General features: G+C 37.0%; 3 protein-coding genes across 3 annotated transcripts; all 3 read left to right on the top strand.

Moving 5' to 3' along the window:
• Positions 1-27,673: 27,673 nt before the first annotated feature.
• LOC132295759 (UPF0613 protein PB24D3.06c) lies at positions 27,674-59,814 on the top strand. Its single transcript, XM_059794052.1, has 9 exons — positions 27,674-28,109; positions 39,075-39,151; positions 40,231-40,336; positions 46,529-46,621; positions 46,733-46,798; positions 51,040-51,185; positions 52,166-52,274; positions 59,163-59,227; positions 59,371-59,814. Exons 1-9 carry the CDS (start codon positions 27,894-27,896, stop codon positions 59,516-59,518), a joined length of 1,026 nt encoding a protein of 341 aa, XP_059650035.1. The 5' UTR covers positions 27,674-27,893; the 3' UTR covers positions 59,519-59,814.
• Positions 59,815-63,087: 3,273 nt separating this feature from the next.
• On the top strand, positions 63,088-63,932 carry LOC132295513 (uncharacterized). The gene has a single exon (XM_059793839.1). The coding sequence runs from the start codon at positions 63,173-63,175 to the stop codon at positions 63,653-63,655; it is 483 nt and encodes a 160-aa protein (XP_059649822.1). The 5' UTR covers positions 63,088-63,172; the 3' UTR covers positions 63,656-63,932.
• A 4,211-nt stretch (positions 63,933-68,143) lies between these two features.
• On the top strand, positions 68,144-71,031 carry LOC132295749 (heavy metal-associated isoprenylated plant protein 32-like). The gene is made up of 3 exons (XM_059794043.1): positions 68,144-68,594; positions 68,918-68,993; positions 69,166-71,031. The coding sequence occupies exons 1-3, from the start codon at positions 68,565-68,567 to the stop codon at positions 70,566-70,568; spliced, it is 1,509 nt and encodes a 502-aa protein (XP_059650026.1). The 5' UTR covers positions 68,144-68,564; the 3' UTR covers positions 70,569-71,031.
• Positions 71,032-72,089: the final 1,058 nt, after the last annotated feature.

The following is a 72,089-nucleotide window of genomic DNA, read 5'->3' as shown; positions in this document are numbered from 1 at the left end:
CAGTTCTGCGCACCTCTGTTGTGAAGATCATAACTCTCTGCTCCGAACTCCGAATGATGAACCACTTGAAGCTTTGGAAAGCTGATTCAGAGCTCTAAATCTTTCATGTTATGAAGGAAGTCCAGATCTCGAGTTTGGAAGGTCAAAATGGCAAGCAAAGACCAGGCTCTACTGCTGCCAGAATTCAGCATTGGCACCCTTTTGTTGCTCAAGACTCCACAAGGCCTTATTCTTGTTCCATTTTGGCCAATGAACCTGAAAATGCATAAAAACATAGAATTGGAGTTAATCTACATAAAATAATTAATAACTGGACTTTGTTAATGTAATTTAGGGCGCTTGAATATACATTATTCGGCGCTCATCACACCCCCAAACTTACATTTTGCTAGTCCCTTAGCAAAACTACAATGAAAAACATAAAGAAAAGACAACCATGGGCATGCTACTACAAAAAATATTCTCCATGGTAAAATGAGATAGATACATAGCTCAAATACAACTTGAAACAGACAAAAACTAGAGATGGGGTCATTGGGAAAACTACCTTGCATATATGAAGCATTGATACAAAAATTGGCTACATACATTTCCACATACATGCATCAACATCAAAGTCTATATAAATAACTCAATTATCATCTCTTGAATGGAAATCAACTCTAGCTTCAGTGAAAGTGAATTGGATTCTCAACATGCGGCTTTTACTTTCTTTTCCAATTCCAAGGTACAAGTTTTCAAGTCAATGAATTCCCTTTTACATGAAGTCCCTAAGGCATGATTTTATTTTCAAGACAACTTTTGTTGCTTGTTAACAATTTATTTCAACACATAAGCGAAACATAGAATGGTTGTGCAATGCTGAAGTCCCTTAAGCTTTCTAACCAACCCTTGTAGCAAGCGTTAGGCCAACAACTCCCAAACCAGATGGCTTTAGGGTGCTAAGTGTAGAGACACTCCTAGGGCTTAATAGCTCGAGCTGGAAAGGCTACGAACTCCAACGAACCATGTTTATTACTAGTTTAATTTTTTTTTTGAATGACCGTGCAATGTTTAAGTCCCTTAAGCTTTCTAACCAACCCTTGTAGCAAGCGTTAGGCCAACAACTCCCAAACCAGATGGCTTTAGGGTGCTAAGTGTAGAGACACTCCTAGGGCTTAATAGCTCGAGCTGGAAAGGCTACGAACGTCAACTGGTCATTATTATTATTATTATTATTATTTTTTTTTTTTTTTTTTTTTTTTTTTTTTTTTTTTTTTTTTTTTTTTTTTTAGATGAATAAACATGCCAAAGGTATCCATCTGTCAGGTTCATCAAATCAGATTAACTAGGCCAAGGTCAAGGTCAATCAAGTTGCATGCCTCACAGTTAAGTTTCCAATGTGCATCTGTACTAGACTTGATCTCATATTGAGCTGCATCGATGTTTGGCATCACTATGCAAGATGGAGAAGCATAGGTGGTAGGGATGAAATGATCTCTAAGAGTCATTGGCTCGATATTAGGAATTTCAGCCCTTTCATTCCCCGGATTTCCTATGTTATCCCCCATTATATTGAATTCAGTTTCAAGGTCCCTTGTAAGAGTGGGTTCCCTAAGGTTCCGTCTAAGAGTTCTTTCAAGAGAGTTAATATCAATGGGCGAATCGATTGTGGGTAAGGAAAGTGACCTACGACCGAACATCAACAACAAAGCATATACTCAACAAAGCAATTCATCAACCACAACTCCACATACGATGTTCCCTTTCTCCTCAATTATCAAGACAGAAAATGTAAATGGCCACGACAAGGACCGATGCTTGAATACAAAATATAAACAAGTTAAGAGCCTCGACAAGGGCTTCACAACTAAATTAAACACATACACAATATTCACAATGCGAAACTAGAAGTCAAGAGACTTACCTGGGGTCCTCTAGACTTACAATTTGCTAGCAATCCCACGGCGAGCTTCGAGTCCCTAGAATCTTACAACACGAAGATGATCAAAACATACAAGGAATATTCACAAGACACAATATGCACAATCAGACTAAATTTAACCCTAAACTTTGGTTGCTAAACCGTTTGCAGTCCCCGGCAACGGCGCCAAAAATTGATCGGTTGGTCAATTAACATCAACCTTCGCAATAGCACGAATCATTGTAAAATAGGGCTATTGGTCGGGTAAGTCGAACCACAGGGACTACGCTAGTCTAATACAACCTAAATGTCTAGAATCATTCTTAGAATGATGAAGGGTGTATAGAGGTTTTGTTGGATGTCACTTAAGCTAGGAAATTAAAAGTGCATAAAACAATAAATTGCAAGAATTCAAGGGAGTGAAGTACAAGTAAAGAAGGCTAGAGAAATGAATCCACCTCCATCCCTATACACATGCTAGGTTAAGATTAATTTAAGGGGAAAACAACATATATGATAGTCATGATACATAACAATACTAGGTTGCTATAATATCCTTAAGAAGTTCATTTAATTAGAAAGGCAAGAATAAACCATCAAAGGTTCACATGATCAACTACCTAAACTAAAATGTAGCTTAGAACATGCTTACTAAGCCAAGGATTATCAAGCCCTAATTTAAATGGTGAATGCACATAAAGCTAAGAATCAAGTATAGCCCATCAAAGGGAAACCCTAAGCCATGAACTATCTAGGTTCTCCAACTCCATGCCATTAAAACCATTCCATGATCTAACTTCCATTGTCACCATGGAAGTGCAAGCAAAATGATTAAGAAAGGCAACCATCCAAGACAAGATGAATAACTCACAATAATCATTTAAAACATTCAACATTCATTACAACAAAAATGAGGCTCTTGACCATGGAAAGACTATCAAAAATACATTGTAATCCCCAAAAATAAACTATACTAACACATGCTTACAAGGGAGGGGTTTCATCACCTCCCTAGATGAGGTTTAGTTACCCATTGGTGAGCTAGAAGAAGGAAGAAGCATCATCCTCATCTCCATTTTCGAGCTCCTACTGTAGCACTCAAGAACACCCTCTCCTTGCTCTCTTCTCTCTCCTTTTCTCTTGCTCAAGATAAAGCTTAATGATATATGTGGCCTTTGGGTAGCCTTTTATGCTCCAACCATACCCTCTCTCCTCCAAGGGACACCTCCAACCACTTCATAAAGAGGGAAGATGGCATTGAGGAATCCAATGTGCAAGTGGGCTGAAATGAGCCATTTCCGAAGGGCATTCTGCCTGATTTTCGAGCGCACGCTTGGTGACTTCGAGCACTCTAACTTAGTGCAATGTGTAACATGCTCCTCTTGCTCAGTGCTGACCTATTTTGGGAAAACTGCTATAACTTTGTGCCCCGAACTCCGAATGACGATCTGTTTGAAGCTTTAGAGAGCTGATTCAGTGCTTTAAAAACTTCATGTTTTGATGAAGGCCCAAATCTCAAGTCTGGTTGGTCGAAAATGGGGAGAAAGGCAGTACATCAGTGCTGCCAGGCAGTTCTGCGCACCTCTGTTGTGAAGATCATAACTCTCTGCTCCGAACTCCGAATGATGAACCACTTGAAGCTTTGGAAAGCTGATTCAGAGCTCTAAATCTTTCATGTTATGAAGGAAGTCCAGATCTCGAGTTTGGAAGGTCAAAATGGCAAGCAAAGACCAGGCTCTACTGCTGCCAGAATTCAGCATTGGCACCCTTTTGTTGCTCAAGACTCCACAAGGCCTTATTCTTGTTCCATTTTGGCCAATGAACCTGAAAATGCATAAAAACATAGAATTGGAGTTAATCTACATAAAATAATTAATAACTGGACTTTGTTAATGTAATTTAGGGCGCTTGAATATACATTATTCGGCGCTCATCAACTACTACCTCTAGCTACTAATATAGCTAGGGTGAGTAGGGATCGTCCCAAGGGATTGGGGGCAATGTTAATATGGAAACAAGGTCGGATTAGTAGGTCGAATGATCAAAAGGTATTTTGATTGGTTAATTGAACTATAATGAAAATAAATTCAATACAAAGTAACTAAAATAAATAAAGGGTAGAGAACAAGAGAGAGAGGTCTTGGGATCTAGAGGTCATCACTAAACATCACCATTCTAGATACTCAATGTGTAATGAATGAGGGGAAATATGTGTTGCAATACAAAGAGGTGTGATTGATTGAATCAACAAGTATGAATGGCTAATTAAGCATATAATGCCTAGACAATCTAGTGAATAGCACAATATATCAAACTAAGCCATTATTTCTTCCTTAAGCTCACAATCAACACACTAACAAGTTAGAGAATTATACTACTTGCATGCATAAGTATGGAACATCAAACAACAAGCATGAATTGTCCTCACATATAAAAAAAGTAAAGCAACTACACTACATCTAAGCTAAGGACATGAAAATTAAACTAATTAAATTAAGGTAGAGGCACAATCCATCAACAAATGAGTATGAACCATCAAACAAATCACAAGAGTATTCTATTTAAGCACTATACCTTGACAATCTCTAGATTCATAGCATCAACACACATAAACATGCATTAATATCACAAAACCAAGAGATACACACATGAACATCTATTCTAGCATACATAGACATATGAATAGAATGAAATGGTTAATTGGAAGTATTAATCAACACAAATCATTGTAAAAACAAGATTCATATATATAAATCAAATGTCAAGACAAGATTACAACACAAATCCCCTTAAAATACAAAACATCAAGGTCTAGAAGGCATGCTTAGGGCTAACTCTAGCTCCAAGAAGATGTTTAGCCACTCATTGATGTAGTCATCCAACCATCAAGGGCCATCTCCATGGTAGGAATGATCTTCTTCTTGATGAAAACCCTAGAAGAATGGAAGAACTCCTAAATAGTGTATGTCTCTCTAATCTCTAGCCTCCTCTCCAAGATAGTATATGATGATATGAGATATGTTAATATGATGAGATATGTTGAGATATGATGTAAAAATAGCTCAAAATCTTTATATAGGTAGCTCAAGTGTCATACCCAATGGTCAGGTCTCGTGTACTAGGGTCCCTTCAAATGATTACACCACGACCCATCTTTTAATGAGCTGGACTCTGTTTTATTTCGAACTTGAGGAGGTTCGATCGATCGAATTCAAATGAGATTGATCGAACTATGGCCAGATCCATCGAAGTAAGGCCAGATTGATCAATCCTTGGCAGCGTCTTTTTAAAATAAGACAAATCTGAGATATTTTTGCGATATTTTAGGAAAAAGACAAAAGTAGTAGGTGTGGATAAGGTCAAAGAAGTTCGATCGATCTGAAGAAAGTTGGATCGATTAAAGATGGAATTTCTTAAGGATAAGGACAAGGGGTTTTGATCCATCTTGGCAGGGCTGGATCGATCAATGTGAGATCGGTCGAAAATATGTCTGGTCGATCGAAGCTTGCTGTTTTCTACCACTTTGCTTCCACTTTGCTCCATCCTTCCATTTAGCTTGAGATTGTTTTTTTTATGCACTAATTTGGCTGAATTGACTTATTTTGGGGATAAGTGCCTGAAAAGGACAATAACATAAAATTAATCTAAAACGGGAAAATAAGATAGATAAAGGTCCTATAATACTCGAGCTTAAGAGGTTTAAATGCGCATTTTTCAGTGCTCATCATGATTACCTCTATAAGGCGCAAGACAAGGGCAACATCTCGAGCGAGGGCGGGGCCTCCTCCAAAACGAGCAGTTGTGACCGCTACAGCTCCCGCAAAAGCCAGTGCGAGTGGGGCGAATGCGGGGCTTCCAATTCCGTATATATCTCGCCCAATAGTACAACCTCGCAAATCTTCGCTTGTAGATTATGATAATGAGTCTGAAAGCGTGGATACAGATTCTTCCACTAACGAACCTGAGGTACAGCCTCTTACTAGGCAGCACGGTCAATGGCTTCTAATTTTGGCCTAGTCTGTGTGGGGGGCGCAAGCTTCAGCGTGTGCATGATGGGGGGGTTGATGCTACAGTATTTGATGTGAGCTCTGGCGAGGTACTATCTTCTGACAGTGATTTTTCCTAACTTACTCGTTTTTAACTTTTACAAGCGTTAGGGAAGAATGCTCTAAATTTTTGTGTCCAAGAGGATGTTCCAATACGATCAGCAAGCGAGGAAGAATAAATTTTGAGCCCTTTGGACGCATCACCTCTTATAATCATACAAGATGCACCTGTATGTGCGCCATCAGTGGTTGTGTTAGAAATGATACAGCAACATTCCAATGTTACAATCATAGAGATGCCCCGCGAGGCTGTTAACATTGGTGATACTCGAGATGAGGGTTAGCCAAGGGTTGATAGTAAGGAATCTATTGCTCAATCTCATGAGACTTCAACGTCCTTGGTTGAGGAGACTGCTGAAGTGCTAGGAGGTGGTAAGTCTATGGAGGTGTCCTCACAGGGAGCGCCGGGTGAGAGCAAGAATGTAGAGGCAGAACAGACTTCGCTTCTGGAGGTATGAGACTCTTTACAAGCTCAGGAAACTTATGCAATGGAGCAAGATCCCTTCATAAAGGAGGAGACTGCCAATGATGATAGTAGGTAATCCTCGCCTTTAGTGGACGTGCGAGATTCTTATGAGACATAACATGATATTCGCATGGAGGATGTGGGCGAGGATCAGATATGGCAGGTCTCACCCTTAATTATGGTATAAGAATCCTCGACTTTGCCACTGCGAGAAGAAATCATAGTGGATCAAGCTGTTCAAATAGCAGGGGTGAGTATAGTAGCAAGTACTGGGGCTCATGAAGGAGCAGAGCGAGGTGTGGCTAGTGCAAAAGTATATTGGATGGGCCTCGTGTATTCATAGGTTTGCTCGATACAGCCCTAGCTTATCACCCTAAGGTGTCCGAATATCTATCTGCACACCATATGTATGTTCAATGATCAGTGTACCAATGCCTTAGGAGAATTTTGGTAATATTTGTTGAGATTGAGTATGGCTCGACCAACGAGCAACTCATAGGGGATACCGTGTTCTTAATAGAGGATGTGCTAAAGCTCAAAATGCCTACCTTGTGGGTGAAAAGAAAACTACTTGTAGCTGAGAAGTGTTTGAAACAGAGGTTGCTGGCACCGCGTATTCAGGCAGTGCAAGTGCTAGTGGTGCAGCTGCAAGAAGAGTTGGCACAGGAGCAGGAGCATCTAGAAATAATGATAGCTCACTCGTGAGAGCTTGAAGATGACGATTAGTTGCTATCTTCATATATGGGATAGATCTGCTGTGTTTGTGATGTATTTTTGTTTGTTGATATGTAATGGGGTTTTCTTGTAAAATGTTGAAAATGAATGAAAGAAATGCAGTCTCTTCTGAACTTAGTCTATGTTTGCCTTCATTAATTGTATGCATGTTGTGCCAAACTATTCTCTTTTTTATTTTTCAAACACTGGAAGCCTGAGAAAAGCAAACACTTTAACAAAAATAATTTTTGAGCCAAAAATTATTGATAGGGATAGGATCAGAGCCCTCGAAAGTGCAATAACCACTAGCGCTGGCTGCCTAAAAAATGTAGAGGATTTCCTAATTAGGTGTGAACTTTGGAACTGAGAACTTTGGAGCTAAGAGACCTCGCATGATATGTGTGGCCGCCTTGAGAACTAACTCGCTTGGCCTAAATTGGTGAGGTTAGACATGTTTGTTGTATGCTCGAGCTATGTTGTGCTGGTATTGCTAAAGATATTGAAGAGCTGACTCGCGCCTTTCTTCAAGGGCCTCTAATTCGTTGTCGCTAGACATACCCACTCCACTTCGCGAGGCAAGCTTAGCTGCATGGATTGCAATGTCCACTGGCGGAACAACTTCTGTTCCATAGATAAGGGAGAATGGGGTTTGACTTGTGGATCATTTAGTAGAGGTACGATAAGCCCAGAGTGTGAGTGGCAGCTGCTCGACCCACGTGGTAGGGCATTCTTCAAGAATCCGGCTTAGGATACTGATGATTAGGCTCTGATACCATGATTAAGCTCAGACCCCTATTTTGGGGTATTCTCTTATCATTTGAAATGTTACTAAGGGTTTCTCGGAATTATTTATGACTTATTTGGGCTGCCGGTTTGTTCGGCAGTAATATTCTTTGCCTTTGCCATATCTTCGACAATTTTTATTGACTTATTTGGGCTGCTGGTGTGTTTGGCATTGTCTTTGTCTTTGTCGTGTCTCTAACAGCTTTTATCAACTTGTTTGGGCTGTCGGTGTGTTCAATAGCATTGTTCTCACCTTTACCTTGTCTTCGGTAATTTTTTGTTGACTTATTTGGGCTGTCGATGTGTTTAATGGCATTGTTCTTCATTTTCTCTATTCTCTCTTCATCATTCACACTTGTTATTACTCGTCATTTCAATGGCAAGTTGGGCATTCATGCTCTAACTTGAGGGGGAGTACTGAAGATTTAATAGAGGAATCAGTAGAGAAAAATCTTTCAGTAATTGATGTTGTTTCCTATTATTAAAGATTTGGTATTACTAGAGGAATCAGTGGAGGAAAATCCTCATTGTTTCCTATTTTTTAATTCTTTCCATTCTCATAATTACTACTCCTATATAAAGGAGCCTCCACTATTGTATTGTATATGAATTGATAGAGTATTATAAAAGTGATATAGCCCTTTGGGCTTTTTGTGCCATGGATGTAGGCCCTAGTGGCTGAACTATATGATATATGTGTGTTCTACTCGTTTTATTTATCTCTTCACTTCCATTTTATGCTTTACAACAGTATATAATACTATCTTTTTCTCTCTCTCGTAGTGTATTCAGTTCACTAATATTTGTTCTTGAAATTTTATGGTTAAAACAGTTAGGGATTTTCTCATCAACAAGATAAAGTTCAAGATTCAAAGACATTCCAAATTAATTTTCAAAAATCACATGAAGGAAAAAAAAAAAAAAAATCAAATTAAGCTCAAAACATACAATACAGATAAAAAAAAAAAAAAAAAAAAAAAAAAAAAAAAAAAAAAAAATTGCCATCACCATTAGAGAAGTTGATTGTCTCATGAAGTTTAGATACTTTTTTCATATTTACCGTGCTTACAATATCAATTTCTTTGTAAGATATTCCAATGTTACTTACAAAGATCAATATAAATCATAAAGAGATATAGTAGAGAAAGAATTAAGAGAAGTTGGAAGTGATGTAATACCCCTAACTTTCAAAAGGATAGTCCTGGTATTCTAATAAATTATTTGAGTGTATTTTTGTTTGTTCATTGTTTATTTGTGTTTATTATTTGCTTTTAATTACTTTAGTTGATTTATTTAAGATTATTTGCATTTTGTGACTTATTTGATTTAATTGCATTTAATGTTGTCATTTGATTAATTATCGTTGTTACATTGAATTACTTGATAAATTGTTTGTTTTAAAATTGAATTATTTGGTAATTGTTAAATTTGAATAGGCTAACTATGTAAATACGCTAATTAAGGTTTTAGATATGTTTTCAGTTAGGGTTTTTCTTGGAGCCGTCATACAAGTATCTAACGTGTATGTGACTTAAGTTATGGGCTGACTCTAGTTTAATTAGGATTTTTGCCTTAGCTCTAGTTTAATTAGGGTTGTCTAAGGGCCTATATATATACGTGTATGAGTTTCACTAAGGGTTTGGAGAACCCTATTCACGGCACAATGAAAATAGAACGTAACAGAGAGAGAGTTGAGAGAACAGAGACAATCGTAAAAGCTACCAAGGACAAGAACAGAGAGGATCAAAGGAGGGTTGTGGTGGATTAAATCACACCCATAGGAGGCTTGAAGGAAGTTAGTAGTTGCCGGAAACTTATAGACGATGCCGGGATTTCCTAACTGAAATCACAGGTAAGTTCTTCTCTTTCTCCTTCTCTTTGGCTCGTGTTCTATGCACCTAGATAATCTCTAGGGTTTAATCAATCAATAACTGGAAGTTATTTGTTTAATATATGTTATATGAATGATCTGTTTATGTTAAAAACCAAATCTGTTACAGTTCATGCATGTCTCGTTTCAGTTTTCTGGTCTTTAAGCATGTTGCTCTGTTGTAACTTTAGACTTTGTAATTAATTTCAACTACTGCAAATGAACCATGGGGAATGTTACTGGGATGAGATAAGATCTTTAGGTTCAGTGGTGAAGAGGAACAGAGGGGTTGGAATAGGACTGAAATTTCTTAAATTAGTTTCAGTGTTGTTCTTCAAGCATGCTAGTTTAATGGCTTTGTTTAATCTCTGTAATTTATTTCAAATTGTTGTAAATAAATCTTGGGGATGATTCTAGGCTTAAATAAGACTCTTAAATTAGTTTTAAAACCAAACAGAAAGGTTGCAACTGGCCGGAGTTGGAACAGAGGTCAGAAACGAGGCTAAAACGGAGAGAGGCTCACAGGGGTGAAGAGAGCCGGCTCTGGAATGCCAAGAGCCGGCTCCCACCTGTTTAGAGCCGGCTCCAAGGTGGTTTAGAGCTAGCTCTATGCTGATTTGGAGCCTACTCTGTTTTTTAAGAGCAGGCTCTTTCATTTTTTATGCGTACAGGAGCTGAATAGAGCAGGCTCTTTCATTTTTGATGCGTACAGGACCTTTTCAGCTACTGTTTTGAACACTTGGGGTTCCTGAACAGTTTTAAAACTTTAATGGGCTTTTCAATAATTAATTTAACATGTAATCAAGGTCTTAGATTGCATAAAATACCCTCTTTGTATTAATGGAATCAACAGTGCGCTAATTAACAACTTGTGCGCGGTTAACTGCTGGAAGGAAGTTAAATTGCCTAATTTCAATTTGACAATTTAAGGTGCTGCAATATGATTCTAAATTAAAGTTTAGATGTATGATGGAGTCTTTTAATTAAAAAAATTAGACTTGTAGCATATTGTGGCTCTGTGCTAAAAGATTAAACAGAATACTAGTATACAACTTAGCACACTGTTACCGGATAGAGATAATTAAATTGCTTAAATTAATTTAGCAATTTATTGGACTATAATATGATTGGAAAACTTATTTTAATGCATGATAGAGTCATTGATATATTAAATGTGATCTACGCATGCTTTGGATGCTAGTTGTTGAACCTTTAAACCATTTCCTGCAAATACATGGTTAAACTCTTGGATTTAAATTACTGAAACTTTAAATACTTTTCTGCAATTATTTGAATTTTGGTTTTGGAGTGTAAATTGCTAAACTATTATGTACCTGTTGTAATTTACATGAATACGGAGGATTGTATGCACCGGTATGGGACGGTGGCATACTAGGGACGGTTTAGCTCAAAACGCATAAACCTAACCTAATGGATTAATGGAATGGATTGAAAGATATTGAATCCTAATTGTGACTAAGTCAGATCAAATGCAACTAAGTTGGATGACTTCCTGGATTAATGGATTATAGTTCAGTCATATAAACTGAATAAGTTGAGTGACTAACTAATTTGTATATTGTATGTCAGCTCAATAAATATTTAAACGACATACCCTGGTTTTGGACGAACTTTATATATATGTTTATGGTACCACGAGATGAGCTTGAGTCTCAGACTCGTTGGTTAGGGTGCATATATGCAGTGGATGCGTAGCTGGTTATAATAGATTGAGGTGTACCCTGTTAGGTCTAGGTACTCATGCCTACCTTTGGGTGCGTTTTCGCATGTAGCTTTCTATTCAGGTTGAGACCCCTATTATAGACCAGTGAATGTCCCTTAGTGTGGATATATTTATATGTATGGACTAGATAGATATTATGAGGTGTCTACGGTGTATCTGCATATCGGGTCACTGTATGGATTGCAGTTAGATTAGAACTTGCTCGTGGGCCTGACCCACTCCTTTATTATTCTTTTCAGGTAACGAACGGTTCCAGTCTCAAGCTTGATCGTGCTAAGCAGGGACTCTCATACGTTCTACCGATGATGTAAGATTTCACTTCATAATTTAGTTTTGGAATATATTTACTTTCAGTTACTCAGTTTCAGTTGGAGTTTAGTTTAGGGGTCCACTAGTTGGATTCCCAAGTTGTAACCTTGAAGGTTTTTGGATGATTAATTTATTATTTATCATTGGAGGATTTTATATTTAAATTCTTTATTATTTTTTTATTCTGTGTTCGATTTAAAATACTTTAATTGTTTAATATCCCTCGTGTTTGGGCCTGGGCCTGATAAACCCGTGTCTCAGATCCAAGGGGTATCACAAGTGACGAAAACATTAATTAGGAAGAGAGAGAAAGACAAAGATATCTTTCCATAACTAAAAAGGTAATTGATAAGTAGAGAAAGAATTAAGTCTAAAAGTGACCAAAATGATTGGGAAGAGAGAGGAAGACAAAGATGTCTTTCCATAACTAAAAGGGTAATTTTGGAATTTGAAAAAATAAATTATTTATTAATAAAATTAGGAATAGAAGTGTCTTTTCCTTTAAGAATGGAGTGCAATTGTAGAAACATTTGTGTACGAATATCGCCTCTCTTATTTTAATACATATTATATTTTATTCTTCTATGCATTTGTGTTTCCTATTTTAACAAATCAAAGGAATTCTCAATTAAAGGAAAAGGAATGAATGAACTACACTAGGTTTCTAACGTAGCAAAAACGATAAAGAATAGGGTTAAACCTTGGAATTCACAAAGAACACACTCACAAGAGAGAAACTGAAATTATATTAATGATAATGATCTCTGCGAACTTACATCTCTTGCCTTTGTATAGGCAAGTCAAAAATAAAATAAAAAAAGAAAGTATACGTGAAATAATATAAAAGGGGAAATATGAGATTTGATGGAGCACAATCCTCCTTAAATCATGCAATGGAGAATAATACCTTCTATTGTTGGCAATTACACCTAACCTGCTTTTGAATTTTTCTTATTTATTTATTTATTCTTCAATTCTCCTTACCTTTTCAACTTCCTTGATTTGTGATGATTATGTTTGCTTAGATAATCATGAGCGAGCTATTCTACATTAATCTCCCCTGCATAAAAAGAACTCATCCCCAAGTTACCCGAATCTGGCGGATAATCTTCATGTATGTCAGCACGTTGAAGGTAGAATAAATGGCCATGTCTGTAGGTAAATCAATCACATAAGCGTTGTCATTGATTTTCTTTAGAATATGGTATGAATCATATTTCTTGGCCTTCAGCTTGTTGTATGTTCCCACTGGAAACCTCTCTTTTCTTGAATACACCATAACCAGGTCCCCTTCTTCAAATACTCTTTTCCTTCGTCTCTTGTCAGCTACAACCTTGCATTTGTCGTAAGTTTCCTCTAGATGTTTCTTGACACTCTCCTGAATGGTCTTAATGTGCTTAACCATTTTCTATACTTCAAAACTCATCCCCGGTAACTTCAGCAATGATACCAAATCCAAAGCAACTTTTGGAGGATAGCAATACACAACTGCAAACAGGGATTTGCCAGTAGACCTGCTAACCATGCAATTGTAATCAAATTCTGCTTGGGCAATAACAAGATCCTACTGTTTTGGTTTCTTTCCTGAAATACAGTGAATTAGTTTTCCAAGGGTCCTATTCACCACATTTGTTTACCCATCAGTCTAGGGGTGACTGGTGCTACTGAAATTAAGAGAAGAATCAAATCTCTTCCATAAAGTCCACCAAAAGTAAGACAATAACTTGGTATCACGTTTGAGGTTATGGATTGCGGCACCCCATGTAAACAAACCACCTCCTTAAAGAACAGATTAGCTATTTGGATTGCCTCATTCGTCTTCTTGCATGCAATAAAATGGGACATCTTGAAAAATCGATTGACCAGCACAAAAATAGAGTCTGCTCTGACGAGGCCGTTTGTATACGCCAAAATAATGTAGTGAATGTGCAGGTCAAGAAAAGCCTTTTAGGTCAAGTTTAAATTTATAAAAACCACTACCACCACTACTACTAACGTAGCAAGAGTGAGTAGGGATCGTCCCAAGGGATTATACGTGTTGGAATTTAACTTTAACTCTAGTGGATCACAAGATTGCAAAGAGAGAAATTGATTGATTAAACTAAGATGCAAACAAATTAAAATGGAATTAAAATAAACTAAGTTGAGATAGGGATTTAAGAGATGAGAAGTGAGGTCTTGGGGTCTATTGGAATTGCCACCAAGCTTGTTCACCAAACCACACACTTTCAACTAATTTTGGGAAAACATTCTTGTGAACAAAATGCGACTACCAATTGCAATATTAAGTATGGACCATCAAATTCAATAATGTATTGTCTACCTAACCAATAAATAAACTAAGTGTAGAACAACCCATCAATTCTAAGTATGACCCATCAAATTAGTCACAATTTTAGCACACATCAATCTAGAGAATCATGGAATTTGCAATAATAAGCCATGAAATATCAACTCAAGTATATATTGTCTACCTACCTACAAACATGAATTAAATTGTAGAACAACCCATCAAGCAGAAGAATAATCCATCAAATTAATTGACAAACCCATCTAATAAAACCCATGTCTAGCCATGACTAGATTCTTAATCAACCACACATAGACATGCAATTAATATAGAAAAACTAGTGTAGAGATTAATTCCCAAATAATCACACATAAGACAACATGTAATCACAAAGAGAATCAATAGGAAGAATTAAACCATTTGAATCATGCGAGACATAATTCCCAATTTAATCACACATAGACATGTAAATAAACTAGAGAATTAATAGGAAGAAATAAACCATAGAAATCATAGAAATATACCAAGATTCATTAAATTCACAAGGCTAGAACATTAATCACAAGATATTATTCCCCAAAAAGTATAAAAAAGATAGAGGTTTAAATTACAAACTTGGGGCTCATCCAAGCCCCAAGGAGAAGTCTAGCCAATCATGGAGGAGGTAGATGTGATCTTAGAACCCTCAAGGGCAAGCTCCAAACATGGCTCCCTCTTCTTCTTCCTCTTCTTATTCTTCTTCTTTGAAACTCTAGAGATAGAGAGTATGTGGATCAAGAGATGTGTTTTTGAGATGTGCCTCCACTTCCCTCCTTTCTTCTAACCCTAATCTCTAACTTTTTAGAGAGAGAAAATAAAATTACAATGTAAAAGAAAATTGATAAAAAGCTCTCTTACAAAATGGTTCAATTCCCTTTATATAGAAGATCCTTTTCTTAGCCATTAAGTCAGAAATATAGCCCCAAAAATATCTAATCTCGTACTATGTGGTAGGTGGAAATCAGCGCGCTCGGGAATTAGACAGCTCACTGCCAGCACATTTTCGATCGATCAAACTTTTCTTCGATCAATCAGAGTTTGTTCGATCGATCAGACTTTTCTCAGATCTATCCAACTTGGCAGTTTTTCAGCATCAGCCTCTTTTTGCTCCAAATCAGCCTCATTTTGCTCCAAATTCTCACAAAAACTTAGTTTGACTCCAAAAAGGCCTTAAGAAACCATTTTTAGCTCGTTTTAACTTTATTGACCTGAAAAGGGAAATAACACGAAATTGGTCTAAAACGAGAAAATAATATAGATAAAGGTCCTAGAATACTCAAGCTTAAAGGGTTTAAATGCGCACTTTTCAGCGCTCATCACACCCCCAAACTTAAATATTGCTAGTCCTTAGCAATGAACTATGAAGTAAAGGAATGAAATGAACAACTAAACAACTATAACTAGAAAGCAATAAATGGATAACGCCACTTTCGTAGGGAATACGATTGCATTTAGCGTATGCAACAAGCTTTTTAAACCCATAAGTTACCCCTAGTGGACGAGTAAAGTCTCGTCAGGGTTTCCAGAAATGATACCCATAAACATTAAGCTCATTCTCACAAAAGAGGCACCAATATTGCAAACAAACATTGGGAGAAAACTACCTCAAGTATGTAATTTTTCAACCATTTCCAAGTAATCTCCCAAAATCTCAACATCAAGCAAACAAGTATGGTCCTCCACACATCAAGAAAATGATCATGCAAATCAAAACAATTCTAGAATCCTTTTGAGTGGACCGGCATCAAATATGTTACTATCTAAGCCAACTAAAGAAATGATCACATCCTTACCCTTAAACTAGCACACAAATCCAGTACCGATTATCAAGACAAAGAGTGGACCTTTTATTAAAGCTTTATTCATCTAGATGCGCTTATTCTTTTCACTCGATTTTTTTTTTTTTTAAGACTACCCTAAGGATCAAAGATGGAAGTATAGTGCAATGTGTTGATCTATTAAGCTTTCTAGCGATCCATGAGGTCTAGTGTTAGGTTAATGACTCCCAAACTGGACAACTTTAAGGTATTAGATGTTCAAACACCCCTAAGGACTTACAAGCTCAAATCAACTAGGCTACAAATCAAAACAACTTCCATCTAATCATTTCCCACTCTCACCTTTTGGGAAAAGTCCTCACTTTTTTTTTTCTTTTTTTTTTTATTTGCTTTCGCGACCTTTTTTTTTTTTTTTGCTTTTGCAACCAAATTTTTTTTTTTTTTCAAATGATTAACCTAGAGTTTTGGCCCTCCACCTTTCGGCACGAGAAATTCAATGCTTGATGAGGCTAAAATCCCGACTATTTAATGAAAAGGGATTGTTATCCACTTTTGTCAAAATGAAAGCTTTCAATGCACTACTAGCTCAGTTGGGATATAACCAAATCAATAATCAACAAAGTATGTACCCCACAAATGAACGCTAGTGTGCACCTGTGCTAGTGTAGAATCCTAGAGTGAATCTCAAAACAATCACAAAATCAGGATGATGTGGACCACAAGTGCAAACAAGATATCAATCTTTCAAAAAATTTACTCCTAAATGGCATCCACAAGGCATACAAGGAGTATTGGACTCTCAAGTCAAGCAATTTTTAAATTTTAAATAATATAGTCCTCAAAAGATCAAAATCATAACTAACATCAATCTCAAATCCCAATCATGCATTTAAAGTCTCAAACTTATGTAGAATGCAACAAAGTCACCTTACCCCCAAACTTAAACCGCACATTATTGTCAATGTACAATGAGAATAATGAAAAAAGATGGAAAGAGTATACCGTGGTGGCGAAAGCATAAAGCCCGACAATGATCTAATATGAAAAGGGTCTCCCCTAAACTTGGAATCAACAACCTATTTGAATAACCACACTAGCAAACTCACATCAAATATCAAATGGGATAAGAATAATCAAATCGTGCATTCTAAGGCAATATAACACAAGATAAAAGAGAGATAAGAGAACAAACCCAATAGAAAATATGAAAGTAACATGACTACACATAAGGGCACAATGGTGAATTTTTTTCTTTTTTTTCATTTAATGATAGCAAGTATGTACAAAATGCAAGACAATCAAAGGATAAAATGCATGAACAAAATGAAAAATGAAAAAATAAAGAAGGTAAAATGCAATGAAAGAATATGTACAATGCAAAAAATGAAAAACAAAAAATAAGAAAGGATGCAAGAACAAAAAAATGAAAATGAAAATAATTTTTTTTTTTTTTTTCATTTTTTTTTATGACATAACAAGTATGTACACTCAAACACAATAAAATGCAAAGAAATAAAAATACAATAAATGAAAATGTAATGAAATAAAGAATGCAAAAAAAAAATTTTTTTTTTTTTTTTTTTTTGAAAGTATGTGTAATGAAATAAAATACAAGAAATATGCACAATGATTTCTAAGTTTAACGTCTCTAGCAAGACGAAATGCCACTTTGAATGATTTTTGTTTTTTAGACAAAACAAGTATGTACACATACAAAAATAAAAAGGCAAGTAAATAAAAATACAAGAAGTAAAGATGTAATGAAATAAATAATGCAAAGAGATTCTTTTTTTTTTTCACAAGAGAAAAGTAAGTAAATAAAATGAAAGAAAATAACAAAAGTAACAAAAAAAATGAAAAATAAAATAAAATAAAAATAGAAAGAAGAAAAAGTCAAAAAGTCAAAGGGGCAAAGCTGTGATCGATCTGAGGATGATCGATCAAAACTCGATCGATCGAAGATGTGAAAACCTGCAAACAAGCTCGATCGATACACAGAAAGGTGAAAAATGCAAAGCTCCAAAAAATATTCTAAGTATAGAACTGAGATCGATCGAAGGGATAACTGGATCGATCAAGAAATAATTGGATCGATCTGGAAGAAATTTCGCACGATACACAGAGAACCAATTTTTGCAGAAAATTGACTGCAGGGAGGTTCGATCGATCGAAGGGACACTTGTGATCGATCGAACTGGCACCAAATGCCTAATTTTGAGGTGAATGTGCAGAAAATCCTATGCTAAGCCCTAATGATGGTAACAAGAATAGAGATTAAAAAATGGATGGAAGAACATACACAAGAACGAAAAATAAAAAGAAATGTGGTAGGAATAGAGTTGTGAAACTCTACGAAAAACTAGTGTTTATGCCTAACATGCATGAAATCTTCAATGAAGCTTAATGGAACATATCTAGACTCCGTAAGAAGTGAAAAATAAAAAGAAATGGGAGAGGAATAGAGTTGAAAACTCTACGAATGCTAGTGTTTAACGTCTCTAGCAAGACATTGATTCGACTCACTAGTCGAACGAATCAAAAACCGGATATAAAACATCCTTATTGACCTTCTTTTCACTTTTCTCATTTAATGTCCTACTTATAACAATGAAATCATCCTCCAAAAGAATGACTTGAAAGAAATGAAAGAGATGATATTGTTCCTTTCATCCACGGTCTTCAAAACAAAATCAATCATGGTTGGGCTTGCCTCTTTGTTGTGTTCTTGAAACACATTCAAATGATTATCCACTTTGATAATTGGTGAGGCATTGTCTTTCAAAGACTCATTTGAAATATCAAGAAACACCTTCTTTTCATCCTTCTTCTCTTCCTCAAAAATAACCATCTCCTCACCTTCCAAGTTAGCTAAGGAGTCCATTAGAGAGTTCACTTCGTTTTTTGAGCTTTCAAGGTCAAAACCACAATTTTGATACATTTTTAAAAGGTATGTCTCAAGAGGGTTATTGGAGATAATAGAAGGAATGCCCTCTTTAACAAGTTCCTCCTCCTCATCTCCTACCTCTATAGTGGTCAACATCTCCTCACTCTTTAAAGTAGCAATAGTAGAGATAAAATCATAATCAAAACAAGGAAAGTCCTAATTAATCATATTATGCTCTATTGGATTAGCCACCAACTCACTTGCCACTTTCTCCTCTATACAAGATAGAGAGTGCTAGGCATAAGCTCACTTGCTACTTCTTCTTCTTCACTCTCATAATCCTTATCTATATAAATTAAAGTTTTTGCCATTTTTTTATTTGCCTCTTCCTCCTCCTCTTGACGAGAAAGACTACTTACAATTTGCTCAACTTGAGCTTCAAGCTTGGCTAAAGTTTGAGAATGAGAATTAATAAGTGAAGTTTGTGAAATATGCACATCAAGTAAAACTAATACTTTATCTTCAAATCTGGGTGAGTACCTAGAAGGTGGTGGAGTTGGTTCATCATAAAATGATGGGGGAAAGTAATAGTCACAAGGAAGATTAAAAGAGTGATCAAGCCCATAATAAGATGATGCATGTTGAAATGAATTGGACTCAACCTCATAAGGATCAAAATATGGTGGAGGGACATAAGGTGAGGGGAAGTAATTTTCCCCTAAACTTGAATCAAACAATGGCTCCATCCACATTCAAAATCCAAATGCAACAAATAATGGCCTCCACACGAGCCAATGCTTGGACTTAAAATAAAGCAATGAAATTAACCTCAACAAGGGCTATCACAAGCATGCAAAGAAATGCATAATTAAAATACAAGAGTTCCAAGAATTACTCACAACGGTCCTTAAGCAACTTTAAATTCAAATGCTAGCTTCAAGCTCCAATGATTGCTTTAAGATCCAATATTTGCCTTCCTTGTAGTCAAGTACCTAATTGAACAAATAATATCAAGAGTAAGAAAAGAATATACAATGGAAAATAAAATAAAAATAGAAGCAATCCAATGAACACTATTATCTAGTTTAATTCCAACAAAGTCGTTAATCCCCACAATGGTGCCAAAATTTGACAAGGCCGCTTGTATACGCCAAAATAATGTAGTGAATGTGCGGTTTAAGAAAAGCCTTTTAGGTCAAGTTTAAATTTATAAAAACCACTACCACCACTATTACTAACGTAGCAAGAGTGAGTAGGGATCGTCCCAAGGGATTATACGTGTTGGAATTTAACTTCAACTCTAGTGGATCACAAGATTACAAAGAGAGAGATTGGTTGATTAAACTAAGATGCAAACAAATTAAAATGCAATTAAAATAAACTATGTTGAGATAGGGATTTAAGAGATGAGAAGTGAGGTCTTGGGGTCTATTGGAATTGCCACCAAGTTTGCTCACCAAACCACACACTTTCAACTAATTTGGGGAAAACATTCTTGTGAACAAAATGTGACTACCAATTGCAATATTAAGCATGGACCATCAAATTCAATAATGTATTGTCTACCTAACCAACAAAAAAAGTAAGTGTAGAACAACTCATCAATTCTAAGCATGACCCATCAAATTAGTCACAATTGTAGCATACTTCAATCTAGAGAATCATGGAATTTGCAATAATAAGCCATGTAATATCAACTCAAGTATCGATTGTCTACCTACCTACAAACATGAATTAAATTGTAGAACAACCCATCAAGCATAAGAATAATCCATCAAATTAATTAACAAACCCATCTAATAAAACCCATGTCTAGCCATTACTAGATTCTCAATCAACCACACATAAACATGCAATTAATATAGAAAAACTAGTGTAGAGATTAATTCCCAAATAATCACACATAAGACAACATGTAATCACAAAGAGAATCAATAGGAAGAATTAAACCATTTGAATTTGTGAGACATAATTCCCAATTTAATCACACATAGACATGTAAATAAACTAGAGAATTAATAGGAAGAATTAAACCATAGAAATCATAAAAATATACTAAGATTCATTAAATTCACAATGCTAGAACATTAATCACAACATATTATTCCCCAAAAAGTATGAAAAAGATAGAGGTTTAGATTACAAACTTAGGGCTCATTCAAGCCCCAAGGAGAAGTCTAGTCAATCATGGAGGAGGTAGATGTGATCTTAGAACCCTCAAGGGCAAGCTCCAAACATGACTCCATTTTCTTCTTCCTCTTCTTCTTCTTCTTCTTCTTTGAAGGTCTAGAGATGGAGAGTATGTGGATCTAAAGATGTGTTCTTGAGATGTGCTTCCACTTCCCTCCTTTCTTCTAACCCTAATCTCTAACTTTTTAAAGAGAGAAAATAAAATTACAATGTAAAAGTAAAATGATAAAAAGCTCTCTTACATAATGGTCCAATTCCCTTTATATATAAGGTCATTTTCTTAGCCATTAAGTTAGAAATATAGCCCCAAAAATATCTAATCCTGTACTATGTGGTAGGTGGAAATCAGTGCGCTTGGGAATTAGGCAGCTTATTGCCAGCACATTTTTGATCGATCAGACTTTTCCTCGATCAATCAGAGTTTGTTCGATCGATCAGACTTTTCTCAGATCTATCAAACTTTTCTCAGATCTATCCAACTTGGAAGTTTTTCAGCATCAGCCTTTTTTTGCTCCAAATCAACCTCCTTTTGCTCCAAATTCTCACATAGATTTAGTTTGACTCCAAAAAGGCCTTAAGAAACCATTTTTAGCTCGTTTTAACTTTATTGACCTGAAATGGGAAATAACACAAAATTAGTCTAAAACGAGAAAATAAGATAGATAAAGGTCCTAGAATACTCAAGCTTAAGGGGTTTAAATGCGCACTTTTCAGCGCTCATCATGCTCCTCACTGCGTCGTCGGCAACCTTAAAACAAAATCAATGGATAAATCCTCCCATTAAGCATTTGGAATAAGCAGCGATGTGTAAAGACCAGTATTCTGAGATTGGCCTTTATTAGTTTGGCAGATTGAGCTCCGCCACACATGGTTCTCCATGTCACGCTTGAGTTACAACCAATAATACCGTTCTTCTACCACCTCTCACGTCTTTTCACACCCGAAATATCCTCTTAATCATCCTCCATGCAATTCATGAACCACTTGCTCCTGCAAAGAACTCCGTGGAATACATAACTAATTGTCATTAAAGGGAAATCCTTCCGACATGTGCAACCCTTTAAAGGATTGGCTCGTTTTACATGCTACCCAGGTTTGGCCAAAATCTTCGTCTACTTCATATAACTCCTTCAGGAACTTGAACCCTGTGATTTCAGCCCTGATAGTCACTAACTCTGACTTAGTGCATCTGCAACTTTATTCTATTGGCCTGACTTGTGTTTTAGCAAGAAGGTGAATCGCAGGATATAAGCCGCCCATCGTGCGTGCATTCGATTAACACTGTTTTGATTGTTAATAGATTTTAGTGTCTGGTGATCTGTAAACATCACAAACTCTCATTGAATAAGATAATGCTCCCATGTATGCAAAGCTTGCACCACCAAATAGAATTCCAACTCATAGGTAGTCCACTTCTTGCGTGCTTTACTCAGCTTCTCATTGTAAAACGTTACTGGCCTTCGTTCTTGTGATATAACTGCTCTGATTCCCACTATTGATGCATCACACTCCACCTGGAATAGCTTTTCAAAATCTGGAAGGACTAATAATGGGGTTGTTGACAATTTTTCCTTGATTAAGGAAAAACTCATCTCAGCTTCCTTTCCCTATTGGAATTTTCCTTTCTTCATGTATTCTATGATGGGAACCACAATACTATTAAAGTTCTTGATGAACCTTCGGTAGAACGTGGCTAAGCCATGGAAACTGCGTACTTCTCCCATTTCTTCGGCTCTCAAATAGCCATCACCTTCTCTTCATCTACCCGAATGCCATCATTACAAACCACATAGCCGAGGAAAACTAGGCTTGGGGTCACAAAACTACACTTCTTCAAATTAATGAACAGTTTATTCTTCTACAAAGCTGTTAATATCTCTCTCAAGTACAAAAAGGTGTTCTGCCTCTGTTTGACTATAAACCAGAATACCGTCAAAATAAACAACTACAAATCGACCAATAAATGGTTTGAGTTCCTGATTCATCAACCGTATGAAAGTACTTGGCGCGTTGGATAATTCGAATGGCATGACTAACCACTCATACCTTCATTCCTTTATCTTGAATGCCATTTTCCACTCATCCCTAATGCAAATTCTGAGGTGATGGTACCCACTTTTGAGGTCCACTTTGGTGAAGACTTTCGATCCCACCAACATATCCAGCATATTATCCAACCGTGGAATGGGAAATCTGTACTTGATAGTGATTTGTTAATTACGCGACTATCAACGCACATTCTCCAAATACCATCTTTCTTCGGTACTAGCAAGGTCGGAACAACACATGGGCTCATGCTCTCCTGAATCAATCATTTCTGTAGTAACTCTTCCACTTGCTTTTATAAGGTCTGACTCTCGTTGGGACTCATCCGGTAATGTGGTAGATTTGGCAGGCTCGCCCCGGGCACCAAGTCCATGTGGTGTTGAATGTCCCTCATGGGAGAGAGACTATTAGGAAAGTCTTCCGGCACCAACTCACTAAACTCCTGTAGTAATGGCTGTAAAAATAGGTTATTCAATTAGTTCCCCCTTGCACATAACAATAAAGAGTTTAGGGGCAGTTGTTACTTCGCCCAGAATTTCCTCACCGTTGATCAACATAACTGAATTTCCTTTAGGAAATTCGGATTCTGTCAGTGGACCCAAAACAATCTTCTGACCATTCTTGTATATAATATACATATTGTCTCTACCACAGTGAGTGGCATCGACATCAAATTGTCATGGTTTGCTTAATATCATATGGCATGCATCCATATCGACTACATCATAACACACCTTCTCTGCATATATTTTCCCAATTGAGAATGGAACGGTGCAGGTTTCAGTTACTTGGGTTTCTGAGCCTTTCTTGAACCATCCAATTTTGTATGGATGGAGATGTTTCTCTATTTTAAGCCCAAATTTTTGAACCATTATTAAGGAAACAATATGCTCACTACTGCCGCTATAATAATAATGTCACATACCTAATGGTTGACAGTGCAACGTGTACGGAATACATTATGACGATACAGGTGCTCCTCATTCGACTAAAGAGTGTGACAATAACTCGTCATTATCTCCTTTAGTCACCTCTTCTTTTTTAAAGGTAAGGAAATCACCTTCCTCACCCTCGCCTTCCTTATGCTCCACCAGATTTACTATCAGTTGCTTGGGGCAATTATTGGATTTATGGCTAGGTTCTCCACATCGAAAACACTTACTCATACTTGGGTGTGCATAAGGATTTTCTCTCACAGCTGGGGCTCCCTTTCCAGTAGGGCCTATGGGTGCTGCAGGTTTGGCCTTTGTTAGACCATCTCTAATGCCTCGCCATGCCATTAGAACAGAGGCTACTACGGTCTGTTTACTAATGTCATGTGTAGGACGTGGGGTATTATATGAACCACGAGACTGATTATTCGACTTCTCTAGTAACGATTCTACTCTCTCTGCCACCGTAACAATCTCAGACAGTTTGAATAGCGGTTGTAGCGCCACTTTCTCTTCAATATTCCATTGTAACCCGCCTTTAAAACGGGCCACCATACTAAATTCGGGTTCCACTAGGTTGTTACGGGATGACAACCGATAAAATTCTTTAACATATTCAGTAATTGTTCTACTTCCCTGCATGCAAGACTAATATAAAATCGGGCTTTCATCAACTTTTTCATCTTAACCCATGTACGTGCCTGATGAGTGCTGAAAAATGCGCATTTAAACCCTTTAAGCTTGAGTGTTCTAGGACCTTATTCTATCTTAGTTTTTCGTTTTAGTCTAATTTCGTGTTATTTCCCTTTTCAGGTCAATAAAGTTAAAACGGGCTAAAAATAGCTTCTTAAGGCCTTTTTGGAGTCAAATTAAGTCTTAGTGAGAATCTGGAGCAAAAGGAGGCTGCCAAGTAAGATCGATCGGAGAAAAGTTGAGATCGATCAGAAAAAAGTTGGATCGATCGAACCAACTCTGATTGATCGAAGAAAAGTTGGATCAATCGAACTCTGATCGATCAACGATATTTTGGATCGATCGAAAATGTGCTGCCAGCGAGCTGTCTTATTCCCGCGCGCCCGAACTCCACCTATCATATAGTTGTGGGATTACATATTTTTGGGGCTGTATTTCTGACTTAGTGACTAAGAAAATGATCTTGTATTTATAGGGAATTGAACCATTTTGTAAAGAAGCTTTTTATCATTTTATTTTTACATTGTAATTTTATTTTCTCTCTCTAGAAAATTTAGAGATTAGGGTTAGAAGAAAAGAGAAGAGTGGAGGCACCAAGAACACATCTCTAGATCTACACATACTCTCTCTCTAGAATTCAACAAAGAAGAAAATAGAGCCATGTTTGGGGATTGCCCTTGAGGGTTCCAAGATCACACCCACCTCCTCCATGATTGGCTAGACTTCTCTTGGGGGCTTAGATGAGTTCCAAGTTTGTAATCTAAACCTCTATCTTTTTCATACTTTTTGGGGAATAATATCTTGTGATTAGTGTTCTAGCCTTGTGAATTTAATGAATCTTGGGTTCTCCTTTAATTTCTATGGATTAATTCTTTCTATTGATTCTCTATATGATTACATGTTGTCTTATGTGTGATTATTTAGGAATTGATCTCTACACTAGTTTTTCTATATTAATTGCATGTCTATGTGTGGTTGATTGAGAATCTAGTGATGGCTAGACATGGTTTTTATTAGATGGGTTTGTCAATTAATTTGATGGATTATACTTATGCTTGATGGGTTGTTCTACAATTTAATTCATGCTTGTAGGTAGGTAGACATTCTTTACTTGATTTGATATTCCATGGCTTATTATTGCAAATTCCATGATTCTCTAGATTGATGTGTGCTACAATTGTGACTAGTTTAATGGGTCATGCTTATACTTGATGGGTTGTTCTATAATTAGCTTACTTGTCGATTAGGTTGGCAAATCATTATTGAATTTGATGGTCTATACTTAATATTGCAATTGGTAGTCACATTTTATTCACAAAAATGTTTTCCCCAATTAGTTGAAAGTGTGTGGTTTAGTGAATGAGCTTGGTGGCGATTCCAATGCACCCCAAGACCTCACTTCTCATCTCTTAAATTCCTATCTCAACTTAGTTTATTTTAATCGTATTTTAATTTATTTGTATCTTAGTTTAATTAACCAATCTCTCTCACTGCAATCAATTGGTACACTAGAGTCGAAGTTAAATTTCAATACATATAATCCCTTGGGACAATCCCTACTCACTCTTGCTACGTTAATAATAGTGGTGGTAGTGGTTTTTATAAATTTAAACTTGACCTAAAAGGCTTTTCTTGAACCGCACATTCACTACATTATTTTAAGCGTATACAAGCGGCCTCGTCAGTGTCGGATCTTTACCCTCACGTGCGTGGGTAGTTTGCATTTGATCCCACCACGCTGATGCGCCACCTTTCAACTTATAGGTCATGAGTTTGACTTGCTTCTTCTCCTGGATTTTCATATAGTCAAAGAAACATTCAACTTCACTAATCCAGTCCACGAATTCTTTAATACAAACATGACCTTGAAAGGTGGGTAGGTCAATCTTCATACGAACATCCCTGGAACAATCAATTTCCCTATCGACCTTAATTATCTCCAAACACCTATACAGCTCGGTTCTTACCAAAACTGACATTTTTCTCATAGGCTGGTTGCCTATTCGGTAGGTTTGGGTTATGATTACCAGCAGAACGTCCATGATCATGTCGTTGGGCAGCTTGTTGTTCTCGCGGTTAAGTTATACCATTGTCAATCTCGCCAATACTTGACGCATAGTTTCATGCATATCAAGTAAGGTTTGATTAATATTAGTTTAGAACTTAGTAAACTTAGCCCACAAAAGAGCTACTCCATCACGATCACCATCGCTGGAGGGGTTGCTTCCATCTCGTGAACCGGCCATCGAAACAAAGGCAAATCTTGGATTCGGAACCTGGCTCTGATACCAACAAACGTAACGAAAACGATAAAGAACATAGTTAAATCCTGAAATTCACAAAGAATACACTCACAAGAGAGAAACTGAAATTATATTGATGGACTTACCTCTCTTCCCTTTATATAGTAAGTCAAAAAAAAAAATAAAAAAAAAATAGCATGCATGAAATAATATTAAAGGGGGAATATGAGATTTGATAGAGCAGAATCCTCCTTAAATCTTGCAATGGAGAATAATATCTTCTATTGTTGGCAACTACACCAAATCTTTTAATTTATTTTTTTGAAATCTTCCTTAATTCTTACAATAGAGAATAATATCTTCTTTTGTTAGTAACTATACCAAATCTCCTTTTGACCTTTATTTATTTATTATTATTTTTTATAATTTTGTATGCTTAGATAATTATGAGGTAGCTCTTCTAAGCCAAGTTTCTCTCTCTACAAATATACTGGAGTTTGGATTCTATAGTAAGTTTTGCTATTTTTTTTTTTTTTCTGTTTCATAAATTAAGATATTTTTCATATTAAAAAATTGCTTTTAAAACGCACAAAGCTTAATAAGCTGATTTAAAGTATATCATTTTCTTTTAATTTTTAATTGTGGTATATACTATATACATATGCTACATTTATATGTGGGACCAACCTTCGTGAATCCGTCGAGACACAGTTCATAATGTTAACAGTTCACAACCTCTCGACTCTACAAAGGCTTGATCTCTGACGAACCCTAAAATTTATTTGAATAATAGGCATATGTATAAATGTATATCTATGTATATGTAATGGAATTTGTGAGATTCATTATTTGAAAATCATTATGTGGTTTTGATGTGGATGGTGTTAAACGAGAGCTTCTGATATGAATCTATCATCATCTTCATCATCGTCTTCTCTCTCATCTACATCGTCTTCAACCACTTCTTGGTTATCTGGAATTGTTCGTGGCCGTTCCGACAAGTCCGGAGGCGTCAAAATGACCAACAGCTCCACCGCCGGTGGGGACAGTGTTGGTCCAATCAATCGCAAGAAGCAGTTCCAAGGTGTAATGTTCAAGTACGGTACAAAGCCAATTCAGGTGTGAAAGATTCTTTCTTTTATCAATTAGAGACGAATGTGCTGTGATTTGATTAAAATTTAGTTGCTTTTATGCTCTGTTTATTGTTTGTGAAAATTTGGCTTCTGAAATGTTATCAGAAATCTTGTGGAAATATTGTGTTTGTGGTGCAGAGAAAAATTGGTTTCTGAAATGGTATCAGAAATCTTGTGAACTGTTGTGTTTGTGGTGAAAGTGTATTGGCACTTTGTTGATATTGAGAAATGGTATATTAAAATCCTAGTTTTTATTGTCCACCCAGGGCAACTAATGAAGGTACTTTGATTATCATTAGGAATAAAATTGGAAACCCCAATTGGAACTGTGTTTGACGGCACAAGAATGTATGAAGTTTCCTAAGAACAAGCGATGGTATAGGATTGTGCTTAGATAATTGCAGAAATCTGCATTTTCTATCTCGCCTGCTTTATGAGAACACAAAGCCATTGTTGACAAGGCAATATGTATTGGACACTCCTTTTATGCTCGTGCATGAAGTGGAGCTCTTTTGTTTTTTGTGTTTGTTACTTTTTATGACAATGATATTCTGTCACACCCCCAAACATGAAAAGCTCTAAAATCTGAGTCAATCTCAAGATCCAAAATCTGAAGCATGGAGTGTGATTGTAATTATGTATGTTAATGCCACAAAATTTAACATAAGTCAATTATCAACCATGACTTAAAAAACAACTCCACAATTCCAAATATTTAAACAAAACTAAAATAGTCAAAAACTTATAGAAATCAAACTACTCAGCAACTTTGCTTCAAAAAGTCTAGAATCAATACTTTATTAATTGCAATAGCGTAATTGATATTTGCAATGCAAGTCCTAAAGCAATTAATCTCGTAACTGTTGCGCACACTAATAGCCTTCCTTTCTTTGGTTTCCTTCAGCACCATAATATGGAAATGCTATAAAAGAATGAGCATGACAGCCAGTAGGAAGAGTGCTACCATTCTATAAAAAAGATACATCAACATGTGACCAAATAAAATCATGGCTCTATATTTTTAAAAATCTTTAATGAAAAAGAATCAATTAGTTTAGTAAGTCAAATATCGATACAGTCATCGTGCCAAGTTTATCAAGATATCAACAAGCTTTCATGAGACAATAAGTAGTCAAACAATCACAACTTTCAGGTCTGTGTCATAGAAAATAATCAAAAAAACAAGACATCATGTATCACTAACTGGGCAACGCATTTTGAGTGTTTCACAGGATCGTTGCAAATACTACGCGCTTCTCAAGGACCCTATAGTGCCCCTCTCGAGTTGGTGGGCATCCCACCCATTCGACATTCAGTCACACTAGGCTTCCGCCTATCAAGGCCAACAACCTTTTTCCCAACCGGAAATCAACATGTCTCTTAACAATTTTCTTTTTTTATCATAACACTTGGAATCCTTAAAATCTCAAGATCAAATCTGTTATAACGGTTTTAGAGAGCTCTCAATAACACATAAATGGAGTAATAAAGCACATCAGAAATCATTTTTAAAAGCAACATATTTTCCCACATTTAACATAATCAAGTATATAAAAGGTAGCAATTTCCAACCTCAAATGTGTGATCAACAACTAGGAACCTGGCAAAAGTGGGTTTTCCTCTCTTTCCCTTCTATCCTTCCCCTTCGATAATCACACAATATTGTATTAGACTATTATTCTTATATAACCAGTACCTTAAATTAAGACTATTACAGACTAGATAAATAAATGTTTAATGCTATGTTTGGTGAGAATTCTTCATGCCCATATAGGATTTAAATTCAAAAATCAGTTTGTATATCTTTCACATTATGTTTTCCTTTCTAAGAGTTCATATATATATATATATAAATGTTATGTTTGTCGCTGATTCTATGTATTCTTTGCATATATACGTTTATATGTGTGCTCATATGTATTTGATGTTTATTTATTTTTATATGACAACTTCTAATTCAAAGGAATACTAAAGGTTCTCATATGTGGAAAGGAATTTTAGGAACTCTACTTAATTAATGGATAGAAGATGGATTCACATGGCTTTATAAAATTTCAGATTTTAGTTGAACATGCCATTTGAAACCAATACATAAAGTTGAGTATCTGATAAACTTAGACATAATTAATTTCTTCTTTTTTCTCTCTCTCTCTCTCTCTCTATATATATATATATATATATATAGAGAGAGAGAGAGAGAGAGAGAGAGAGAGAGAGAGAGAGAGAGAGAGAGAGAGAGAGATTATATGTTTTAGACATTCACATATTCAAATTTATATATTCAGCTACTGATTTATGGAATTATAAGTATGTTGCCAGCATGATACACATTATGTAAAAAGTAGAAAGCTAGTGAAAGGTCTTAAGATTTGGACAATGCTTGGGCCTATGAGAACAAACATTGTCCTCCTAGCTGATGTGGCCCAATGAGGCATAGATACCTGCCTAACATAAAAAAAAAAAAAAAAAAAAAAAAAAAAAAAAAAAAAAAAAAAACATGGGCATTACCCATCTTCTTATGGGTTGAACTTTGAGTTAAACCAAAAGTTCAGATTTTCTCCTCTCTAGCAGATCGTCACTCTTTCTCTCTCTCTTCCCCCCTCTCTCTCCACGGCAAAGTAAATCTCCATACCCATCCTTTGTCCCAAATCCTAATCTTCATTCTCCACTGTTCGCCGCTGCCTTCCTCCTCCATTGCCAGTCTTTTAGAGCCAGACTGCTCCCTTTTCTCCTTTCTCTTCTTATTCTTCTTCTTTCTGCAGCCTTTACTCTCTCTTAATCTCTCCTGTAATATTTTACTGAGAGTAGGTGTTTTGAATTATTGACTAGGGTTTTTATTTATAAGGATCATATTAGTCACTTGATGGCAGCCATTGTTTAAGAAATATGGCTGCAATTCAGCATCATATAGTTGCAGAAATTGGTAGCTTCTGTAATTTTATTTTAGTCAACTTTGGACCCTATACCTAAAAGGTATGAATTAGGTCAGATTACCACTATGGAAAGGATTTGAATATCATTCTTTAAATAAGAACTATGATCCCACAGAATATATTATGCTTATAATCTAATTTTCCTTATTTTCTTTATTATATATATTTTAAAAAATAGTGATTTTACATAGGCAGTCTCATCTAGTGGTTTGCACAGACTTTGGTTTGCTGAATTTTCGTGCCATGTAACAAGTAGTTAATTATCTTGGAGTTGATATAAATGTCAATCGTGGAGGTGAAAATATTCATTAATGCCTTCTTCAGCATGATAATTTGAGTATTATATTTATTCTTGTAGAATAATTGTTGTTCAACACCATTTTTCAGAAAGTGACTCCCCAGCCCCCGACCCCTTCCCCTTCCAATGGTCTGTTAAGATGAGAACTTTAAGGAATCAAATATCCTATCATCCAAAAGGTTTAAAAATCTTCATAATTAAAGTGATTTGATCAATTACCACCTCCTAATTATTGGAAGAGAAATTACAATGTTTTAGGTCTTCACATTTTAAATGGTCCTCAGAGCTTTAAATCACTTCTCTACTACCATCACTTATTACTATATTAGCAAGTTTCCTTGCTAATAGGTTATAGATTCTAATTGTTAAGCACTGATGGTCAACGAAACTGCGAACCAATATGCTTTTAAAAAAGCCCAAGTGTTTGTGCACAAGATGCGTAATAACACACCTTTTCCTTCTCAAAATTTGAGGCTAATTCAAATATGTTTTTGTTTCTATCGGTTATTAATGATTTCATGACGTTGATTAGTTTATGCCAGCTTCCTCACCCCTTGTAATGTTCAGATTTTCCATATGGACCTGTATTTGGGCTTCCTAATATTGTTTGTTGTAGTTGGTGGTGCCCTAATTTCCATGATGAGAATGTTTCACCTTTAAGAGGAACCGTGCCTTTCTTCTGGGTATCAATTGAATTTCCTACATGTGGTTATAATATAAGAACTTAAGGATCTTCTTTTAGTGAAATGTTTCGTATGTTCATTGGTCAATACCATGTATGGATGTCACAAAGCCAGTGACACATGGATAAGTTTGATGCTTGATCAGAAAAATGATAATTTTTTTTTTTCTTTTCATAATTGTGGTTGTATAAAAACAAAAAGAAAATATGTACAAAGTCACAGCGGGCATACCCTCAGAATAGAAAAACCCCTAAGAGAACTTGAAGACAAAACCTCCAAGATCAACAAACAGAAAGAAAAAACTGAAGGTAAAATGGAAAACCACTACCTCAGCAGAAACAAAAGAAAATCACCCCAAGCACTTAATCAGCAAGATCTGAAAGAGGGATATTATGAATATCCAACACTTCCAGCAGTAAATTCCTTGCTACATCTTCAGAATCAGTGGCAGAACCATAGATTCTAGCATTCCTTTCGTGCCAAATCCCCCATAACACAGCAGCAAACAAAGTTCTATGTTATCTTGCATTAGACAAATTTTGAAACCAGTTAAACAAATCTACCATAGACTGCACACCATCAAACTGAGTCAGGTTCCAATGCAGCACAACACCTAGCCATCTCCACAAATTTTGAGAAAAATTACATTCAATGAAAATGTGGACAGTAGAGTCAATAGCTCTTTGACAAAAAGAGCATCTAGAAACCAAACACAACTTCCTTCTTTGGAGATTCACCATAGAGGGAATTCTATTCAGCATCACAAACACAGCAGTCACAGACCAACGAGGCCTTGATTTGCCCCAACAGAACTTAAACCAGTTAACTTCGTCGGCATGAACTCTACAAGTATTCCAAGCTTCTTTGAAGGAGAACTTACCAGCGTCCCACAAAATTTTATCTGCAGAATTGTGGACAGGAACCAACACCAGAAACTCTCTAAACTGCTGTAACGCTTGATCTTGAAAGAGATTAAAATTCCAGCTACCATTGGCCATCAAACAATCTAATGTATCAGTTCTAGAAACAGATAAATATCTAAACAATCTATGACCAAACCTCTGAGAAACTGACAACCCACCACACCATGGATCCTGCAGAGTAATTGAGGTACCATTTCCAATATAAAAACTGATGTGTTGAAGCATAGTGTCCCTCATTTCTAGAACTGATTTCCAGAACACCGAATGAGAACTCTTTAAGATAGCATTCCAATAAGGAGTTTGAGGAGTGTATTTATTCCTAAACCAAGAAACCCATAACCTATCCTTGCTTGTGAGGAAATCCCAAGCTAAAACAACCTTTGAAGCAGATTGAATATCCACTAATTTTCTGAGCCCAAGACCACCCTCATTCTTGGCTCTAGTAATTAAATCCCAACTCAAAAGATGCATTTTCTTAGAAATATCAGTGCTGCCCCATAAAAAGTCTCTACACATCTTCTGAAGTTGATTAATTACATATGTTGGAACATTATAAATGCTGCACCAGTATAGAAAAATAGGAGTGACAGTGGATCGAATGAGCTCCACTCTTCCAGCAACTGATAGAAGCTTAGTACACCAATAGGTAATTCGACTAGAGATTCTATCAATCAGACCCTGACAATTAGCTTTCTTCAAACCATAAGGACATAAGGGGAGCCCCAAATACTTGATTGGAAATTGAGCCTCAGAACATTTCAGAATCCTAAGCAGAGTTAACCTCCTCCCCACTGCCCTTGAAAAAAGAATGCTACTTTTCTGTTCACTAACTTGAAGACCAGTTAAAATCTCAAATCTTTTGAAAATAGCTGCCAATTTCCTAGCATTAGAAATAGAAGCTTTGCAGGTAATGAGCAAGTCATCAGCAAAAAACACATGACTTAGGACAGGTTGAATTTTAGCAGCAACATTGGTGACACAAAGCTCTTTATTCTGAACAGCAGTGTTGATAATAAGGGAGAGATGCTCAGTGATTAAAGTGAAGAGCAGAGGGGATAAAGGACAGCCTTGTCTAAGACCCCTACCTGGTTGAATAAACCCTTGGGGAGACCCATTAATCAAAAAAGAATACCTGGTAGAAGCAAGAATGGATGAAATCCAAGAGATCCACACATTGCTGAAACCATAACCTTTGAGAACTTTTAACAAGAAATCCCATGAGACAGAATCGTAGGCTTTCTTAATGTCCACCTTCACAGCCATTGAAGCATGCTTAGGACCTTTGAAATCCCTCACCATTTCATGGGCTAAGATCAAAGCATCTTGGATTCTACGACCTTTAACAAAGGTACTCTGTTCAGGTCCTACCAATGAACTTAAAACCATGGACAATCTGTTTGCCATAATTTTAGTAGTAATTTTATAAATCAGGTTACACAAGGCTATAGGACGATATTCTCCCAATTTCTTGGCATTTCCCACCTTTGGAATAAGAGTAAGAAAACAGCTGCTAACTCCAATAGGCATACCACTAGTTGAGAAAAAATGTTGAACTGCAGCACTGACATCCTTGCCCACAACTGACCAATATGTTTGATAAAATCTAGCTGGAAATCCATCAGGGCCAGAAGACTTGTCTGGGTTGAACCCCATAACAACCTCTTTGATTTCTTCTTCACTAACCAACCTATCCAAGTCCTCAACCTCTTCAATCTTCAGCTTCTTTGCCGGAACAAACAATTTCTTGCAAACTCTTGGGTCTCTTGGATAAAAGATTCTGATAAAAATCCACAAACCAAGTTTTAATCTCCCCCAAATCCATAGTGGACTGACCACTATCATTCTCTATAGATGTAATGGCATTAAAATTTCTGTGCTGCTTCATTTTATTATAAAAATAGGCAGTACATCTATCAGTGTCTTTAAGCCAAAGAACTCTAGATTTTTGAGCAACGAAACTTCCTGATCCACCATAGCAGCTTGGTAATTATGCCTAGCTTCTTGTTCAACTTGGAAATTATTGTCAGATGGATCCCTCAACAACTCCAATTGCACTTGATCAAGATGTTGTTTAGATTGAATAAGCTTTTCCCCAATATCTCCATAGCAATTCTTATTCCAGTCCTTGATATCCTTCTTGACAAGCCTCAATTTTTTCAACAAAACATGCATAGGATTACCTGCTAATTCAGTCTCCCAAGCCTTCTGGACTATAGATTGAACATCTCCTTGCAAGCACCACACCTTCAACATCTTAAATGGCTTGGGACCTGCAGCAAAACTCTTTGAAATATGAATAGACATACCATAATGATCAGAACAGGCCACTGCTGCAAATAAGACTTTGGTACCAGGTAAGTTATCCATCCATTTTTCATTTAAGAAGACCCTATCCAACTTCACATAAATTCTTCTAGTAGCAATTTGTCTATTACGCCAAGACCATTTTCCATTGGTAGGATGTACCTCACTAAGACCAGCCTTGTGTAAACAGTCGTTGAAATCATTAAGAAGTCTCTGTGGAACTTTCTTCCCACCCTTCTTATCACTAAAAAATCGAATAGCATTCCAATCCCCCAAAGCCATCCAAGGTCCACAAACTAAGGTGGAATAAAGTTCCAAAAATTTCCAAAGAGCGATCCTTTCCTTAGCTAGATTCAAAGCATAAACAGGAGTACAAAAGAAAACCTCTCGAGTCTCTAAAACTGTCACTTTTAGCAGCATACATTGCACTTGCACATCTAACACATGAACATCAAACAAAAGTGGATTCCAGCCCACCCAGATCCTACCATACTCATGAGCATCATAATTGTGAGTCCAATTCCAGTTATATTTCACTCTCCTGGAGATAGAATCAAAAGCACCCTTCTTTACCTTAGTTTCCACAAAACAGACAAATTGAGAAGTTTCTGTAGCTATCCATTTAGCAACCTCCCTCTGTCTTCTAGGCTTATTCGAGCCCCTAACATTCCAAAAACCAATCATTTAGAAGTCGAATGTGGGGTAGGAACCCCTGCATGACTTCTAGTAACCCTATCTGAAGCTGATAATGCTCTATTTCTAGATTTTTTGCTAACAGTTCCCTCACTATTTTTAGGCATCTGAGGGGGAGTATTCCCTCCCAGAAGAGGTTCACCATTCAGCAAAGCAGGTACTGTATTAGAAATTTCAGCAATAGGGATGAACCACAGTCTCTTCGGCAATTTCAACAGATACACCTACTGGTAACACAGTAGTGACCTGCTCCACTACCTCAACAAAACCAGAATCTAATTCTAAAGTAACACCTTGAGTCAGTACCTCCTCAACCTGATCTTCAATCTCAGGGACCGTGTCCACAACCTTAGCATCAACTCCCTGTGTTTCAGCTTCTGAAGTCTCTTCCACCACATTCTCAAGTAATGCAAAGGAATTATGAGTAACAACTTGTGGGCTCTCAACCGGCTTCACAGACATTTCAGCAGACACCTGGTGCACTACCTCAGCCTCCACCATTTTACCTTTCTTCTTCACAATCCATTTATCAACCAACTGTTTTTTTGGCTTATGCAAAACTTTTTGTGACATCTATCAACAGCGTGATCCACCCGTTTACACAGAGAACAAACAACATGCTTCCATTCATACTCAACATGGACTTTACAGTCTTCCCCATGGAAATCAACCACCATATCTTCTGGCAAATCCTTATGCACATCAACCTCTACCATAACACGTACATATTGACCTTTATCTCGATGTAAAGCTGGATCATCCATGGAAATTGGCTTCGAGAATAGAGAACAAACCTTAGAGAGGGAAGTTGAATTACGACAGTGAACCGGAAGGTCATGGACGCGGATCCATATTGGCAAAGTATCAAAATCTTCCCTCTGTAAGATAACATTTTTACTCCACTTTTTGATGATGATCACTCGTCCTTCAAAGGTATGAATACAGGACAAAACCTTTTGAACATCAGCTGAGTGTTGAAATCGTACCATGAAAAAACCATTTTTCAGATAAACCAGTGTAACATCCTTAGACCAATGCTTCTCAATGAAAGCTTTGAAATGGGGATAATAAGGTTGTTTACCCATCACATAACCCACAACTGAATGTTTCCAGTAAAGTATTTCATCTGCGACATCTTCTTCCGTGATAGAAACCTTCGAACCTTCACCCGGAGGAATATATTGCAGATTAATAAAGGAGGTATCATTACTTCCTTCAAAACAACTTCGCCATGAATGGCGAGGGTGTATTGGTAAAGAAACTTGCCGTTCAATAGAAACAGCCGGCGGATGGGAGGAGGTGGAGGCCCCCTCCATCGTGATCCAACCCTACCAACACCAATCGCATGCAAACCCTAAACCTAGATCGTGCAGAAAAGAGAGAAAAAGGGTAGTTTCGGCCACCAATGTCTATTATTTCATTATTCTTTTACCACCGAAAAAAAAAAAATTAAATGAATAAAATATATATATAAAATGATAATTAAAAAAGGGAATCAAAGTGGAAAGGCTTAGTCCCAAAAGGATGATCTTCTGTTAGTATAAGCATGACAGGTAGCATCCACATGGAATGGCCACAGCAGGGAAAATGGTTTTAACCACCGCAGCACATATCAAGGCCACAGAGGTTGCCATATCTATGACATATGGAAGAACTGTTGAACCAGGCAAATACAGCTAATGAAGGAGACTAAGGGAAAGACTTTGGCTGTGGGAAAGGAATAGGATTGCCATAGTATACTGGTGAATCCATTAATCCATCCAAGTCTGGTTCACTTCTTCTAGTCTGAGGTATTACTGAGAGGCTCTATTTGTCATGAATCTGGTGCACTGATGCATCAAAGAAAGATATGCCATGCTTTAGTTCTGCAGTCACGAGGGCCATCTGATTGACCATAGTAGTTGTGGTGGGATATCATGCTTTTGATATAGCCCAAGATCGCGAGATACCCATCGTTAGCATGGGCTAGAGAGCATCCTGTACTAAAGAAGCCTCTGTCTTAACTAACAAGAAGCCTGTGAAATAGGTCAAAAGACCCTGAGGTTCCCTTTTACCATACCCTCTCAGAAATATGATATTAAATGGTTTTCTTCCTTACTGTCCTCTCATCTACCAATCTTTCTCCTAATGGTTGTTTATCTTTATCTTGATTTCAGTCTTGCTTTATAAGGTATTTTTTCATTAAAAAAGAGATAAACATCTGATTTCACTCACACCAGATACCAAGTAAAGGGCAGAAACGACTTCTCCTCGGCTCATAGATTATGGTGGACAGTTCATCCCTTGTAACCTGTTGATTATGCCCTCTTAGTTTCACAATCAAGGTGGTAGCAATTTGATGAGGCATTGCTTCATATGCTCTTAACCCCAAGTACGATATGATTGTGGATCAATTTGTGGTATTGAGCATCTTAGTATCGCCATGGCACAGTCGGGATGTATTCCAAGGTACAACATGGCTTAATTCACTTCAAGATATTCATATGCCATGTCACAGGTCAAGGTGTTATCGGGTTGTGGGAGTAGCTTTATGACATGGGCCATGGCATTTTTGTGGTCCTAGTTTTGTTCTGGCATAATATTAAATGAGAATCTGGGTTGTTGAGATATGGTGGCTTAGTTTAGGGGTAAGTTGAGGTAGGTTTGGACCACTGGTTGTGTTCAGCGACCCTAATGGTTGGGGATCGATACATGCCACAGTCTTCACGCCTTAACCAGGGTACCACAAGAAGGACACGTGGTATGCTCAGTGCATCCATCCAATATTCAGGCTCACTGGCATGTGGGAGATCTCCTAGTACGAGGATTCAAGTTGGCAAACATTAACAGTATTGCCCTGTCCTTTTTTGATGTTCTGTGCTGTTTTCTCCTTCTCTTTCTGTGTTTCATGTAAAACATGCTTTCAAGAGAAATAACTAATAATTAATATTCTTATTATTCAATTAGCAGTAGTTTGGTCTACCGTTATCCTTCATGGTTAAAATTGTCTATTTTGCCTTTTGTCTTCTTTTTTTTTTTTTTTTTTTTTCTTCGTATAATCTCCTCATAGTATTCTCTCTCTCCCCTTTTATTTTATTTTATTTTATTATTTTTTTTTTTGTGCGCGCCTTCGTGCAGGTTGCATTCAAAACAGGGGATTATAAACAGCAAGTCATTTTTATTGGGGGATTGACAGATGGATTTTTGGCTACTGAGTATGTTTAGTATATTGGTTTTAAATCAATAATTCATTGTGTGCTCTGCATGTGTACTTGGATTGCACCCCTTTGACACCTTTTAGTGCAATTTTTATTATCTAATTAAAAAAGTTGATCAGATCTTAACCACACATTATTTTCTATTTACTTTCATTACAGTCAATGAATTTTCCGTCCAAGTTCTTTTCTGAGTTCAGTCTCCAAGAAAAAGGAAATTGAATGAGTGCCTGTCATTTATTTTTTCAAAGGTTAAGAGGAAATAAGTTCACGTATATTTATCAACTAGGGATCCTTAATCGACTTTGACTTGTTTGCAATGATATATATATATATATATATATATATATATATTTATTTATTTATTTATTTCTAATGGAAAGTAATGTGAGAGTAGCTTTTTAGTCCAATACACTTGAAGAATTGAAAATCAGCAGGCAAGTGAGACATTTTGGACATAAGCTTGGTGAGTCGGTGACAACATGAAATTCTCAGGGCTAACCCCTTTGAAGGGGAAAGTTGAAACAAAATCCGGCAAGTTTTGAAATAATATAGGTTGTGATTGAAGGTGATGCTATTCCGGTTGAAATGTTGATCTGCCATCACATTGTAATGTAAAATTGTGTTTTAGTTTCTCAGTCTAACTAAAGAATTTTTGGGCTATTAAATATTGTCGCCTGGCTTTTAGGCTTTTATATGATTTAGGGTTTGAGTTTTTCACTTTAAAAAGTTTACAATTTTGGATATTATTTTCAAGCACTCATTTACGGTCAAATTTGTGCACACTAGCAAAGATGTATAAAAAGAGATGGTTGAATCAAAATAATTTCGTTTAATGTTCTATATCTGTCAGAGGGCAATATGAATTTTCTATCATGTTCTATCAACATACTAAAAGGTTGAAGGATTTGTAGGTCCATTGATCAGGGCTTGACAGGGTAACTTAAGTACCCAAAAATTTACAGAACTGGACTTCAATGATTAGTTAGCTGTTAAGCATGATTTCGTTGTTCTTTATTTGAAAATTGATTCATCTATAATTTTTTCAGTTTCAAAGTAGATTTTATCCTAATATGCAGATATTTGGAGCCTCTTGCAATTGCTTTGGAGAAAGAGAAATGGTCACTAGTCCAATTTCTGCTTTCATCTTCTTATAGTGGCTATGGTATCTCGAGCTTGAAAGAGGTAACATATCATCTTCCTGTCCAATTCTGTTAATTTATGGCATGCCAAACCTGTCATCGATTGGTCCTTTGAGTTGGTTATTTTTAGGAAGTACTTTTTTTTTTTTGATAAGTATTTTTAGGAAGTACTTCAGCATTAAAGTATATTCATCCAATGCAATGCAGTTAGTTTACTCCGCTTAAATCTTAATTAGAGTTCTACTCTTCTTCTGTTGAAATACTGTTACTATATGTTCTTGCAACAATCCAAGTTAATAAAGGGCTAGCCTAGTTCACGAGGTTCCCGCCATTGCGAAATCTGGGAATGGTCTGATGGACGCAGACTTACCTTGATATAGAGGGACCGTTTCCTGTTTCAAACTGGTTTTAAAACTTGCAGGTGAATAAATTCTTTTTTCGAAATGTTCTTTTGGTGTATTTCTTGCATTGCAGCATGTGCATGTTTTAGGCAAGAGATATTGGAACAAGTGGAAATTCGTCATTTTCATTTTCATTTTCAATTATTTTTTTTTTTGTCTTATTCAATAAATGTAAAACAAATTAGAAACTTCTAAAGGCTCAACACCTCATAAAAAGTTCACCTTTCTCACTCGAGCTTTCTTGACCAATTATCCAATTTTGTGGGTTGGTGGCTACAACCAGTTGCTAAGACAATTCCAATTTCGTGGGTTGTCTTTGAGCAGTTACAGTTGTTAACCTAAATCCATCAGTGAGTCATTACCTCTTCTCTTTCTGCATTTATAGATGCTTTTTATCATTTAATTTAGCCAACATAATTACTATTGTAACTGTTGGGATCATTTGCCCTTCAAGCCAATATTTTGATTGTATTTGACATTTATTATTAATGAATTTTGTTCTATTTAAATGGCTTACATACATATGGTGAAAGCTTGTATTGATTAATTTATGAGATGAATTCAGTTGTCGTTCGTCTATGTAATATGATTTGTGTGCATAGAGAGTCTCATGCATAGAAGATATAAATCATTGGATTACATTATCATAAATTAGTTCACATCCAGTGATATAACTTGGACATTCTATCTGAAAGAATACAAACATGTAGGTTTATATGAGATAGGATGACTTATCTCAGTCATTTGAGTGAAAGACTCAAAACCATGCGTGTTGATGTGTTGGACACATTGAACTGGACTGCGGATAAGTGGGAATAGTACGATAGTTGTCATAGTAATTTTTCAATTTTTAGTGTTACATCAAGTGGCTCTTAAACCTGAGAGAGTAATGGACTCTTCTCTTTGTTAGTGGTTGCTTTGATTTTTTTTAGTGGGCCCTTGGGTTTAAAACCTGGGTATTTTAGGTAATCATCAATTATTGGCACTGGAAAATGTATTATCAAGATGGTATCTATGCTAGAATATTTATTTTGGCTTGATTAGTTTGATCACTGAAATCAGTGGTTTTAATGAAATTAATTTATTATATATTTATTTATTAAATATATTATATATATTATTTTCACAAAATTAATTTTTATGTGATCAATCAAATTAATCAAGAAGACAAAAGGGTAAATTAGTAATTGGATTGATGATATTATTTTATCCAATCACTTATTATGCATGGACGGGCTATTTCATAATTTAACATGGTGTGGCTTTACTACTCATTACTTGGAGTGCAATTATTTTAATTTAGTGAAATTGAAAATAATTAATGGGCTAATTATTGGGTCAAGAGTTGACTAGACATTTAATATGCCCATTGGAGCCAAGTGTTGGATAGGCCCAACTAGATCCCACTCCCTAGTCTAACTTGGACAGCAAGCAAGGAAGTTGGAGGGTAACTAAGAGAGCTAGAGAGAGGGGCTGCCAACCCTAGGAAGGGTGGCCCAGCCCTCTCTATAAATAGGTGGTCTAGTTCTCTTATAGTGTACACTCTCATACTCACTACCCAAGACATATTCTCTCTCTAGGGTTTCTATACTTCATCGGAGGCCACTCTTCCAAAGCCTGTAGGTTCCATACAAGGTCTTAGGCCTGAAGATTTGGGGGTATTTGAAGCCATTAATTTGCAGCCTAAAGCTTAGAGAAAGCTTGAAAAATTGAAGGGTTCTCATAGTAGATGATCTACCAATTGTCCAAAGGTTGCCTATTCTTCTTCTTTTTCTTCTTCTTCACTTATAATTGATTCACAAAAACAAATGGGATTGAATTTTGCTTCCGCTGAATAGACCTGTTTTCCAACAGTAACAAATATTCAGTTCTCATCGGTATGTCTCAAGGCACATAAATGAGCAATTATTTCTTGGACATTGATATCTGGTTCCATTTGGATCGAATTAGAGGTCTTGATCCCAAAATAAACAGATGGCAACCTTGGGCATATTGTCGAATAATGTCATAAGAGATGGTTAACAGTGCTTTCCATTTAATGACTTTGGGGTATGCATGACTGAATTTTGAGCCTACATTATTATGGAGCTTTCTGAAGCGTGTTATATTTTGGGCATGCTTTATCTTTGCTACAACTTCAGACAATGTAATATTGATTTCTTCCATGTTTATATGATCATCTATGGACTTTGCTATATAATTCTTAGTATTTGCTGGATTATATCGATCAACAGTATTTTAGGAAACCTATGAAGGTTTTACTTCCTATATCAGAAGGATCTTGTGTATCTGGCAAGTTAAAGGGAGCACCCTCTTGCCTCCATTCTAATTATTCATATGTGGCCTTTGTTTGGCACTGGAGTGCCTCTAAGAACACTTTTCCTGGTGTTAGTGAAATTTTCTTTTGATGTTCATGAAAGGACATTTTTTCAGTTCATTTTTTGGGACTTGGGACCATTTGATTTTCTAAGGTGTTCAAACCTATAGGCATTTAAAGGTTTTAGTGAGAATATCAACCAAATTTTGATCTGTATGCACTTTCTCAAATGACGTCACATTTGTTTAACTAATTCTTGAATAAAATGATGTCAAATGTCTATGTTTTGTTTTAGAATGCAAAACTGGATTCTTAGTAATATCACTTAAGAAACTTGCTCAATTCCATAATCCAGGAGCATCTGCTTCATCCAAAACATTTTTGTGCTGCAAGATGACAAGGAAACACAATTATGTTTTTTATTTTTATATATTTGGTACCATGAAACAAGGTTAGTAACAATGGAAAAACAAGCAACTGAAGTACTCTTCCTATCATTCCTATTATGTGAAACCTCCAATCTCAGAGTTAAACTCATTAGATTAACGCAATCCATCATTCAGAGTACCATTGATATAACGAATAATGTGTTTAACTGTAATCAAATGTTGTTCTCTTGGATTCGCTTGATACCGAGCACATAACCCTATACTAAACATCGCTTGCCACTGAGTAATGCAGAAGAAGATGATCAATCGTCCAGTCATCCCTCTTGCACATACTACACCTTCGCCAAAAAAAATGGCGTCTCTTTCTCATGTTGTCAATAGTCAAGATCCTCCTAAGAGCAGTCATCCATCCAAAAAAGCCACCTTAAAAAGGGCTTTGGTACGCCATATTGCCTTCCTTGGAAAGGGAGGACTCGTATCATCGAGAATCTGACGATAGAAAGAGTGCACCTTAAACCTCCCAAGGTTGGAACTGACCCAGTACAACTCATCATCACCCTCCTCGACCACCTTCTTATCATACAACAAAGCTAAGAAACCAGTGATGTCCTCCAATTCCCAATCCTGAAACTGCATCTCAAATTGCACATCCCTAGTCACACTACCGCTATCAAGCTGATTACAGTCAGCAACCAAGATCTATTTTTTCATCGCAATCCTGAAAAGCCTCATAAAGGCACTAGTGAGCGTCTTTACACCAAATATTAAGCCAAAAATGAATGTGCTGCCACACTTCATCCTGAGCCAAATATGCTTGGAGAGTTTGTTCTATCCCTTCCAAATGAATCTCCGAACCCCCACGCTGACTGGGCCACTAACCTCCAGAGATGTCCAACCACCCCAATCCTCATCATATTTGCGCCGAATGACTCCTCTGTAATGTTAGTGTCTACCCAAAACCACAAAAGCAATTCGCCTAGCTGAGCTTTATTAAATATGTTGAACCTCCTGACCCCCAACCCCTCTAAGCGCTAGGACTACAAAAACCTTCTCTCAACTCACCAGGTCATACATAAACTCCTCACCCAATTTCTCTACAGAGGCTCAATCCTCCTCACAACAGGAATCAGAATCTAGAAAAGTGAGAGGAAATACGTAGGAAGACTCGAAAGGGTATTCCTTATAAGGGTTATGCACCCCATTTTGATATGTAGTGCTTCTTCTAACCTGCCAACCTGCTCTCGAATCGCTCAACAACTGGGTTCCAAGTATACACTTGCCTCAATGACGCCCCCAACAACTTGCTCAGATAAGTTTCCAGGAAGGACCTAATTCCACACCCCAAAATACTAGCCTGGGCATCAATCCCTCCAACCTCTCCCACTGGAAAAATCTCGCTCTTTCGAAGATTTATGCTCAGATTGGACACAGCCTGGATGCACACCAGTTTACATCTCAGATAATGTAACTGCTACTTGGCCGCCTTAGAAAAAACGATAGTATTGTTGGCGAATAGAGATGCGACATTCCCAACTGGTCATGGGGGTCCTACCTATCATGAAGCCCCTATGTACCCAAACTCCACTGCCTTCCTCATCAATCAGTTGAACACTTTCATCACAATGATAAACAGGAAAGGGGACAAGGGATTCCCTTGCCAAAGGCCCAAAACCCAGATGAAACTCCATTCACCAACACTAAAAATGGAACTGTGGATATGCAAAACCAGATCGACCTCCTCCATTTGTCCCCAAAACCCAACCTGTCCAACATGTACATCAAGAACCTCTAGCTCAATGTTTGATTAATCCATTTGTCGGTTCGACTTATTGGTCAGTTAAATATTCAAGAGGTCAATTTTCTTTTTTACCCTTTTGATCTATCTGAAGTAAATTTAACCCTTACTAACTAGACCAACTTTTGAAAAAGAAGTAAAAAGACAAAATTATAGCTTCGCATTCTGTTAGGAAATTTATCCATGCCAAATCCTAATGACCTAACAGTGTCTATTCGGCTGAGTGGGTATGGACTCCCGACAAGTTTGATGTGATTCTAATTCCTCAATGTATTGGCGGACTTGGTCAAGTCCTGTACGACGAGGGCGATATGCAGAGACTCAGCCTGACTCTCAAGACCATGATTTTTGGTGCAACGGTTGACACACTTGATATAATTTTTTTCTCATAGCTAAAGAGAAATCAGTACTATCAACTCTCCAAACTTTAGCAGCTTGAGAGAGAGAATTGCTGCGGCCACCACCTCGCCGGTCACCACCTCATTGTTGCCAATCCTGCCATTCACCTCTTCAAACTGTAGTGTATCATCTCAGATTCTTGATCACTTTTCAAAACGACCACACCTCACCTCTCGTTGTTGGCCACTATCCACTCACCACGTAGCTAGTCACCACCTCATTGCTTCAAAGTTTGCCATTCACCTCTGTCTCGGTCGGAGCAACTTTATAGTACCCAAAACCCTGAAACCTTGGTGCCTTCTCTTTTTTGTGCTTTTAATTTTTATAATTTGGTGATGACATTATGCGGAATTTAATCCGTGTATTGTGAGGTTTTGGTTTTTGATGTTAGTTTAATTTGGTTATTTAACTTTTAAGGTCTGAACAAATACTTTAAATAGTTTTGTTGACTGTAATGTTGAATTTGTCAATGTAAGGTTGGAAGGAACTAATGTTTGTGATCATATCATTTTGGCAGTGTATTGAGGTTTTTTTTTTGGTGTTTGGGATCTTAAATCTACAATGTGATGTTTCTGAGTTTTACTCAATGAGAGTTATTCTTAACTCATCTAATGATAAGATATCTTTTTTTCTCAAAGACTCAACCTGACAGTCCAGGCTGCTCGGGTTGAATTCGGGTTAGGCACATTGAGTTAGAGCTCGCTTGGGCTTGGGCTTGGGATTGGGCTGAAGCTCTTAAACCTTGGGTTGACTCTTCAACCCCTCTAACGTGCCCGAGTTGCAGCCCTATGGTACAATTATATGTGATAATTGGTATTATATTTTTGCCATTATATGTGATAACTGGCGACATATCATTGGCATTATATTAGTACTCATGAGATGATCTTATTTTTTTGCTCTTGCATTTTTTCTGTTAAATTTTATATTACAGGATGCCATGGAGCTTGATCAATTGATTAGTTACTTAATAAACAAGGAAGAGTCTGAGGGTGTGGTACTGCTTGGGCATAGTACTGGCTGTCAGGTGAGTGCTTTTTTCTTTTGAAATTGCGAGCGACCCAATTTAAATGTAACACTGATGACCACACTTTATGAGGATATAAGATTGACTAACTCTGGTTGTTAATCCATTTAGGATATTGTTCATTACATGCGTACAAATGCTGCATGCTCTAGAGCAGTTCGTGCAGCTATTTTTCAGGTATTCCCCTATTGAAATTCAGTTTTTCATTGTGCTCCTATTTTTTAAAAATTCTGTTGCTTCCTCACATTATATGTACTTTTACATTGTTGAAGAGTTGTTGCATTGTCGTGTGTATATGTGGGTGGGTGTATGTGTTCTCTTTTTTCTTTTTCTAATCATTATTTGCTAATCTCATTTGACATTATTTTTATAACAAAAAATTACACCCTTAACAAATTGGTTTTCGGATTGTATATCCAATTAATAACAAGTTGGATGTAGATTCATTCATAAATAAACGTGTCAGGTTATCTGATCGGTTATAAGATTCAGATTAGATCGAACCTGATCCGATCCATGTACAGGCTTCAAGTTTTTATTTTTTGGATAATTTTACAGGCTTGAAGTTTGTACAAGAAACAATCTATTTAGGGGCTTTGTCAGTTTTCACAGGAAGAAGTATAAGTAGCAGTGAGACAGTGTTCTATAATTATGATATATAGAATGGCAAAAAAAAAAAAAAAAAAAAAAAAAAAAAAAACAATCCCATGGATTTATTCGTGCAAAGCTGACAAGTTGAGAGTCTATTATCTCAAACTCTGAGAATTTAAAAATTTAGGAAATGATTCAGTTTATCCCTAGAACTGCAAAATACCTTTAGAATAAGCTAGAACATTTTTCTTATAGACCATAAGTGCTCAGTTATTGTGACCCTCTTGGAACCAAATATGGGTCTTAGGAAGCTTGGCTCATTTGAATAACAAGCTTACGAGTTGATTTCCTCATCAAAATGATCTTGAGCTGCTAGTTCGTATCACAGGCCTATCCTGAGTTATTCCTCCTCATTTGCAGAATATAGTTTCCCTTCTACTCATATCAGGAGTTTCTGGTTCTTCTTTGTTTTTTTTTTTTTTTTTTTTTTTTGATAAGTAAAATTGTATAAAAGAAGCATTCAAAAGGGGAACACATCCCTCGGAAGATACACAAGGCCTAATAAGGCCTCTAAACTCCTAGGGAGTCCAAAAAATCAACTATTTCCTCCATAGAATTACAATTTCTCCCTAGAACCCTTATAAAAAGGAGTGCTAATAATGGAGAACTTCAACGCCCCAATAGGATTCTCCTTTCCTTTGTAGGATATCCTATTTCTTTCAAGCTATAAAAACCAGCAGACGCACAAAGGCACAACCCACCCGAAATCACAAAATTGGGACCCCACTATACAACCTCTCCAAGCCTCAACCAAGATTCTGGAGGACCTGGGCATAACCCACCGAACCCCAAACAAACCCAACAACAAAACCCAACAATCCCGAGCCACTAGACAATGCAAAAGAAGGTGGTCAACCGTTTCCTCGTCTCTCTTACACATATAACAACAGTTCACCACCACTTGTCTCCTTCTCCTTAAGTTATCTTGGGTCAAGATCTTTCCCAACACGGATGACCACGCAAAGAAAGCCACTTTGAGAGGGCCTTAGAGTGCCAAATTGCCTTCCACCGGAAAGGATGCCCTTGGACTTTCGAAAGACTCCCTTAGAAAGACCGAACATCAAAGCGACCCTAGGAAGAAGGAATCCACAATAATCTCCTGGCAGTACAGCAATTCCAAAAGACCAATGGCGTCTTCAATCTCCCAATTCTGAAAATGCCTTGTAAAATGCACATTCCAAAATGTTCTCCCACTATGAAGACAATAGCAGTCAAAACACCAAAGCGTGTTTATTCTGGCAATCCTGAAGAGTCTGGGGAAAGTAAAGAGCAAGAGGGCAATTACCACACCAAAAGTCCTCCGAAAAATGGATCCCCTTCCCATCCTTGACTCGAAATCTAATGTGTTTGGAGAATTCATCCCACCCCTTCCGAATGGATTTCCAAACCCCAACACCACTTGGGAATCTTACCTCAATGGAACACCATCCACCTCTCACCTCTCCAAATCTGCTCGCTACCACCCTCCTCCAAAGTCTGTCTCTCCACCCCAAATCTCCATAACCACTTCCCCAAAAGGACATTATTGAAAGGCACCAATCTTCTAATGCCTAAACCTCCCATCCGAATCAGGCTACACACCTGATCCCAACGAACCAGATGATACTTGAATTTCTCCCCCATCCTATCCCAAAGGAAATTCCACTGCAACCTCTCAATCCTCTCGGCCACGGAAGATGGAATCTGAAAAAGAGATAGGAAATAAGTTGGACGGCTTGACAGAGTACTCTTCATCAAAGTGGCCCTTCCACCTTTCGAAAGATACTGTTTCTTCCACCCTGCCAATGACCTCTCGAACCTCTCCACCACAGGATCCCAACTTCCCACTCTCCTAGACGACATCCCAAGAGGCAACCCTAAATATGATAAAGGAAAAGAGCCAATACTGCAACCAAGAGTGTCAGCTAAAGTGGTTCTTTCTTTAACGTTAAGTTCAAAAATATTACTTTTTTGTAGTGTTATGAAGTGTTCTAATGCTGTAGAATTTTTTCATTTTTTCCATCTGATGGCTAGTACATTCTTTATACATTATTAATACGGGCTTGTATTCAATGTTGTGATTGTGAGGGGAAATCTCAAATACATTGTCGGGATGGGAGAGAGGTGAAGGGATCCCCTGCGCGCGCACACACAAACACAAAGATATGTGAATCTGAATGTGTGTAAGAAGTCTAGAAGTGAACTACCTGGTTTGATCTGGTATTCTAGATTTCAAATGAGTTTGTGACTGCATATTGAAATTCTCAACTCATAATGTCTGTTCCTATTACTTGAAGTCGACTACATGAACCTTTTTATGGAATCTCCTTTATATAGGGTTATAAATTCAGTTAAACATTATGCTACAATATCGTTCTACACTAATTTTTTTATTTATATTTTTTATAAGTAATATCATTCAACACTAATTAATGCACATTCATTTTGGTGGTCTTGTTCTTCAACCATTACCCTCAGTGTTTACCTTGTGAGTCATCCTCGTACAATTCATCATCATCCTTGCCTTTATCCCATATGGATGGGGTTGGCCACGTGAATATGTTCTTTCTTTCTTTCCTTCCTTCCTATTATACGTTATGTCTTCTCTTAATTTTAATTTTTGAAATCATTTTTAATTACTTCATCCCACATAAGTTTTGGTTGACCTCTTTGTTGTTTCCCTTCTAGGCAAACTACTCTTCCTCTTTGTTATTAACCCAGCTTAACTTAGCAAGATCTTATCTTTAAATATGGCGACTTGTAGCTGACTACAAATTGATTTGTAGCCATGAAAAACTAAAATTCCTGTAGACCGGTATATTATTGAATCATAAGCTTAACCGCCTACTATGCAAAAACCAATACCTTGTACTATAAGCTGAATTCTTAGTAGCTTGCTACAAATGAAGGTTTAGCCTTCTAAAAATAGGTTTTTGAAAAAAGCATATCTAGGAGTAGTGGTCTAAAACTCTATTGTAGCCAATTTCAAGTTCTTAAGTTTTCAAATTTGGAAAGATCCAATGACCACCTACTTGCTCTTTAAATGGTCCATCGACTATAAGCGACTATATCTTCAAATGGGCTATAAATACCCATTGTCTTGAACATTTACAGGAGATAGAAGAGAGGAAGAAATAGAGAGAGGTGTGAAAGAAATATTCACCTTCAACAAGCTTGAAATTGAGTTCAAGTCTTGAAAGATCTATCATGAGCTTAAATCTGCATATCATTCATCGATAGGAACCACCATTGAGACGGGGATGGTGGTGCTGCGGCTGCCGGTTGTGGTGGTGGGGGTGCTGCGGTTGTTGGATCCATGGTCGTCGGTGACTTGGTTTTCTTTCGTAGGTGTCCAAGGAAAAATGGATGATGAAGTGAAGATGCAAATAAATAAATAAATAAATATAAAAGGACAGAAGTAACCTTCACTTGAAAAGTTTTTCACTGTATCATATGCCTCTTTTTTATGTCGATTTTGAGAATTTGGGAGCGGAGTTGTCTTCTTGGTACCCCTTCAATAACTAAACAACAAAAATGGGGGACTCTTATTGTCTAAAAAAATGGGGACAAGCTTTAACCTCCAATGAAGGTTGGGAAGTTAGCTTTCCTCATACATATATACATGGGACTTTTTTTATCGCTAATGTTTCAAATGATATCTGATAGTTTACATTCATAATCTTTTGTTTCTATAGAAACATTTTAATTAAATTCCTTTCAAATTTTTAATGCCTGGTTATTATGTTACAATATGCGGTTCTGATCATGATTTTAATTGAATTGTTTAGGCACCAGTTAGTGATCGGGAATACCATGCAACTCTTCCTGAAACAGCTGCAATGATTGATTTGGCTTCAAATTTGATGAAGGAAGGGCGGGGATCGGAGTTAATGCCTAGGGAAGCAGATCCAAGTGCCCCAATAACTGCCTATAGGTGAGGATACAATTTTCTCTTGTTTTACCTAGAACTAGCAATCGTTTTTTTATGTTTATGGATGCTTTCAATTTTAACAACTTTCATTGCCACGTTTTTTTGAATATTTTAAAAGCATTCCTTGCCTCATTAAGTTTTGCCTGGTTAACTTATGTTTCCTCAGTTTTCCCTTTTTATTGAACATAAAATATTATTGGATAGACTCACTTTTAAATGCATACAGAACTTCTGCTGGTATGAATTCATTGGCCTTTATTATAGCTCTAAGAATCAAAATAACAAAAGTTTTTTTGAATTAAGATTATCCAAAAAAAAAAAGAAAATCAAAATATATCTTTTATTGTTATGATGGGCATTCTAACTTATACACCTTCTAATATGATTGGTCAAAAAATAGAAAGAAAAAATGTGTGAAAAATTTCAGGCTGCTTCTAGAATTAAGACTTAGAATGTGTTCTATTAAGTTGTAGATTGTCAACGGGTAGCCTGATTTTCTATTATTTGAAATTTATTGTTTTGTCAAAGACATGATTATCACACAAATTAGCATAAGTAAGGTAGTCAAAAGTAGAACTGCACAACCTTGCACATCTTTTTTAAATGGCGCACATGATTTTAGAATGCCTTGTGCATTGACTAATTGCATTGTGCATCAACTCCCTCTCTCTCAAAAGAACAGAAAAAGAAAATTAAAAAGAGAGAACCCATTTTAATGGCTAATTGCATTCTGCTTCTTATAAACTACCTTAAAATTTTATTATATTTATAAAACATATATAGATGAGAACCTAGATAATTATTTATATCACTTAATAAATAATCAATTTACTTTAAAAAACTTTGCAAATAATCAATTTCTCATTAATGTAATATTCCTCTCTGGTGTACTTGTTAAATTAAGTTTCCGGGGCCTGAGTTGGCGAGTTGAGATTATGATTGTTTTCATTTGCTCTCTGACTGAAATACAAAGCACCTTGCAGATATCACTCCCTTTGTGCATATATGGGGGATGATGACATGTTTAGTTCTGACCTTAGCGATGACCAGCTGAGAATGAAACTTGGGCACATGATGAACACACCATGCCAGGTAGGCTTTTGTATATTTCATGTATATTGCTTGTTGAAAACAGATTCTTGTGTGATAACCGCGATTAATGGACATGATAACCCAGATGCCAATTTAAATGGGATAATTAATTTTTTCTTCATTTTCTTTTAAGATAAATGCTTCTATATTTTTTCATTAGTCAATTAAATGAAGGGCAAAATGCCAAAAGCCCCCTGAACTTTCTCGCAGTAGCAAATAACCCCCTTGAATTATCAATTTGTCAAATAATCCCCTATACTTTCCTAAAGCCCTATGAAATACCCCATGCTGTCTTATTTCCATTTGAAAATGGAAGGAAAATAAATTAAATAATCATGTTTGTAAAAATGAAGATATGTATATTGTAGAAATACACAGAGAGAGAGAGAGAGAGACCGTAAGAGAGAGCCTCTGAAGTAACTTCTCATATTTTCATTATATAAACCCTAAAACATAAGGAGAGTTTATATACAATACAATACAATAAAGGTCTAATTACATAACAGCCACAAACCCTATATCTAATTACCATAAGACCCCAACCTAAATGCATATATACATATAAGTGTTTCAACACTCCCCCTCAAGCTGGAGAATATATATCATATAATCCCAGCTTGGAACAAATTATTTTTAACCGATTATGACCAAGAGCCTTAGTAAACATATCAGCTAGTTGGTCTTCAGACTTCACGAATGGAGTAGAAATATTTCCACTCAATATTTTCTCTCGAGTGAAGTGACAATCAACTTCAATGTGCTTGGTTCTTTCATGAAAAACCGGATTGGATGCGATGTGAATAGCTGCTTGGTTATCACATAGCAGTGGAATAGGAGTCTTGACTATTAACCCAAGTTCTTCAAGAAAGTGTTGAATCCACGTTAACTTACTAGAGGTATGGGCCATCGCCCTATATTCTGCTTCAGCGCTAGACCGTGCTGCAACTGTTTGCTTCTTACTTTTCCATGTAACAAGGTTTCCACCAACAAGTGTACAATAGTCTGTAGTAGATTTCCTATCTGAGGGAGAATCAGCCCAGTCAGCATCTGTGAAACCTGTCACATTAAGATGACCATTAGGTTTATATAGTAATCCAAAACCTGGAGCTTGTTTGAGATATCGAATAATTCGAAGAACAGCATTCCAATGTGGTACTCTAGGAACACTCATGAACTGACTTACAACACTAACTGCATATGAAATGTCAGGTCGGGTGATAGTGAGATAAATTAATTTCCCAACTAGACGTCGATATCTACCATGATCGTCAAATAAATCACCATCATCAGGTAATAATTTTATATTTGGGTCCATAGGAGCATCAGCAGGGCAAGTACCTAACATACCTGTTTCTTTTAACAAGTCCAACACATATTTTGTTTGAGATAGACTTATACCTTCCTTGGATTTAGCAACCTCAATACCCAAGAAATATTTGAGTTTGCTTAGATCCTTTGTGTGAAACCGATTCTGCAAGAACAATTTTAACTTTGCAATGTCGTCAGAATTATCACCTGTTATAACAATATCATCTACATATACCACAAGAAATATAAAGCCAGTTTTAGTATGTTGGTGAAATACCGAATGATCTGTCTCACATCTGTTAAGGCCAAAGGAAAGTACCGCCTCGGAGAATTTTCCAAACCAAGCCCTTGGAGATTGTTTCAATCCGTACAGGACCTTTTTAAGTCGACATACAGCATAACGAGACTCCCCCTGAGCAACAAATCCAGGTGGTTGCTCCATGTAAACCTCTTCATGTAAGTCACCATGTAAGAAAGCATTTTTCACATCTAATTGAAACAATGGCCAATTACGATTGGCGGCAATAGAAATAAGGATTCGGATAGAAGAAATTTTCGCAACAGGAGAAAAGGTCTCATCATAATCAATACCATAGGTTTGTGTGTATCCCTTTGCAACAAGACGAGCCTTCAATCGCTCAACAGATCCATCATGGAGATATTTGATAGTGTAGACCCACTTACAACCAACCGGTTTGGAACCGAGGGGTAAGGAAACAAGATCCCATGTCCCATTATGATGAAGAGCATCCATTTCATCTATCATGGCTTTGCGCCAAGCTGTATCAAATAGAGCATCCTGCACAGTTTTTGGAACAGCAGTAGCTAGATAACGTGGATAAAAAACAAGAAAATGAGGGCGATACCTTTTTATAGGAAACAAAGTTGGATATGGGGTGTGCAGTGACACAGGAGCGAACACCCTTACGTAATGCAATAGGAAGATCATCAGTAGCAGGAGGAGCCTCAATAGAAGTAGACAATTGGGGGGGGGGGGCTACTCGTGATCGACGGCTATACACTTGAAGAGGCGGTGGCACATGAGGTGATTGTGGTGGGTCACAGGGTAACGAATTTGACACAACAGGTAACGGAAGCAGCAGCTCGGTATCTAAAGACAAACTATGTGAAGAAAAATAAGGAGTATCCTCAAAAAATGTAACGTCCATGCACACAAAAGCCTTATGAGTGCTAGGATCCCAGCATTTATAACCTTTTTGAGTCCGAGAGTATCCAATAAAGACACATTTAATGGCACGAGGAGACAATTTATCAGCGCCAGGACGTAATATGTGAGCAAAACACACACACCCAACAACATGAGGCGGCAATGCAAATAATGGTCGAGTAGGAAAAACAAAGGAGTAAGGACATTTCCAATTAAGAACGGAAGATGGCATACAATTAATTAAATAACGAGCAGTTAAAACAACATCACCCCAAAATGCTTTTGGAAGATGCATATGTATCATTAATGTACGAGCTATTTCAATTAAATGCCTATTTTTCCGTTCAGCTACGCCATTTTGTTGAGGAGTATAAGAACAAGAAGTTTGGTGCAAAATACCACGGGAGTCACAAAAATTAGAAATAGCACCTTTGACATACTCCATAGCATTATCAGATTGTAAAGTGCGTATAACACACCCAAATTGGACCTTAATTTCTTTTAAAAATATTTGAAATATGGAAAACAGTTCAGAACGGTCTTTCATTAAAAACAACCAAGTCATCCTTGAATAATCATCAACAAAGGTAACAAAATAAGAAAAACCTGAGTGACTAGTGTGACGAGCGGGACCCCAAATGTCCGTATGTACTAATTCAAATAAAGAAGACCGATGATTAACAATACGAGGAGGGAACGGCACTCTATGGTGCTTACCCAACTGACAAGACTCACAATTTAAAATAGGTACCGACTCAAGGAAAGGCAAAGCAGACTTCAAATACCGCAACGAGGGATGACCTAACCGGTAATGCCACTGGTACAAAGACATCTGGGAATGTAAAGCAACAGTGGAAGGTTTGCAATCCAAATACTATAGGCCATTTCTGTTACTGCCCCCACCAATCGTCTGTTTCGTGTTGAGGTCCTGAAAGACACAAGACGAAGGATAAAATGTGACAAAACACTTCAGAGCTTGAGTCAATTTACTTACAGATAATAAATTAAAAGGAAAATTTGGAACTAATTGCACAGAGGATAAAGAAATGGATGGGGTTAATTTAATTGTTCCCTGGCCAATAATGGAACATGTTCTACCATCAGCCAGAGTAACAAAAGATGAGGAACTAGACTTCTGAAAGTTAGAAAATAGAGAGGCATCACCTGTGAGATGGGTAGAAGCCCCAGAGTCAATGACCCAAGGGGATGCTGAAGTCTGTAAATCGGACAAGCATGCAATATTACCTGATTGAGCAAAATTAACTACATCAGTAGAGTTGGGATGTGTCCGGTTGACCAAAGCACTGAACTCAGCTCGTGATAGTGATAGTGTCACAGTGTCACTAGTAGCTGCAGGTGATGGTAATACAGAAGTCTGACCAAGAGAGGGATGAGACCCCGCAAGGTCAGAGGAAGATACTACTTGATTTGCCCATGTTGGTTTCCCATGAAGAGTCCAACAGTTCTCAACAGAATGGTTAGTACCTTTACAGTGGCTGCACATACGAGTGTCACTACGTCCACGACCACGGCGATTGCGACTTCTATCGCGGCCACTACCGCCACGAGAACTACCTGAATTTCCACCATACCCTCTGTTGCCACTAGGAATATCTCCTGAATTTCCACCATACCCTCTGTTGCCAGTAGAACTATCACGACCTCTAGAGGACTGTGGAAAAATAGAAGGAATCATCATAGCTGAATTTTCTTTCACTCCAGTGGGTGTCACATGTGATTGTTCTGAAACCCTAAGTAGGCGGGAGTAAATGTTACCCAAAGATGGAAGTCCTCCATCACCCGCAAGAATCTGGTCCCGAATATTATGATGGTTCGGGTGCAAACCAGCAAGAAAAATTGAAACAGAAAATTCCTCACGTTGTCGCTTGAGAACATCAGGATCAGTAGTCAAGGGGTGGTACTGATTTAACTCATCTAACAGGCTTTTGAAATTACTGTAATACTCACCAAGCCCTTGACCAGAGAAGTCAGATTGACGAGAATGAAATATCTTTTCATACAAAGAATATATGTGCGAAACATTTGTGTCCATGGAATAAGTTTCTTTAACTGCATCCCAGATTGCCTTGGCAGTGTTGACAAACATAAAGGTGGATGCAATTGAAGGTTCCATACTGTTCCACAACCAAGACATAACCATATAGTTATCAGTTTCCCATTCCTCATATGTTGATGATGTTTTTGATGGAGGATTAGTAGTAATAAACTTCAGCTTTCGTCGGGCACCTAAAGAAATCTTTACTGCTTGAGCCCATAGTAAGTAATTGGAATTACTTAATTTCATAGATGTAATTTGCAGCCCAACAGGATCAACATATGTTGCAGAAGATTTAACTCCAGAAGACCCAGAGGCAACATTTGAATCTTCCGGCATGGAGATGTGAATATGAAAAGAAAAAGAAAACTTATCTCTGCCAAGTTACCAAAGAGGCTGTTGCACACGAGAAGGCAAGACCAGAGTTTAACCGTGAACAAAAGAAGATTTGGAGCGGAACAGACCCGGCAAGAGAATCGGGCCGGATCCTGGATCGGGTCTAACGGGCCGGATCCTAGATCGGGTCTAACGGGCCGGATCCTGAATCGGGGCTAACGGGCCGGATCCTGAATCGGGTCGAATGGTCCGGATCCTGAATCGGGTCTAGCGGGCCGGATGCTGGCTCGGGTTGAACGGGCCGGACCTTGGATCGGGCCGAAACAAATCCGGTTTATATTAACCTGGATTAGGATAGCGAGCACCTGTAGCCAAACACCATTCGTCTCTTAACTCTCCGGCGAGTACGCAGCGGCAGCGGCAACGACGATGGAATAGGCAAGCAGCGATGCACCTCGCAACAGCCATCGGTGACCAAACAACGACCAGCAACGACGACGACAACCGCCGGTGACCAAGCAGCAAGCAGCGACGGCAAGAGAAGGCGGCGAGTAACAAAACTGGGTTTCAGATCTGAGACCAAACGACGAGAGACGAGCGACGACGATGAGAAACGGCGGCGAGCTCGTCGACACCCAAAAAGGGCAAAAACACCACCGTCGCGAACAGATCTACAGATCTATACCGTCGCGAGCTCTGAACTCTACAGATCTATACAAGAACAATACAATTGCAATTTCCCACACTCACAATTTTGATCCGCTCTGATACCATGTAAAAATGAAGATATGTATATTGTAGAAATACACAGAGAGAGAGAGAGAGAGACCGTAAGAGAGAGCCTCTGAAGTAACTTCTTATATTTTCATTATATAAACCCTAAAACATAAGGAGAGTTTATATACAATACAATACAATAAAGGCCTAATTACATAACAGCCACAAACCGTATATCTAATTACCACAAGACCCCAACCTAAATGCATATATACATATAAGTGTTTCAACAATGTTCACTGCTCATGCTATAACTGTCATGCTCTGACAAAAATGTCCTTTTCTATTGACTAAATTACCTTTTGGGCAAAAACATGTGGGGCGATCCATTTCCAGAGGCCTTAATCTCAAAATTGTTTCTTTAAGCTATGTTACACGGACTTGGGTATGTGTGTCGGGTACAATTATGTATCGTGTGAGACGTGTCAAATCCCAAATAAAAAGACACATGGACACTGCTAAAAGTATTTTTATTTTATTCATTAAAGTATAAAATAATGTTTTATGTAACATAGTGAGCAAAATAGACATTCCGCTCATTTAGAAGTAATAATATAATAATATTGAATATATATTTTTTGGTGCATGTCCAACCAAAAGTGTCGGACACATATCTGAATAATGTGTGTCGGACACATATCTGAATAATGTGTGTCGGAAACGGGTATTTCACCTACTTTGGAATATTCCATTTAACATAGTTTTTAAGTTAATTTTTTCATTTAGTAAGGGCAGTATGTAATTTTATCAGGCTAGTAATTACTTAAGTAACGGGAATTGTTTATAGTTCTTTTTCCCCAGTTCAAATCTGGGAGTTTCCGCCGTAGTTTATGTCTAGCTGAGGGAGCGGTCATATGATCCAGTTCCAGACAGACTTGCATCATTTAATGATGCCATGTGGGAGGGGAGAGAAGGGAAAGTTACACTAACCTCTCCCTCGTTAAGTGAAAATGTGACCCCCCATATGTTTTGTTTAATTGTCCTCCATTAGGGTTTATAATTTGGTAACAGATTCCTCTTCCGTTTGTGGTCAATGTCAATTGAGATGCCATCTAAAGACAGTCTCTGACATGGGGGATGCCACTGTAGTTTTTGAAAACATTGGGGAGCTCACTATATTTCTTAAGCAAGCAAATCTGCCATGACAGGCAATAAAATCACCCAATAACACTGGCCTCAATATTCCTCATTTCTTGAGTTTTTTTTTTTTTGTTTTTGTTTGATACATGTGTTTTGTCCGCAGGTTATCTTTTCGATGGCAGATGAATATGTACCAGATTATGTTGACAAGAAAGCATTGGTTGACAGGCAAGGCCATGAACTATCGTTTAACTTTTGCATGTTATGACAGGAAGTTTATAGTTTGTATGCATTAGGATGTATGCTTTTAGTTGTTTCTGTGAGATTGTGATTTGACCAAAAACTTGGTTTTCTGGTTTCAACTCCAGCAGATTATGTAGAGCAATGGGTGGTGCGGAGAAAGTTGAAATTGAATGGGGAAATCATTCCCTGTCAAACAGAGTTGAAGAAGCTGTCCAGGCCATAATAGACTTTGTTAAACGAGAGGGACCTAGTGGGTGGGATGATCCATGGAGCTAAACACTGCCTCCTTGTATTCTTTCGACCTGAGCTAAGACTGTGCCTCCTTGTATTCTTTCAACCTTATCATGTTCTTCTTTCGCGATTTTTGTTTGTTTCCATTTCTCCATTCAGGTTCTCCTTCCATATTCTCCTTTCAAGTATCTTTTTTATTTATTTTTTTATTTTTTGGCTTGTCCATGTATTATTAGGTTTACACACTCGAGGTATGGAATTTTGTTTGTATGGGTTAATTGTGTAATAGATAAATTTTTGTGTTGTATTGTTAAGAGTAAGGTTCTTGCCTCTTTACTTTACGCCTCCTGCAATGTGTTCTAGTACTTTAAGATGAGTTTTTGTTTCTATGGCCGCCCGTCCCTAACTTGCTGTGTGTTGGGTGGTTTGTGAACCCTCGTCACTTTTTTACCCTAAAAAACACGCCGTTGTACCTAGCATGTAACCCTATCTTCTCTACCCCTCTTCTGGTTGTGTCATTACTAGTTTCTGCCTTCTGGTAACCCCTCTTCTGATTGTACCATTACCAATTGTGGATAACCCTGGTCTGGCCAGTGTGGTTGGTAATTTATTTCTTTCACATATACCACTCTCTGTGTGTATTCGTTTTACAGTAAGATGCAACTTTGTTAATGATGAGTGTTGCTGCAATGCCCTCTCAGTGAGTTTGCCGACGCGTCACCATTGAATCATGTGATTAACGTCCTCGCAGTGATGGAGGGCGATAGCTTTTTAAGGATGCTCTAATCACTGTATTTTCCGTTGATGAGATTATTGGAGTTTCGGTGACCAGGCTTGTTAACATGATCTGAGTTTATGCATTGAAGTAGCCAGGCTTGTTGACAATACCATAGGTTTTACACGTAGAGGTACTGTGCTTTACAGTTCAAAGCATATGCAGTTGTGTTTCATCTTCTTTTAGGGTTTGAATCAAATTCATAAATTTGATTGTTTTCAACGTTGGGCATGATTGGTTAGAATTTATCATGATTGTCGATATAAATGAGATTTTATCTGCTCACCATTACATACCAGAAAGAAAAAGACTCTTTTCTCTCACTATAGCATCCACACACAGTAGAGAGAGATGATGAATTTCAGTGTTTAATGTTTCATCTGGTATGAAGGAAGGAAAGATGCCTAGAAAAGACGTGTGTGAGTACCAACTATAAAAAAAGGAAGCAAAGATGCGGAAGGTTGGAAGGAAGAAATGAACTTCTCTTGGTATGACTCCTTTTCTCTCACTATAGCATCCACACAGAGTTGGAGAGAAGATGAATTTCAGTGTTTAATGCTTTGTTTGGTAACAAGGAAGAGAGGAGGTGTGAAGGGAAGATAGGAAGAAAGAAATAAATTTCTTCCGTTTGGAACAGAAGAGAATAGGAGAAGGGAAAGTCATGTTTCCTAAAAAGTCGTCCTTTTTAACAAATTTGAAGAGAGGAAGGCAGAGAAGTTGACTGTTATAGAAATTTTAAATTACAATATTTTTCTTCATTATTATTAGATTAATCCAAAATCAAGCATTCTCTCTCCTCCTCGCTCCTAAAAAAGAGAGAGGACACTATCCACGGGGGATAGATGATTCATCCCCTTCTTCTCTCTTTATCCAATTTTCTGCCAACGGCAATTAAGCAGGTAGAAATTGTAAGAACAAAGCATTATGTGATGGAAGGATTTTTTTTTTTTTTTTAAAAAAAATTATTGTTGGAGCAGGATTCTCAGCGGTCAAACTTAAAATTATAGTTATGAAATAAATGCATTTATCTCAATTTAACATGTCAAATGGTAACGGTCCGACTAAACTATAACAAATGCATTTATCTCAATTTAACATTTAAAATGGTATCAGTCGAGTAAGGAGCCTAGTATTCTCTCTCATTCAAACTCACAAACACCCTCCGGACCGTGCACTTGTGATTAAGGATTGAGTCTGGCTCTAATACTAATTATAACGGGTAGATACTTCGTGACCCGGTCTAAAAGCTTAAGTTATTACGTGGAGTTGACACCCAATCAATGCATACACATTCACTTTTTCATCTGGATTCCATGTGGGACAAGTTCTCCTTTATTATACCTAGTTATATAATAAAGGATTAAATTCAAGGAGACACTTTCACATTTGCATAATTTCAATCAAACCCCCTAAATGCCAAATAAATAAATAAAATGACCAATCTACCCTTATGTTCGATTGTACATGACAACATGGTTGCGTCCTCGGGTATAGTTTAACCACTCCCATCAACGCCAACCATTCCGGTCTGTTTTGTTCATCAAACTTTCATTGATCAACCAAAAGTTGTGGATACCCCCACCAAGCTGATGATGGGTCAGAATCAGGGGCACTAGAATATATTAAATTTGGTGCAGTTTTGTGCTGGAATTTAAGGGGGAGATGTTTTTCCTTTTGAGACTTGGAAGGAAAGTAAATAAAAAAGCATGAAACTCCAAATGATGAAAGTTAAAGCAACATCATATGCAACCTCATCATGAAGCTTCAACTCATATGATGGGTGCTTTAATTTGGTTTCTTTTGGGAAAATTTAAAAATTCATGTACTTTTGCAGCGCTATTTATTATTTTGTCGAGTGGATATCATGAAGTTTTGAAAAAATAGATTTGACTAAAATGATGATAGTGGATATGCAAAAAAAAAACATTCATATTAAGTTGATATCCAATTACTTTTTTTACCATTTTGTAAAATGACCTAAATCATTGGTGTTTGCACAAATAGTGATACATAAGTGCATAAAAATAGTAGCTACGTGCACAGAATTAGCACCTCAACGAAAACAACTTTTTTTAACAATTATGTTCATTTGTACGAAGGTCATACAAAAGTTACATTACCATGGAACAAGAGCTATAATTAAACAAAGTGATTTAAAAGTTGTTTCATCAAGCTACCAATGCACTAATGTTTTGCACGATATAGGCGCTGCTTTTTGTGCACATAGATGCCACTTTTTATATTTATATTGTGTGTTACTTTTCAGAATAATAAAAATGATAATTTGGACATGAGCTTAAAATGAATGGTGTGTTTTTCCATATCTATACCAACAATTTTGTTAAATACATTTTTTTGGTAACTTTGTGACTTTGACTCGATGAAATAATAAATAGCGCTCCAAAAGTCTATTATGTGTAATTTTTGCTTTCGTCTATTATGTGTAATTTTTGCTTTCTTTTACCCTCTCTCTCCCTATATTTCTTTATATATATACACACACACAGGCAAGTTCCAGGTTATTATATTTGTTCATGAACTTTTGTTACCATACTTTCCTCTTCCAGTGTCCCTTCAAATGTAGAATTTGTGGAGTTTTGGGACCCTACCAATTCCTTAGAAAAGGGACCAACGTTCATGGCATATATATATATACAAAATTTCTCCAACATAACTCTCTGCATCACTTATTTATAATTTTATATTATATTTCTCACAAATTCCGGACTGTATAATCAATGGCTAGCCTCTAAGATGGCCCACAACCTAATCATAACAATCACCAGCTACCATTATAGAACTCAAGAACACCGTAAATTACGGTGTACATTAGACATATATTGTCACAAACTTGATCATGAAACAATCTTTTGTAACACAAGAAGGCATGGGGGAGTTTCAAACCCTAGGGCGATAAAAAAAAAATGCCTGGATTAGGCCTTGTTTCGCTTGTGAGGTGCTTCAATGGATGTCGCGACCACACCCGTGTTTCGGGACTTAGCACGAGGATTTGGAACCTAAGCGACAAGCCGGTGGAGCTGCAGATAAGGGTGGGATCAATATTGAAGAAAGGTCACACATTGAAGCCAGGTTCGTCGAAGAGAGTGAAGTGCAAGAGCATTTACAAGGCTTACATGCCTAGTAGAGGTGGTGGTGGCCGCGGTGGTGGTGGGACTAGTACTAGTAGTAGTGTTGGTGGAGGAATGAGGAGGTTGTTGTATTATTATGATGAGACTTGCCACCCTTATATTTGGATACATGACAGTGTTGGTGATTTCTCAAGGATGGTGAAGCAACAGTATATTAGTCTCGAGGACCTGAGGGATTGTTCCGAGATCAGAATCTTCAGAGACCATCAGAGAGGTTGCATATCGGTTCGCAAGAAACCAAGGCCAGATTTTTGTTGAAAAAATGAACCTTGTTAGTTGCTTCCTTTGTCCCAAAATAAGTGTCCTGTTTTGGGAATCGTGTTCACGGTTTCCAAAACAAGATACTTGTTTTGAGACACGGGAGTATGTATTTGACACAGAATCATGATATATGTTCCATATATTTTGAGTGTTTTGTTGTTGTATTCTATTTTTTATTTTTTTATTTTATTTGAAGATTTGGGGTATATAGTTTTACCGAAATATGAGCTAAAGGATCTTAAGGAATGAAATATAGTGCGACTTTTGGATCTTACTTTGGTTTTCTCCCCTATTATTGGAGAAAGTTTCCACTCTATTAATGAACTGCTCAATTGGTTTGCATTTATCCTTACATTACTATTCTATTATGAGTATAATTATGTTGAGGCTAAGTTGAGAGAATATTAATTCATGTTGCTATTCAGCATTTGTTACAAAAATTGTGCTAAATCTAAAACCGACTAGCTAGATTAGTTATGAGGTCATAATTCAATAAACAAGGGAGAGTCGAGAAATTTGAAGTTAATGATAAAAATGGCACTCGCAGCGTATGTATACCACATTTGGCTAGAGAGGAATTCAAGTGTTTTCAAGGGCAAACCTTTCTCTCAAATTGTTGTCCTGTACAAAATTACCAACTCGATCGGAAGCATATTACAATCTAAGGTTTTGAGGACACGCATGGAGTCTACAATTTGGGAAAGTTTAGTCGAGTCGATCAGCACACTCCTCCTCGTTCACCTTATTGATCAACTCTCAATGTTTGAAACAAGTATGGTAGATGGATGCCTATGATGTGCTTCAGGGACGAAGTCAGAATTTAATGTTAGGGGCATGCACAAAGTAATAATTTACAAGTTATATAATAAAATAATTTAGGTCCAGGGGTGTTTTAGAAATAAAATAAATTTTAGGGGGCGCAAAGTAATATAACTATATGTATCTAAAAAAAATTAATGGCCAACTTGAATCCGGGGCAAGTGCACCCCAGGCCCAAGTTGGCTTTGTCCCTAATGTGTTTCTCATCTCCGCCCCGCTCCATCGTGTACTCGCCCTATTATGTCCTGTTTAGAATAGTTATGAGGGTAGTTAAATAGTTTTAGGGAGTTAGGATTAAAAACCCACATGGTTATGAGGTGGGGATGGGGAAATGTCACCCTACCCCGCCATACTTTTATTTTTATTCAATAATATGAGGTAGGGGTGACAATATTTGACATGACACACTAACATGACACGAGATAAGCAGGTTTGGGTTTGGGCTAATCGTGTTCGTGTCATAATTGTGTCGACACTGATTGACCTGCTAATTAAACGTGTCGTGTTCGTGTTCGACCCTGTAAACACGATTATGATATGATTAACCCGATTAACTAAACGTGTCAGATAAACGTGTCATGTTCATGTCAAAAATGACCCATTTAGTAAAACGTGTAGAATAAATATGTCGTATTCGTGTCAAAAATGACTTAAATGTGTCTTTTTGTGTTGTGTCAAGTCTTGACCAATTTATTAAACAGGTTATGCGTGTCGTGTCGTGTTACACGTATAATAATCGTGTCGTGTTCGTGTTAAGGGTCTTAGACACGATTAATAATCGTGTCGTATTCGTGTCAACCCTAATCGTGTCCGTGTCGTAATCGTGTCAACACGAACACGACACGCCAACACGAATTGCCACCCTATGAGGTATATATTAAACAAACTCTAATTTGTTCTATTTCAATTACTAAATATTTTTTTGTACTATTCTTATTTGAGAACTTCCATGTATTATTTGCTGTCGAGTTCCAATTGAGAAGTTAATTTTTTTTTTGTTTATCCGCAAAAGAGAAAAAAAATTATTATCATAATTAAAAAATGATTTCATTATTTACTTTTATTATATTCGTAATATAGTTATGAAAGTACTCTACAAAATCCGGCTCCGCCCCGCCTCACCCCAACCCTGCCTTGGTCAGTTTAATAAACAATTTTAGGAAAAAGATGAGGGTATCTACACCAAACAAGAATGGTGTTGGGAATGGCGTTACTCGCCCCAAACCGTTCCATTGACCTCCCTAATTACATAGGTGAAAAAAAGGAAAGACTCAAACGGCTACAACTTGAATTGCAGTTGATAAAGGCTTTGGGCCTGTGTTTTGTATCTGATGCTTTGTTGATCCTTCGGCCTTATTTTTTAGTTGTTGACATGGCTTTGGGCTTAACTTCCTAAAAAAGAAAAAAAATTTAAATTTAATTTTAGATTTCTTTACATCGCTTAGAGATTATCCTCCATAAACACAATATAATAAAAACATTGGTTCAAGTAGGTTCAATCTACGCTAATCTAAATCAAGAACAGTTTAAAGGCTCCTAGTCCTAGTAGCTCACCAAGTACAACAAGTTTATTAATGAAAAACTAATTTGAAAAATATTAGTAGGTAATAAATGATTAGATTGGTGGTTTTTATATCTTTCTTGACTAGAAACAAATACGGCTTTAACAATGAGTCACTTTCTCGTCTTGTAAAGTGAGAGAGAAAGATATAAAATAATAATAATAATAATAATTAATATGAAATATTTAAAAATATTCTTACAATAATACTATAAAAATGGGTTGCACATAACTAACATCCAGGTTCAGAATCCATTTAGACCAAGAAGGTTGGGTAGGAAAGTAGATTTAGGTCACCCAACAACATCCTTGGGATAAAATAAATAAAAATAATAATAAATAAATAAAGATCTTGGGATAAGAAATGTGGGGATTAGGGCATTATGGTCAATTGGGTTGACAAACAAATGCAGTAAACTGCAGAGGACAGTAGTGTAATTTAATATTACTTTACAACCCACACAGAGGAATATTAAATGTGTTAATTTACTGTACACCCAATTTTGGAGAAGAAAATCTGACACGGGTTCATTCTGCATCAGCAAGTAATTAATTTTCAAATATTTAAAGGTTTGGAGTTTGTGTACTCTTACTACTGTCACCACTCACAAGCAAGACTCATTTATAAGTCCTCAGACAGTTTCAAGCCAAGCCAAACACACCGTCTAAGCCAAGCCAAAATCTCTAAAACATCTTCTTAAGAAAATATCAAAGAATTATGGATTTATTTATTTAATTTTTTTTAGGGTAAGAATGTTAGAGTAGAACTTAGAAGTGTCAAAACTGAATGTCGGGCTCCAAGGACAACGAGTAGCAACTCGACCATTGGTTATCAAGGCGTTGGCAAAGGAGTATGGATTTGGAGCAATATGAACACGACGATTGAAATTTAAAAAAAAAATTAAAGACATGCTAAAAATAATAATAATGATACAATGCTCCCTCCGTCTTAAAATAAATGTGGATATTTATTTTGGGACCGAGGAGTATATATTATTATATATATATATATAAATAATATATATTTTGTCATTTTATGCATATAATTATGAATAAAATTACTAATTTAGAATTTATACTTAAATATTTGTTATTTTTATTTCCTTACATTTTGTATTATTATTAAAATTAATGTATAATATATTTTAAGTTGTATTAAATCTCATTATTCTAAAATAAATAATTACAAATCATCCGGCCGCATCGTGAAAGTGTTCAAAACATATTCTTCTAGTTTCTATGATATGTCGGAGTAGTGTTTAATTGAAAAAATAAATATTTAATTTCAAGATGCTTCAAACCGCATTTTATATGTGTTCGGATCATATCTGCATATCTAGCAAGTATCTAAATATACAATACTACCGTAGCATTCTAAAAGAACTAAAGAAGGATCCATGCTTCCTACAAAAAAATATCAATCAAATGACTCATTAAGGTCCTGTTTGGTTTCCGTTTTACTTTTGGCCTTTTGTTTTAACCTGAAACAAATTACAGGTGTGATTCTCACTGTATTGACTGCATCTTTTGGCGTAACCGGTTATTCCTTACCTTGGGACCAAATTGGTTATCGGGCCGTAAAAATTGTAACGGGTGTGCCTAAAGCTATTCCTGTAATAAGATATCCTTTGGTAGAATTATTGCGAAGTGTTTTATTGTTGAGTGTTTTGAATAGTAATCGAAAGCATATTTGGTAACGCCCATTTATTACAAAATTTTTAGACGTAAAAATATGAAAACATGTTTGGTAAACAAAATGTTATATTTTTTGAAATATAAGGGTTGACTTAAAAATGTCATTTAAAAGTATTTTTTTTTTTTTTTAAATATTGTTCATTGCTATAATATTTATTGTGTAAGAACATTAAATTGATGTTTCAATATTTGACCATTATTCATGAAACATTTTCATATTATGCAAAACAAATCATTTTTTTATCAAACACGTTTTTTTTCATTATTCAGTGTTATAATAAAAATTTAAAACACTAAAAACAAAACGCGTCCCTAGCAAACATGCCCTAAGTCCACAAACCAGTTTGAAGCCAAGCCAAAATCTCTAAGAAAATACCAATAGAAAAAGGCCAAAATAAAAGAGTGAGGTGTGCTCTCTCCCTCTGTGCCAGCCTGCCCTTTGTTTGGCCTCTCTCCCTCCCCCCCTCTCTCTCTCTCTCTCCAGCTCTGAAACAGAGGAAGCAGAGATACTCACCGCTTCTGAACTACTCTCTCTCTCTCTCTGTCTCTCTCTCTATTACTTAGAGAGACTGAACCTTGCTCTTGGATTTTCTTTGCTCAGTGCCTCAGACCCATTTTTCTCTCTCATTTTTCTGTGTTTTTTGTTTGTAAAATCATTCAAAAGAAATAACAGAGAAACATCCTCTGTTTGAGTTCTTATATGTAATTCATTTCCTCATTTATAGTTTTTTTTTTGGAGTTGTTTCTGTTCTTCTCAGATCTATCAGCTACCAACCTCCTTTCTCTTTTCCTTCATTGGACCTTTCTGACTGTTTTATTTCAGTGGAAGATATGAGTAAAGAAGAGATCTTGAAGATCCAGGTACTCATTTATTTGTTCATATACATACACATAGATGCATGTATACATAATATATAAGTTCCTTCATATATATATATATATACACACAAACACACACTTGATTTACTTGTTTTGGACTCAAAGATAAAGGGTGCTCTTTCTTTTGGATGTTTAATTCTTTCTTTCCTTGACATGTGCAATTATCTTCCTTTGTATGTGGATTCTCTCTTCAGAGGAGTGTTTCTTTTTCTATTTTATTTTTTATTTTTTATTTTTTATTTTCCATTTGAATGTGATTCTTTCTGCACTCAATTTGTGTTCTCTGGTTTTTCTTGTACATGCAGACTTGTGTACTGAAAGTGAACATCCACTGTGATGGGTGTAAGCACAAAGTGAAGAAAATCTTGCAAAAAATTGATGGTATTATTTCATATTCCCCAATTTTTCCAAGACTAGATTTTTTAGATTCATATATGCCCAAAAAAAATTTCATGTCTCTTTATGAATTTTTGTGTCTTTTTGTTCTTCATTTTCCTTTGAAATTGGGGTAATTTACCTAAAATTTTTGGTTGATTTTGTTGGTTTTTTTTAGGGGTTTTTACCACCAACATAGATTCAGAACAGGGCAAAGTTACAGTATCAGGGAATGTAGATCCAACCACACTGATCAAGAAGCTTGCAAAGAGTGGGAAACATGCAGAGCTATGGGGTGTTCCTCCTAAGGCCAACCAAAATTACCAAAAGAACCCTCTCAATCTCAATAGCCAGTTCAAGAACATGCAAATTGACAATGTCAAAGGTGGGAGCAACAACAAGGGTCATAAGGGTCAGCAGCAGCAGCCAAAAGGCGTAGGACAAGGCCAAAACATGCAGCAGCCAATTCAACAACAGATGAAAGGGGGGTTTCAAGGGCTAAAGCTGCCCCAATTTAAGGATCTGAGGATGCCCTTCAAGAAGGACCAGCCCAAGAAGACTGTGAAGTTCAACTTGCCTGAGGATGATGATAGTGATGATGAGTATGATGAATTTGATGATGACGACGACGATGAGGAGTTCGATGACGACGACTTGGATATTGGTGAAATAGATGATGCACCACATCATCCGCTCAACAAGATGAAGCCCAATGTGGGTAATGGTGGAGGGATTCAGATGCCTAATATGATGATGAAGGGTATGATGGGTGGGCAGCATCCACAGCTTATCAATGCGCAAGCCAAAGGCGGTAATAATGGAGGAATTGGTGGAGGGAATCCTAAAAAAGGAGGAGGAGGTGGTGGTGGGAACATACCTATCCAGGTTAATGGCATGGGTGGTAACAATGATGGAAAGAATGGAAATGGTGGAAAGAAAGGCGGTGGTGTGGTGGTTAGTGGAAACAATGGTGGTGGTGGAGCAGCCAAAATTGGTGGCAAGAATGGTGGTGGGCTACCATCAGATTGGAAAAATGCTAACATTGGTGGTGGGGGACACAACAAGATTAATAATAACGATGGAAATGGTGGTGGTGGTGCCAATTATGGCAATTTGAGCAAGAAAGGAGGTGGTATGAATGATGGGATTCATGGTATGCCCCACATGAATAGGGGTGTGAATCCTGGTGGTCATGGGGCTCAAATGAGCAATATGACAATGGGCCAAATGAACCAAATGAATAATGTACCTGTGGGTCAAATGGGCCATGCTCCTGCGGTTCAAGGCCTTCCTGCTTTGGGGATGAATGCCGGTGGCGGCGGTGGTGGCAATGGCGGATACTTTCACGGAGCCGGGCCTGAAGTCATGGCCGGAAACCCTTACTACCAGCAACAGCTGGCTGCCATGATGATGAACCAGCAACGTGCCAATGGGGGCGAGAGGTTTCAACCGATGATGTATGCTCGGCCACCACCAGAAACCAACTATATCCCTCCTTACCAATACCAGTATCCGCCTCCATCGGACTCATACACCCACTATTTTGACGACGAAAACACCTCAAGTTGCAATGTGATGTAAACTTGCAGGAAAATTCCATCGGTTTGCCCGACATTTGCTATGCTTGTGGCAGTGGTAGTGGTGGTGATTGGTGGTTCAGTTATAGTTCAAGAAATTGGGAAGGCTTCATCCATACACGTGGAAAAGGGTAGTTTTTACTTCAGCTACAATTTTCTTTGTTTTTGTCTTAATACTAAGCTTAAATTAGGGTTTTAATTGTCATAGGGAGTGCCAATAGATGACATAGTGAAGATTTTGTGTTGAGTTGGGATAGTTGTGGGACTTCTTGCTGATATGTTTATATATGTTTATCTGTTTGAAAAATAAGATGTAAAGAGAATGGGGTTTAACAAACAAAGCCCATCTCTTCTTCTGTGACTTCTGTCCACCACCCTCCTTGATCTTACCCTTTATTTATATCACAAATTGTCTTCTCTATTTCTTTATTTAAATCAATAGCACATTCTTGAATTGTGCAGTATTATCTTTTCTTTTGTAGTGTGATTGAAATCATGGAGCCTAATGTTATGGGGTCCAACTCATAATATATATATACACACACACACACACACACACAGAAGTATATAATTATGTGTACGCTACACATATAACTTTGTTGTGGTGAACCTAGGGATGCACAAAAAATCGGTTGTAGGTTTGGTTTTTTTTCACGATTCGGTTCGATTGCGGTTCCTCAAATATGGAACTTTTATAAATGGTTCAGTTGTGATTTGAGGTTGTTTTACAAGACCGAATCGAACTGAAACATTTCGGTTCTCAAATATGGAACTTTTATAAACGGGTTATGGTTTGAGGTTGTTCTACATGACCTAACCGAATCGAACCGTTTCGATTCCCAAAATAAAGAACTTTTATAAATGATTCGGTTATAGTTTGAAGTTGTTTTATAAGATTGAATCGAATTGAACCGTTTCGGTTCTCAAAATATGAAATTTTTATAAACGATTCGATTACGATTTGAGGTTGATCTACAAGATCGAATCAAACCGAACGGTTTTATAAATTATATATATATAATTATATATATTTTTTATTCTATAAATAACACAATAATAAAATTAGTCTTCCAACCATTCAACTATATATCATAATATATAGGGTTAATTACAACCACACCCTCTGAGGTTTGCCATATTGACAGCCATATATAACTTAGCCATTTTTTGGACAAAAACACTCCCCTAGGTTTACAAACTTGAACAATGACACCCCAAATATGATGAAATGACCAAATTACATGTTTACCTTTTGACCATGTAAAATGACCAAATTACCCTCATCCAAAATATCATTTCTTCTTCCAATTTTTAGATCTTCCCATTCATTCTGTGAGCCCTTCTTCCCCGCCGTCCATCAAGCCGCCATGAGCCCATCACCGTCCCGTCGTCGCCCTCATCCGAGCCATCCACAGCCGCAGTCCATCAAGCTGCCATAGGCCCACAGCCGAGTCCATCACCGTCCCGCCGTTGTGTACACACAAATTTTGTAAGTCTGCAATAGAAACAAAATATGGAGCAAAAT

This window comes from Cornus florida, unplaced genomic scaffold (assembly GCF_030987335.1).
Source record: "Cornus florida cultivar Cherokee Brave unplaced genomic scaffold, ASM3098733v1 CherokeeBrave_3.0.0_Hap2_Chr01, whole genome shotgun sequence".
Taxonomy (NCBI): Eukaryota; Viridiplantae; Streptophyta; class Magnoliopsida; order Cornales; family Cornaceae; genus Cornus; species Cornus florida.
The sequence above is the reverse complement of the archived record's forward strand: the minus strand, read 5'-3'. Positions and strand labels throughout refer to the sequence as shown.

What these genes read in the sequence shown, in the direction of transcription:
- LOC132295759 (XM_059794052.1), top strand. Translation starts at nt 27,894, where the DNA reads ATGAATCTATCATCATCTTCATCATCGTCTTCTCTCTCATCTACATCG. An exon ending in TTCGTGCAGCTATTTTTCAG is followed by an intron (nt 46,799 to 51,039) that starts GTATTCCCCTAT and finishes TGAATTGTTTAG; the next exon opens with GCACCAGTTAGTGATCGGGA. An exon ending in GCCCCAATAACTGCCTATAG is followed by an intron (nt 51,186 to 52,165) that starts GTGAGGATACAA and finishes AGCACCTTGCAG; the next exon opens with ATATCACTCCCTTTGTGCAT.
- LOC132295513 (XM_059793839.1), top strand. Translation starts at nt 63,173, where the DNA reads ATGCCTGGATTAGGCCTTGTTTCGCTTGTGAGGTGCTTCAATGGATGT.
- LOC132295749 (XM_059794043.1), top strand. Translation starts at nt 68,565, where the DNA reads ATGAGTAAAGAAGAGATCTTGAAGATCCAG. An exon ending in AAGAGATCTTGAAGATCCAG is followed by an intron (nt 68,595 to 68,917) that starts GTACTCATTTAT and finishes TTGTACATGCAG; the next exon opens with ACTTGTGTACTGAAAGTGAA. An exon ending in AATCTTGCAAAAAATTGATG is followed by an intron (nt 68,994 to 69,165) that starts GTATTATTTCAT and finishes GGTTTTTTTTAG; the next exon opens with GGGTTTTTACCACCAACATA.